A 71186-nucleotide genomic window follows, 5' to 3' on the forward strand; every position below is an offset into this window, starting at 1 on the left:
CTCTGCCGAACGCCATTGCCGGTGAGCGATGCGGATCTTATCGAGGATTCAGCAGAACTCTCGAGGAGGCAGATCAAGAGGATCAAGAGAAGAGATGATCAGCGAAGGGCGGCTAGAGCGGCATGGGCTTTCATGGCGTCGCGAAGTTCGTCTGTTTCATCGCTGTCGGTGAGCACGTCTTCAGGTTCTGCCAAAGGTAAGTCTTTGCCGGTGATTCCGCCGTCTGTTTTCCTTGACGATGATACCGGGGGTTGGACGGTCGTTCGTCGGAGACGTTGGTCGCCGGCGATCGAAGAACAATCACATGATCCGAGAAATCAGGAAATTTTGAAAAAACATCCTGTGGGCCTGTTGAGGTCACGGGCTGTTGCATGTATTCGGAAATTTCCTCTGGGCCCAAGACATGCGACGCAGGGAATTGTTTCTGCGAGCCTGAACGCTGATGATGGCCCCAGGATAGTCAAAGTCGGAAGTGCTGTCGCGGGACACGCTTTTCGACGCTTTCTAGGGTTAACCTGGAAAAAGTTGCAGTCTGGAACTCCGTCCGCGCCGTCGCATGACATGGAAGGCAATGGCGGCCAAGATGGCTTTAATCCAAGCCGGGGAGGCTTCAATGCCGGTAGAGGTGGCTTCGGCAATGGCCGCGGCGGCTTCGGGCCGGGGCGTGGCGGTGGCTACAATCGCGGCGGGTATGCTGCTCGCGGCGGCCGTGGCTATGGTGCGGCGCAGTCGCAGGGAGCAGGTCGCGGTTTCGGTGCTGACCGCGGAGGTTTTGGCAACAATTCGTTCGGCGGCGGCAGATTCTATTCGCAGGGGGAGTCCAGTGGCTCGGCTGGTACAGGATCCGGCTACCAGGAGTCTAACTGGGGAGGTATGAATAACAATTTTCAGAGAGGATCCAATTTCAACAATGGAAGGAATCAGCAGAGATGGAACTCGGGGTTGGGAAGAGCTCAATATCGCCCACGTGGTACTGACGGTGGGGGTTCGGAGCGGTCTGGCTTTGATGCTGAGCTGTTACAGCAGACTGTGCAGGCGGTGGTTGCTGCAGTGACGGCGGCTACTAAAGCCGTTGAGCCAGCAGTTGCACCGATCTCAACTTCGGCGGTTCAGAGTGGTGACATGGGTCAGCAGGAGGGTTTGCCGGTTGCGGCATCAGCCAGCGCTCAATTGCCACCTGCGGTTGGACAAGGATCTCAAGTGCTAGAGGAGCAAGCTAGAGGGAAAGAAAATGAAACACAGGGTGCTCAGAAGAAAAAGAAGGAGGATAAGGCGGGCTATTTTCGTTGTAAGAAGCCAGGACACCATATTGATGATTGTCCCACGCCTTTCTGCGATCTTTGTGAATCTATTCACCATATCACTTCGGCTTGTCACCTTCTAAATGCTCCCAAACCAAATGCAATCCTTCATGGTTATGCAAATGAGGCACTGATGTTTTTTGAGCTCCCTTGTGGTGCCTTCAAACCCAAAGTTGAGAATCCGAAATTGGCCAAAGTTGTTGTAGAGGGAGATCCCATGACTATACCAGAACTGATTGAGCAGCTAAAGAAGATTGTACCTTCAGAGAAGTTCACTTGGGAAGTTTTTCACTTCAGAGACAACATCTATAGAGTCAAATTCCCCAATAAGCTTGAAGTGCAGAGATTGAAATTTTTTGGAACTTACCTTTGTACTGACAGAGAGGTTGTTCTATCCTTTGATCTCTGGTCTTCGGTTGAAGAGCCTTTATATTCACTACCTGAGGTATGGGTCCGGGTGACAGGGTTGCCATCAGACATCCGTTCAGATTACCTAGCTTTGTGGGGAGTAGGTACTCTATTTGGGAAGACTTTGGATGTAGATATGGCATACACTCGTAAGAATAAAGTTTTACGTACCAAAATTGGATGTCTTAATCGCAACCTTATTCCTCCTCATAGTGAAATGTTTATTCGGCGGGGTTTCTATAAATTATTCTTTGAGATTGAGCCAATGAATGGATCTCAAGAAGTGAATATGACAGAAGCACAGAATGGAGATGATGGGCATGATGATGCCAGTAAGGAGGAACAAAATCATGATGGTGGGTATGATATGGATATGGACCCTAAAGGAGTTGGTGAAGGCAATAATTCAAAGAATGTTGATAAAGACATGATCAATGAGAAGGGTGGAGTGGAGGGGAAGCAAGCACAATCTAATTTTGTTGAGGCAATTCAGATTGGGACTATGAAGTTAGCTATATCTCCTAAAGGTACCCTAAATTCTGTTAAAAATTCGAATCAAAAAGAGTTAGTTTTCAATCCCATATTGCATGATTTAAATCTGCTGCTAAATGACAATGTATGCACTGAATCACATGCAGATTACCTAGTCAGAGGATCTGCCTCGGGATTGCCCCAGGCGCCTCAGGTGGACATCCAGGCAGGTTCCTCATTGGCTGTCAGACCTGTGCGGCTGCAGCTGGCAGGGGCGGGTGGGCCGGCTGTGTCGTCGTCGGCTGGTGCGGACCAACCGGGTGGCGACACGATGCAGGGGGACAGGCAGGCTGCGCCACTGCCAACCAATGGCAGGCCTATCACCGCTGCCTCGGTCGGCCACAATGCGCCGGTGGAAATCATGCCAACTTGCTGCACTTCGCACGAGGTGGGATCTTCTGTGGCCGAGGCGATGGGATCAACTACGCTGTGTAATGCGATGCTACCACAGACGATCCGGCCGACTGACACTGCTGCTATGGCTAATCATGAGCTGCATGATGAGCTAATGATTGCTCAGCCTTTGGATGGCGGGAGAGGATCTTCTGTGCACAATAATGCTGGGAACAATGGTATGTGTTGTAATGACTTTATTTTTTGTGACTCTCTTGATGATTTTGGAAATTCTGATGGAGTATCTCATGAGAGTATTTTGGATTATGTAGGGTTAGGTTTGCACTCAACCAGGGTTCTTTCGTTGGAAAAAACAATGGATAGTGCTATGGCAAATTTGATGTTGGATGAGAAAAGGGAGAAGAAGGCAGTTGATCTTCATGAGAGGATGAGGGAGGCCTCACCTAGGAAGATAAATGGTGAGTCTTCTGTCTCTTTTAAGAATTTTTCCAACATTGGTACATCATCTGTTTCTTTGTCTGAGATTGAGAATGAACGTGTGTCCCATTTTCCCTCGACAGAAGAGGTTATTGCATTCGGGGGTATTCCAAAACCCTCTAATGGATTAAGATCGAGTTCACGGTTCGGAAGCCAGCCAAATGCCGATATGCCTCAACTGGAGAAGGCGATGAAGAATGCACAATCACGTGATGAGTGTTTCTCTACAGGTCAGTCATCGAATCCTATGTTCTCTATTGTTAATATACCAGAGTCAGAAATAATTAAGAGAGCACATAGATTAGGGATATCCTTAGGAAATTCAACAGGGGAGATTCACAAATCTATTAATGGAATTAAATTGGTAGAGGAGGAACGTATTTTGACCATTTTGAAAAAGAAAGAGATTGAGAATGAAAACAAAGAGGAAGGGCTGGAGACTCTTGTATTGTCAAAAGTTTCCACCTTGTGTGAGGATTTGATCGAGGACGAAGATATTCCACTTGATTTTGATGATCATTTGGAACATCTTAAACCAATAGTTAAGGTAAAGAAAACTAGACAAAGAAAAGTGTATGATACTAATAATATTCGTAAAAGTACTAGGAAAAGAATTAAAAAGCAATTCTCTTAATGCAGAACTTAAAAGGTATCATTTGGAATTCAGGAGGATTTGGGGAAATTGCGAAGCATTTGTTTGTCAAAGAAGCAATTAGGGAACATAAATTAGACTTCATAGCCTTGTTGGAGACTGGAAGATCTAATTTCTCGATTCCTTTTTTGAACCAATTAGCCGGGGGTAATAACTTCTCGTGGTTTTGTTTACCTCCGCATGGCCGTTCGGGAGGAATTTTAGTGGGAATTAATTCCGACACATTACAAGTGCTAAAGGTAAGCACGGGAGATTTTTGTGTTAAGCTTCACAGTAGATGTAAGAGAGATGGTTTCGAATGGATTCTGGTGCCGGTATATGGGGCTGCCCAAGACATGCACAAAGCGGAATTTCTTTCAGAACTAGTCAGAACATGTGAATCTGAAACATTACCTATGTTGGTAGGTGGTGATTTTAATATCATTCGTAAGAAGGAAGAGAAAAATAATGATAATTTCAAGGCGCGTTGGCCCTTTGTTTTTAACGCTATCATTGAGCATCTCAACTTGCGTGAAATTGCTCTCTCTGGGAGACAATTTACATGGGCAAGTAGGAGAGAACAACCTACATATGAAAAGCTAGATAGAGTGTTAGCATCGATCTCATGGGAGCAAAAATTTCCTTTGGTGACGGTAAGAGCTTTAACTAGAGCTGATTTCGATCATACTCCAATATTGATAGACTCAGGAGTGAAAGCACATTTGGGTAATCAAGCAAAATTTTCCTTTGAGCTACATTGGTTGCGTCAAGAGGGATTTTTTGATATGATAGTAAAGGAGTGGAACTCAGCTAGAGGTGGAGCTAATCCAATGGAAATTTGGTTAAATAAATTACGTCATATAAGAAGATTCTTAAAGGGTTGGGCAAAAAATCAAAGTGGCAAGTACAAGAAAGAAAAAGAGAGATTGCTAAATATTATTGATCATCTTGATGTGAAAGCGGAAACAAATATTTTAGATACAAATGAACGAGAAGAGTTAAAAAAAGGCTAATGAGTGCTTGAACAAATTAAGAAGAGAAGAAGAGTCTAAATGGGCACAAAGGGCAAAAGTCAAGCATATTCAAGAAGGTGGGAATAATACAAAGTATTTTCACTTAATAGCTAATGGTAAACACAGAAAAAAGAAAATCTTCCAACTAGAGCAACAAGAGGGGACTATTGTTGGGGAAGATAACCTGCAGGTTTATATCACTGAATTCTATAAGAAATTGTTTGGGGCACCGGCTCCTACTAATATTTCTTTAGTCGAAGATGACATTCACGATATTACGCAAATTTCACCTTTGGAGAATGAGATCTTAACAGCTCCCTTTACATCTGAGGAAGTCTTTGAGGCTATTTCTCAAATGGAACTGAATAAAGCTCCTGGACCAGATGGTTTTCCAGCCGAGTTTTATCAAACGTTTTGGACCGTCATAAAAGATGATCTAATGGCTTTATTTTCTCAATTTACCAAAGGGGATTTGCCTCTTTATAAATTGAATTTTGGAGTTATTACATTATTACCTAAAAAAGAAAATGCGGTTCAAATTCAGCAATACCGACCTATTTGTTTGCTTAATGTATGCTTTAAGATCTTTACTAAAGTTGGTACAAATCGTATCTCGGGGATTGCCCCTAGAGTTATAAAGCCAACTCAATCGGCTTTCATGCCAGGAAGAAATATCTTAGAAGGGGTGGTAATTCTACATGAAACAATACATGAGTTGCATACTAAAAAACTAGATGGGGTGTTGTTTAAAATTGATTTTGAGAAGGCATACGATAAAGTGAAATGGCCTTTTCTTCAGCAAACTTTGAGAATGAAGGGTTTTGCTCCAGAATGGGGTAGAATTGTGCAACAATTTGTTCAGGGTGGCAGTGTTGGGGTCAAGGTAAATGATGATATTGGTCATTATTTCCAGACAAAAAAAGGCCTAAGGCAAGGAGACCCTCTATCTCCGATGCTTTTTAATATCGTTGTAGACATGCTTGCCATCTTAATTGAAAGAGCAAAAGAAGATGGTCAAGTCGGAGGGTTAATTCCACATCTTGTTGATGGAGGACTCTCTATTCTACAGTACGCTGATGACACTATCCTTTTTTTGGAACATGACCTTAACAAGGCTGTTAATATGAAATTAATTTTATGTCTCTTTGAAGAGCTATCGGGGCTTAAGATTAACTTTCATAAGAGTGAGATTTTTTGTTTTGGTAAGGCAAAGGAGGAAGAGGAACAGTATAAACAGATCTTTGGATGTGATGCTGGTCATCTCCCCTTTAGATACTAGGGTATTCCAATCCATTACAAAAAACTCAGGAATTCAGATTGGTATCCGGTAGAAACACGGTTTGAGAGTAAATTAGGATGCTGGAAAGGGAAGTTACTATCTTATGGTGATAGGTTAGTACTCATTAATTCAGTATTAACTAGCCTACCGATGTTTTTGTTGTCTTTCCTTGAAATACCTGTTGGGGTAAGGAAACGTCTGGACTTCTATAGATCTAGATTCTTTTGGCAGTCCGACAAAAACAAAAAAAATACCGGCTAATGACAAGGTATTGACTTGTCAATGCCTATGGATTGTAGGCTAGGGTTTAGTTAGAAGTAGAGGGTAAGTAGATCTCGAAGGTTTCAGCCGAAAAGTACTCGACGACTATGAAAACTAGAGTTTGCAGACAATGATTCGATTGATTCTTCGTCCCTCGACTCCCCTTTATATAGGAGGTGAAGCCGAGGGATTCGTGCTATACAAGTTTACAGAGTCCGGGACGGTTTCTAACTCATCCCGCCAGATTACAAACAACACTTCCTATTACAACTATCTTTCCTTAGTAAATCTTGGGCTCCCGAATCTTCTTATTCTTCGAATATTGGGCCTCCAGTAAACCCCGGGTACTATCTTCGGCAGGCCCATTTGGCATGCCTATGTCAGTAGCCCCCGAGATTTTGCTTGAATTGTAGAGTCAGGGAAAATCTCCATTGTTTATTTTTATTCGGAAGCTTTAACTTTTTTATAATTCTATATTGTACAGGGATAATGGTAGTTGGGGCTAGTTCATCTGACGGATCAGGTACTAGTTAACTGCTCTAGTGGCAATCCGCAAAAACCTACTTCAAAATCACGTCCCCGGACATGATCTCGGGATACTGGTGTAAACGTCGACAGGTGCCGCTTAAGGTCTTACCATTCTGTCGAGTCCCAGTCAAATTTATCGGGTACCTAACGCGTCCGTTAGGATTTTTCTTCGTATCTGTTGATACGGATAAAAGTAGCAGAGCGCAGTCTTTGGCGATGCCACGCCCAGCAGAACGGATCTGGGGTCTTACCTTCGCAAATTTGCGGCATTCAGAAATTGATCGCAACTTCGGCGTTCTGAGAATATATTGTCGAGTGCTTTTCCGGCTGTTGGAATGGCACATTTTATCGAGTCACATATGACTTATATTGTTCTCCCGATGGGAGTATATGTAGAGTTAATTATAACTCGAAATATACTCTCTTGTTTTTCTATTTTTGTTAATTTCATCGGGCACGCGAACAGCGTTCCCGATGGGAGTAGTCTCGAGGCTACAACCAAGAACTTGTGCTTGGTTGTAGGCTCAACATTTTAGTCCACCTTGTCGCTATATTTTCATTACTTCCCAATATGATCTCTTTCTTCTTCTCTCTTTTTTTATCTCTCGGGTGCGCGAACAGCGCTCCCGATGGGAGTAGCCCCCGAGGCTACAGCCAAGGACTTTGTGCTTGGTTGTAGGCTCCCGCAATTTCTATATTTGTCATACTCGGAAATTTACTTTTGTCCGAAGTAGCCCCCGAGCGTTTGGGCAAAAACTTGTTTTTGATCAAAAGCTCCCGAAGTATTGAATAATTCTTGCTGTCGCCAATCTTCTTTTTATTTTTCTTGTCGACATTCTTCCCTTAATCAAATTTACTTCATCCTTGACGAGTAGTCGTGATTTTTCTGCCCTGTGGGTCCATTGCTCCCACCACGTTGACACGTCGTGCAAGTGGGGGACACACGTCCTCCACTTTTTCTCGGCGCACGTACGGTAACGCCTATCTCGCAAAAATACCTTTTTACCCTTGTTTCTAGAAGATCTATTCTCACCACACGATTTCTCCATCCAACGGCACGTTTCACCCGATTCTTATATAAACCTTTCTTCAACCTCCGTTCATCCTCGCTTGCGCCGCTCATCTGTTCCCCTTCGCAAAACTTCTCCCGCGCCCGAATCTCTCCAAGCTTCCGCACTCGCGCACCTTACTCTGCCCATTGCCGTTGATGCCACCGCGCACGCGACTCACTCGCCACAGCACTCCGGAATCCAAGATGGCTGCCGAGGATCTTGAGTGGGAGAGATCCAAAATCTCCAACCAGGACACCAACATGCTGAAGAGGCTTGGCCTCATGAAGAAGGAGGACGCCATCCGCTTCCCCAGCGAAGAAAGCTACCCCAAGCCTCCAATGGAGTATCGGGTTAGTTTTGTTGATCACTTAATCCGCGGCCTTTCGACCCCAATCCACGATTTCCTCCGCGGCCTTCTTTTCGTTTATGGGATTCAACTGCATCAGTTGACCCCTAATTCCATCCTTCACATTTCTATTTTCATCACGCTTTGCGAATATTTCCTCGGAATCCCTCCCAATTGGGCTCTGTGGAAACGCATTTTCTGCCTCCGCCGCAATGGCTCCCACAACGTCACTTATAACATAGGTGGCGTTGTTATCTCGTGTTCGCATCGATGTCGATTATTTCGACGTCAAATTTCCTGATTCTGTCCAAGGATGGCGCAAAAAGTGGCTCTACATTCACGAAGAAAGCGCCAACTCCGTTGAACACAATATAGTTCCTTTCGACGGAAGTGCCAGAATCCAGCGCCGCCGCTCCTGGGATGCCGAAGTTTCTGAAGAAGAGAAAAAGGCGACAGAGGCACTCATGTCTCGTATCCATCAGCTGCAAAACACTCGAGGCAAAGAGCTGTACGGTGTTCAAATCATCGCCTACTTCCTTAGGATTAGGGTGCAGCCTCTTCGTGCTCGCAAAAATCCCCTCTGGACGTATTCTGGTGAAAACGACGCCAATAGAATCTCCGACGATCTTTCTGCAAAGGACTTGGAGAAGTTGATCCGAAGAGTTTCCCGCTTGGCCAAAAAGGATCCTATTCCTTCCGCTTGTCGCGTGGAACCATACAGCTCCGCCAATCCTCTCCCCGAGGTATTTTGCCTTCTCGAGTTTCTATCTTGTTCCGAATTTGCCCTGCATCTCATTGTATTTGTGTCACTCTAATTTTTCTTTTGTCGCTGTTTTCTTGTAGAACCATCCTACTATGACTTCCCTTCCTCCTCTTCCCCGAGGATGGAGAAGTCGAAGAACGGGCATCGTTGCCGAAGATACCCCAGGTTCTTCTATTCCCGAAAGTGAAGTCGCGGGTTCCCACAAATCTGCGGCTTCCCATGAAAAGGAAGTTGAATCTCGAGGCCGTGAATCGACGCAATCCCTTCCTCCCCAGTTTCCCCAAAGAACAAAAGGAAAAGGCATGATGCCGAGGATTCTGGCACTTCTAAGGCTGAAGAAGCTGGTCCTTCTAATCCGAAGGCAGCTTACGATCCTTATGTTGAATCCCTCATCAGCTCGTAAGTCACCTATCTCGCTATATTTTTGTACTCGAAATATTTATCTTGTCGTGCTTTTTATACTGCCGATTTTTTGATCAATCAGTGATGAGGAGGAAGAAGTACCAGTTACTGACGTGGCTCCTCGAACAAGCACGTCACGTACTGTACTTGCCTCAGACACGCTAGTTGAAGGAGAAGAAACGTCGCCTCCTCAACAAGACGTCGTCACCACTACTCCGCCATCAAGCCCCCGTGTCCCTTCACCAAAAAGGGCAAGGGTTGAAAAGATTGTTGATCCTGCCCCTCAGTTGGGCAGTTCGTCGACTCTGCTCTTAGATGATGTAAGTCTGTCGACATCTATATTTTCCTTATTTTATTTTTTCACACCTTTTCTCTTTTTCATGCCGATGTTTCTCTTACTGTGTTCACGCTGAACAGCCTATGATCAAGGATCTTCTCCGCATCGGGTCCCAATTTATTGGGTACCGTGAATATGCCGCCAGAGCCGAAGGTAACGACTGTTATACTTGCTATTTTGCACTGACTTTCTATTCCTGTTGCTTGTCGCTATTTTTTGATCTTTCTTTTCTTTCTTTTTCATATCTCGACAGAAAAACTTTCAGAGGCCAACGAACGTGTCGACGCACTTGCTCAAAAACTCGAGCAAAGTGAGGCGGCTCGCAAGAAAGCTGAACTTGCTGCTAGCAAAGCCAAGGCCGAGGTTGATGAAGCCAAGGTGAAAGCTGCTAGTGTCGAGGAACTGCAGAGAAGGCTCAAAGATGCCGAATCTGCCTTAGATGAGCAGAAAACTGCACAAACTGTGCGTGAACAAGAGATCATCAAGCGTCTGAAGTCGCAAAGTCGACGTACGCTGAGTAATATCATCAACCCCTTCTATTGTACTTCCTGTTTCTTGGTTTTTGACTAATGGTCCTTTGTTTTGTGTGGCAGCCCAAACAAACCAAGATTTTGATCTGGAGAATCCCGTCAATGACCCTCTCCTTGATGCACTTTCTCTTCTGGAGTTCCATGGGCGCGAAATTCGTGAAGGCGTGGCCAATGCCAGTGCGAGTTTGTCGGCGTTGTTCCCCTACTTCTTCCCGAAGAAAGAGGAACCTTCGACTTTCCTTGCCCTTGCCAAGCTTTTCAATTCGTCGGAAGACCTGGGATTGAAGATGCGTCAAGAGAATATGAAGGTTGCTGTCGAGAGTACTGTTGCCCTGGTTGCTGACAGCCAACAGACGCTTGATTGGATGAAGGTTGGCGACACCAGCCAGATAGAGCATTCGAGATGGAGGTCGCTGATCAAGGCAGCCAAGCCCAACACGAAGAAGATCTTGGCGTATCTGGGGATCAAGCCAGCTTCGACTCCTAGCTCCTCGAGGCCGGAGGTCTAGTTGCATGCCTCCTTGTTTCTTTTTCTGTTTCTTTTGCTTTTGTTGCCAAAGTAGTTGTTTTGGCGACATTCATTTCTTTAGCTCTACTGTAGTGCCCTTGTAATGATTCCAAGAAATTAATGAAAAACTCTATCTGTCATTTGATGTTGTCTTGTCTAAATTTCAGTTGATATTTGATAACTATACTCCAACTTCCGCTCCTTCCAATGTATCGCCTTCTTCTCGTGCGAGGAGAGCTTTTGCTGATACTGCACCTGTCGACGATACCTTGTCGCAAGAACTGGATGAACTTCGGCAGCAACTTCAGTATGCGAAGAAGCAAACACTTGTGATGATGGAGCAATCTCGTAAGTCATCTGAAGCCGAAAAAGTTGCTCTCCAACAAGCTCGCGAGGCCGTGGTTGCTAAGGAAATTGCTGCTTCCGAGGCTGAAAAGGCGACTACTCGAGAAAATTTCATGCTCGAATTAATGAATGAAGCCAGTGCAGATATGTCGGGTATGCCTGTTTCATCCTCTAGTATCTTTTATCTTCATGCTATTTTCTCTTAAAGGTTTCCACTTCTTTGTTTTGATAGGTGCCTTTACTGATACTGCTGCCGAGGAAGAGAGGGTAAATGCTAGGACAAACCTCCTTGTTAATCTTTCCCTGGACCATGGTTCTTTGTTTTGGGCTACCCCAGAGAGGACCCGCCAAATTGTCAGATTTCAAGATCGCGCCTCTCAAACTCGCGATTTCCTTGACTTCTGCACCAAGACTTTGTCCATGGTTTACAACTCCATGTTTCCTCGGAACGTCCAACCAAAAACTCTTCCTGAATTGATGGAAAGGTTCAAGGATGCTCGCAGTATCCATGATTTTGTCAAAGCTCAATTAGTAGCTGGCGCCAGATTTGCTCTTATCATGCTCCAGATCTGCCACTCGAAGCTTGACCTTACCCAGGTTGTCGAGAAAGTTCACCAAAAGGTAAAACGTCGGAGAGTTGGTGTTGACAGGATTAACACGAAGGTTACGCCTATAGCCGAAGAAATGATTGAGGACCTGCTTCGGATGGATGCCGACTTTTTTGCCGATGGCCATTATGCCGATTTCCTTGGTGCTGCTCCTGAGGAAAACAGAATTACTCTTGATGACATATTGAATCAAGACTAGTTATTTTCTTCTTATAGATGTTTCTTCTTTGTAATCCATGACTATATTGTAAAGCAATCATTATATTTCTCTGTTTGTCTAGCCCCCGAGTGTTTCGGTGACTCTTTACTATATTTGTATATTTGCGAGGTTTTGAACCAAGGCATTTATATATTTAAGGCGAATATGAGCCCCCGAGCTTTTTATTGAGCTTTTTATTGAGCCACGTTCCAGGGGTTTGGCTCCTCCACCCCTGTCTTCTTGTCCTTTATCCTGTATGCTCCTCCTCCGATTACTTCCGTGACGATGTAAGGGCCAAGCCACGGTGACTCTAGTTTTTCATGACTTTTTTGCGTGAGCCGAAGAACTAGGTCTCCCACCTGAAAAGATCTTGGCCGCAAACGTCGACTGTGGTAATTCTTTAAGTCCTGTTGATATTTGGTTACCCGAGATAATACTTCATCTCGAGCTTCATCAAGTGCGTCGACGTCGTCTTCTAGCGCTCTTCTCGACGTTTCTTCATCATATTCAGCGACACGTGGAGAGTTGTGCTCTATCTCGATTGGTAGTACTGCCTCTGCTCCATGAACCAGGAAAAACGGAGTTTCCTGCGTTGCTGTGTTTGGTGTTGTTCGGATGCTCCACAACACGCTTGGTAGTTCTTCTGGCCAGGTATGTCGAGCTTTTTCCAGTGGTCCTAACAAGCGCTTCTTGATACCATTGCAGATGATGCCATTGGCTTTCTCGACTTGCCCATTGGTTTGAGGATGTGCAACTGACGCAAAGTTCAGCTTAATACCCACCTCTTCGCAATAATCTTTGAATTCATGGGATGTGAAGTTACTGCCGTTGTCTGTGACGATGCTGTGGGGCACTCCAAATCTGAAGACGAGGCCTTTTACGAATTTTACTGCGGATGCTCCATCTGGTGAATTTATCGGCTTCGCTTCTATCCACTTTGTAAACTTATCGACAGCTACTAGCATGTACTCCTTTCCTCCTGGCCAGGATTTGTGTAACTTACCCACCATATCAAGTCCCCATTGAGCAAAGGGCCATGACAATGGTATTGGTGCTAGCTCTGCTGCTGGAGAGTGGGGTTTTGCGGCAAACCTTTGACACGCGTCGCAAGTTCTTACTATGTCCTTGGCGTCCTCGATTGCTGTCAACCAGTAGAATCCTGCCCGAAAAACCTTGGCTGCAATAGCTCGACTACTTGCGTGGTGGCCACATATTCCTTCGTGTACATCCTTCAGAATTATTCTTCCTTCTTCGGGTGTGACGCACCTTTGCAAGACGCCCGAAATACTTCGCTTATACAATTCTCCTTTGACCACCGTAAAAGCTTTGGAGCGTCGAATTACTCGCCTTGCCTCAACTGGATCGTCAGGTATTTCTTTCCTCATGATGTATGATATGTACGGCTGCATCCACGGTATCTGTATCATCATGACCAAGTCCTGATCTTCTTCGTCCTCTTGCTTTTCCTTGGCAGCCCCCGAGGGTTTCTTCTCCTTCTTTTTTGACTTTGTTGGCTTAGTGGATCTCTCTGTTATCTCTTCCCAGAATACACCTCGCGGACCGGAAGGCACCGTGACCCGATGTTTGCAAGAACGTCGGCTTCGTCGTTGCTCAACCTGCTAATATGATTTACTTCGCATCCATCGAATAACTTCTCAAGCTCGTTGTACACCTCCTTGTATGCCATCATGCTATCATTGACTGCATCACATTGGTTCATAACTTGCTGAGCCACCAACTGTGAGTCGCCAAAGATTTTTAATCGAGTTGCTCCACAGGCTTTCACCATCTTCATCCCGTGTATGAGAGCCTCATATTCTGCTTCATTGTTAGATGCGTTAAGGAACATCATCCGGAGGATGTACTTCAATTTGTCGCCTTCAGGTGATATGAGTACTACTCCTGCGCCAGCTCCTTCTAGTCTCTTGGACCCATCAAAGTTCATGGTCCAAGTTCTCGATAAATCTGGAGGTCCTGTATTTTGCAACTCCATCCATTCTGCGATGAAGTCCGGCGTATTTGCGACTTTATTGCTTTTCTTTTTCATACGTGATGTCCCGAGGGGAAAGTTCTATTCCCCAAAGGGAGACACGACCCGTAGCTTCGGGGTTATTCAGTATATTTGACAAGGGAGCTTCATTGACCACTATGATCGGGTGTGCCGAAAAATAGTGGCGCAATTTTCGTGCTGTCGTGAACACTCCATATGCTAGCTTTTGGTACTGAGGGTACCTTTGTTTTGAAGGTGACAAGACTTCGCTCACGAAGTATACTGGCCGCTGCACTCCATGGATTTTCCCTTCTTCTTCTCTTTCGACAACTAATACCGTGCTAACCACTTGGGGCGTGGCTGCAATATACAGCAGGAGAGGTTCCTTTTCCTTTGGAGCCACCAGGATTGGTGGTGTCGAGATTTTTCGCTTCAGATCCTCGAAAGCTCTGTCGGCCTCTTCGTTCCACTGGAATTTATCTCCTTGTTTTATCAGCGCATAAAATGGTAACGCTTTTTCTCCTAACCTGGCGACGAACCTGCTCAAAGCTGCGACTCGCCTGGGCTTAGCTGTCGTATTTCTTTCAACTTTGTTGGCTTTCTCATTGTTACTATGGCTTGTATTTTGTCGGGATTTGCTTCAATCCCTCTTGCCGAAACTAGAAACCCCGTAAGTTCTCCTGCCGGGACGCCAAAAGAACACTTCGTCGGGTTCGGCTTTGAGGCAGAATTTGTCGAGGTTGTCAAAAGTTTCTTTGAGATCCTCGATCAGCGTTGTCCCCTTTTTTGATGTTATGACGACATCATCGATGTATACTTGCACGTTTTTCCCGATCTGTGTTGCTAAACACTTCTGCATCATCCTCTGATATGTTGCTCCCGCATTTTTTAGACCAAAGGGCATTGTCTTGTAGCAAAACACGCCGTATGGTGTAATAAACGCTGTCTTGGCTTCATCATCTTCTTTTAATCTGATCTGGTTATAACCAGAGTATGCATCCAAGAAGGAAAGACGTTCACAACCTGCCGTGGAGTCGATAATTTGATCGATCCTTGGGAGGGGAAAGTGATCCTTGGGACAATGTTTATTGAGACACGTAAAGTCGACGCACATGCGAAGGACTGTCGTGTTTTTCTTCGGCACCATCACTGGGTTAGCTACCCATGTGGCTTCTGTAGATATTTCTCTGATAAAACCAGCCTCTTCGAGTCGATTTATTTCTGAAAGCATGGCTTTGCGGTTTGGTTCCGAAAAACGCCGCAGAGGTTGTCTGATTGGTTTCGCCGTTGGATCCAAATTTAGGTGGTGCTCGGCAAGTTCCCTGGGTACTCCTGGCATGTCAGCTGGACACCATGCAAAGATTTTCCAGTTCTCACGGAGGAACTTGACGAGCGCGCTTTCCTATGCGATATCCATGTCGTTTGCTATAGATGTCGTCTTTTTTGGATCTGTCGGGTGAATCTGCACCTCCTTTGAATTTTTCTCTGTGTTGAAAGTTGATTCTTTATTTGGCCTTCCAACGTCCGGTAGTACGTCGTAATCAGTCATGCTTTTTGACGCCAAGTACTCAGCTTGCATCCCGAAAGTTTCTGCCAACCTGTGAAAATCCTTGTCGCACTTATCGGCTAAGGCAAAGCTTCCCCTGACTGTGATTGGTCCTTTTGGTCCGGGCAACCTCCACAACAGGTATGTATAGTGTGGCACTGCCATAAATCGAGCGTATGCTGGTCGTCCCAACAGAGCGTGATATTGTGATGGAAAATCGACAACTTCAAACTCGAGCCTTTCGATTCTATAATTTTCTCGGGTCCCAAACTGAACGTCAAGATTGATCTTTCCCAATGGATAACTTGGTTTCTCCGGTGTGATGCCGTGGAACCTTGTGTCTGTTGGTTTCAAGTTTGCTAAGGATATGTTCATCTTCCTCAATGTATCTGCATACATGAGGTTCAAGCTGCTGCCGCCGTCTATGAACACTCGAGAGACATCAAATCCTCGCGATAATCGCCGGCGAGAATAAGTGCCGATCGCCCTGGTCGAGGAACTTGCTGCGGATGATCTGCTATTGTGAAGCCGATATCTTGTCCTGACCAATTAAGGTACTCAACTGTTGGTGGAGGCATTTTCTCTGCCATAAACACCTGTCGTGAGATTACTTTTTGAGCTCTATTGGACGGCCTTCCCTTCTGAATCATTGACACTGCTCCGTTGGAGTTAGGATCAACATAGGGTGGTGGTGCAGGTGCTGCCGCTATTCTTAGCTGGTGTCGATTGTCCTCTGTAATCGCGGGAGGTGGCGGTAGATGAACTTCGCTCCTAGGCTCCCGAGGGTTTCTCTGTGCTGCTCGAGCGTGAGCATTTTCTGCGTATCTGAACATTGCACGAAAATTTCGACAGTCTTCTCGCAGGTGCCCCGACTGTCTTTTCCCGTTCTTGTCGAGGAAGAAGTGCATCCTGCACGGTCCGTTCAGCATTTCCTCGGGGACACGAAAGGTCTTGGAAACCTCGGCCCACTATTTTGCCTGTTGCGTGAATCATCCCTATTATCACCTCGCTGTTCACCGCTTCTCCGGTAATCATCTCTCGTTGCCTCCTGTATTTGTCCGAAAACCTGCCGAAATTTGTCCCGGAGCGTCGTAGTTCTGGTACGTCCGAGGAAATCTTCGCCTCGGTTGATAGTTTCGACCACGGTCCTCCTCTCCGGCGAATTGTGTCGTTTGTTGTGGACAGCGTCTTCTCCATCTCGCCCATTTATTTGCTATCTCCATTAACGCGGATACCGTCCTTGGATTGGTCCTTCCCAAATCCTCGACAAAGTCTCCACGCCCGACTCTGCGACAAACGCATCTATTGCTCTCTCGTCGATATGTTTTACGCCGAGTTTTTGATGATATTCCACCTCTGGATGTACTTTCTCATTGGCTCATCTCGGCTTTTGTCGACACGCTCTCAACTCCTCTAACGACGCGGGTTTTTTGCACGTGGATCTGAAGTTCTTGACGAACACGTCCTCGAAACTTTCCCACTGCCGATGGATCCCGGAGCGAGTTTCTTTATCCATGATCGTGCGGCACCACTCGGTGCACCTGGATGCTTTGCATGGCTGTTGCCCTAGTTCCTCCCGTCGCCTTCACCGTCTCCAGGATAGTCGACTAGCCAATCCTCCGGATCTTGAAGGCCGTCGAATTTCTTGAAATTATCGGGTAACTTGAATCCCGAGGGGACTCGCGTTTTCGGACTCTCCTCGTGAAGCATGGTAAGCCGCACATATCTTCGTCGTTAAGTTCGGGGATTGCCGATGATCCCTTCGCTTTGCCGCGCTCTCGTCGACTCTTGCTTGTGCTGCCGTGTCTCTTGCTCCACTTGGCCCTTCGGTCTTGCCGCTGTTGCTGCTGCGGGTCGTGGACTATTTTGCCTTGCCACTCCTTCGGGAGGCGTTGATATAAACGCTGTCCCCATAGCTCCAACTCCTGCTACCGCCATATTGTACAGTGTTTCCCTTGGATCACCCGGAGGTGGTTTAGATGCAAGGATAAAAGCATGTGTCGCCATATACCCAGCCTCTGGTGTCTTAGGGATGATGTTTCCTCTTGTATCTATCGACATAAAGGACATGTCGAGGTTTTGAACCAAGTGTTCTCTTTCCGCTTCGGGTATGTGTTGCAGTCTTGTCCTTGCTGCATTCCGCGCCTCCCGATGGCTATCACCCGTAGTTCTAGATTGTCGACTTAGATCTGCCCTTCTCCCGCTGGATGCGTAAGCTGCCTCCTTTCTCCTGTTCAACTCAGCTGTCTGTTTTTCCAATTCCCTGGCAGCTCGTGCGAGCCTATATTGATATGCTTGCAATTCTTCTGGTGTGGCTGTGGTAGCCATTGGTTCTGTGCCGTTCATAGCTCTCGCAGCTCTGTCCCACGCTGCTTGTGAAAGTTGAACTCTATCTCGCGGCTCTGGCCCGACGTATTTGTTGCCCAAGCCTTGTCGCAGATTGGAGGGATCGACGTATGGATTTCCCAAACTGTCGAAAGCCTCAGATGTCTCTTCTTGATCTTCAATGGCGTAAATCTGATGATACTTTGTACTCAGATCTACGTTGGGTTTGGTGACATCGTCGTTGAGATTGATGAAGACCTTGCCCACTGTCAGAGATTTGTCGATGAAGTCGTAACTGTCGACATTGCTTGAGCCATCGCTTATATATGAGTCCGCAGATGACTCAAACGACATGTCGTTGAAGATCTTGGCGAGTTTCTCTCTTGCTCTGATGCTGACGTAGCGTGTCGCCGAGGTTTCTTCTTCTCCTGACTCGTTTGACGATGCATAGCTTGAAAAATCGGAATCGGCTACCGATGATCCCGACGAAATCGGAATCTCGACACGATACGATCCTTCCTTCTCGACGCGAAAGTGGAACCTTCCGAACGTCATCTCCATGGGCTCCGCCAGATACGCATATGCATCCAAACGGGAGGGTGGGTGAGGAACAAAATCGACAAGACCAGTAGCGATCTGTTTACCTCGATCCATTGTGTTGCTTGCGGTTGATGATGTCGAAGATCTTGAGCGTGCCATCGAGATCAGCTCCTTACGCCTCTAATTCCCACAGACGGCGCCAATTGACAAGGTATTGACTTGTCAATGCCTATGGATTGTAGGCTAGGGTTTAGTTAGAAGTAGAGGGTAAGTAGATCTCGAAGGTTTCAGCCGAAAAGTACTCGACGACTATGAAAACTAGAGTTTGCAGACAATGATTCGATTGATTCTTCGTCCCTCGACTCCCCTTTATATAGGAGGTGAAGCCGAGGGATTCGTGCTATACAAGTTTACAGAGTCCGGGACGGTTTCTAACTCATCCCGCCAGATTACAAACAACACTTCCTATTACAACTATCTTTCCTTAGTAAATCTTGGGCTCCCGAATCTTCTTATTCTTCGAATATTGGGCCTCCAGTAAACCCCGGGTACTATCTTCGGCAGGCCCATTTGGCATGCCTATGTCAGCTAACTAAATGGAATATTATCTGCCGACCTAAAGATCAAGGGGGATTAGGTATTGAGGTTCTCGAAATTAAAAATAGATGCTTACTGAGTAAATGGCTCTTTAAACTTCTACATGAGGACGGGGTGTGGCAAGAATTGCTACATAATAAATACTTAAGACATAAGACGTTATCGGAGGTGCAAGTTAAGCCCACCGATTCCCCCTTTTGGAAAGGATTAATGAGAGTTAAACAAGAGTTCTTTTCTAGGGGTTTTTTCAAAGTGGGCAATGGGATGACCACCCGTTTTTGGGAAGATACATGGCTAGGAACTACTTCTTTAGCTCATCAATATCCATCCTTATATAATATTGTTCATCATAAAAATGTGACCGTCGCACAGGTCTTAGCCCAAAGACCTTTGAATATTACGTTCAGAAGGGTGCTTAGTGGTAATAAATGGACAGCTTGGCTACAATTATGTAAGAAGTTGACGATGGTTAATTTGACTGAAGATGATGACCGCTTTGTTTGGAAGTTAACATCAAATGGTTTGTTTACAGTCAAGTCAATGTATGAGGATATCATGTGTGATCACACCCCTTTTTTGCGGAAGTACTTATGGAAGGTTAAAATCCCACTTAAGATTAAAATTTTCATGTGGTTTTTGAGCAATAAGGTTTTATTAACTAAGGATAATTTAGTTAAACGGCATTGGAATGGGTGTACAAAATGTGTTTTTTGTGGGGAACAGGAAACAATTCAACACCTTTTTATTGAATGTCCTTTAGCTAAGCTCCTATGGCGAACGATTAATTTCACTTTCGATCTTCCACCTCCGTCTAATATTACCAATATGTTTGGTAATTGGTTAAATGGAGTAGATAGACAATCTAAGGCTTTTATCCGGATAGGGGTTTCTGCTTTATGTTGGTCTATTTGGAGGATTAGAAATGATATAATCTTTAATAAAAAATCTTCTTTTCATTTCTTGCAGGCTATCCATATGGTGTCCCACTGGGTCCAGCTTTGGGCTCTACTCTCACCGGAGGGGCAGCGGGATGCTATGGCTACTGGTTGCACACGGCTACTGATGGTTGCTCAGGATATCTTGTGCCAGGCTAGTTGGCGACATACTAGAAGGCTATGTTAATGTGTAGTCATAGTATGGTTACTTTTCGATGGTTGATTTTTGTATTAATCCTCGGTGATGCGTGAGTTGTAAACTTTACTTTTTGGATCTTTTTATTAATAAAAGGCCGTGTGCATCGTCATGATGCAGAAGCCGGGGTTTACCCCCATTTCGAAAAAAAAGTAGGATGCTTAGCTATGCTATGAAAATGTTTTGCTAGTGGTTAAGGAAAAACAACTAACTTTAATGAACTACCTGGGTGAACGGTGGAGCTTTGGAGCGGGTGGCTGCATCAGGGGGCCCTGTCAACGGCGATACCCTGGTGTGAGTGCACATTTGCGGAAAGTCACCCAGGATTAAAGAGATTGTAGACAACCTTGCTCATTAGCTTACCGTACAACAACATGCTATATGGGCTCTGGCTTGACGGAGTATGTTGTGAGAACCCGGATCCTACGTGACAGATGATGTAGGGGATTGTAGGTTGGTACGGGTCCGTAGAGGATGGTCTGGGGGATTACTTCGGAAAAGTCTCGTCCTAGTCAACATCTGTCCATTTGAGCAAAATGTGCATCATGTAAGAAGAGCAGACTAGGTCATGTGGGTAAATTTGTACAACCTCTGCAGAGTGTTAAATCTAAGTGCTTAGCCGTGTTCCCGGTTACGAACAATTTGAGCGAACTGACAAGGCACATGTTCGAAAGTCTCCTCATCCCAACTTCTTAAAAATTAAATTTGATGGGTGAACAAGGGTAGGAGGAATTCACTGGTTTCCATCAGTGGTATTCCAGGTTCATTGATTTTTATCAATGGTACCGCTTAATTAGTATGAAAGAAAAGGGTTTTGTCAAATGATAGGAGAAAACTGGCTTTATACAAATATGCCTGAGCTCTACCAGCCAAATGTACACTTAAGTGTTAGGTTGCCACTTGTGTCCACCAAAGTGTCATCTTGCCAATACATTCAAAGTATTGACCGTTCGTGGCTGTAACTTTTTATGTTGCAGATGTTTTGAAAGACGAGTGAGTTACGATGATTAGGGTTACGAGTCTATCCTCAACATGCTCTCCTGTGGCACATGAAGACGAAGGACTCCATGCTGTGTATGTTTATTCGTTGTTAAACTCTGATGATATGCTAGCCTTGTGCTATGCAAATTTGTAATCCTTTTGTAGGATAACGTTGCATAGAAAACAAAAATTTTCCTACCGCGAACACGCAATCCAAGCCAAGATGCAATCTAGAAGATGGTAGCAACGAGGGGGTATCGAGTCTCACCCTTGAAGAGATTCCAAAGCCTACAAGAGGAGGCTCTTGTTTCTGCGGTAGACGTTCACTTGCCGCTTGCAAAAGCGCGTAGAAGATCTTGATCACGATCGGTTCCGGCGCCACGAACGGGCAGCACCTCCGTACTCGGTCACACGTTCGGTTGTTGATGAAGACGACGTCCACCTCCCGTTCCAGCGGGCAGCGGAAGTAGTAACTCCTCTTGAATCCGACAGCACGACGGCGTGGTGTCGGTGGCGGTGGAGAACTCCGGCGGAGCTTCGCTAAAGCTACGCGGAAGATATGGAGGAGAGGGGGGCGGCTAGGGTTTGGGAGGGGGTGGCCGGCCTCAAGGGGGTGCGGCCAACTTGTGGCTTTGATGTGTCCGGCCCCCTCCCCTATGCCCCTCATTATATAGGTGGAACCCCAAGTGTTGGTATCCAAGTCTTCGAATAAGACCCGAACCAAAAACCTTCCATATGGAGGGGAAACCTAGCCAAGCTAGGACTCCCACTTGAGGTGGGAGTTCCACCTCCCATATGGGGGTGGCCGCCCCCTAAGGGGGAGTCCACTTGGGACTCCTCCCCCACTAGGGTTGGCCGGCCATGGAGGTGGAGTCCCATGTGGACTCCACCTTCCTTGGTGGTTTCTTCCGGACTTTTCTAGAACCTTCTAGAACCTTCCATAGAACCTTCCGCAACATTTTAATTCACATAAAATGACATCCTATATATGAATCTTATTCTCCGGACCATTCCGGAAATCCTCGTGATGTCCGGGATCTCATCTGGGACTCCGAACAAATATTCGAACTCCATTCCATATTCAAGTTCTACCATTTCAACATCCAACTTTAAGTGTGTCACCCTACGGTTCGTGAACTATGCGGACATGGTTGAGTACTCACTCCGACCAATAACCAATAGCGGGATCTGGAGATCCATAATGGCTCCCACATATTCAACGATGACTTTAGTGATCAAATGAACCATTCACATACAATACCAATTCCCTTTGTCACGCGATATTTTACTTGTCCGAGGTTTGATCTTCGGTATCACTCTATACCTTGTTCAACCTCGTCTCCTGACAAGTACTCTTTACTAAATCTTTGTGGTATGTGGTCTCTTATGAACTCATTCATATGCTTGCAAGACATTAGACGACATTCCACCGAGAGGGCCCAGAGTATATCTATCCGTCATCGGGATGGACAAATCCCACTGTTGATCCATATGTCTCAACTCATACTTTCCGGATACTTAATCCCACCTTTATAGCCACCCATTTACGCAGTGGTGTTTGGTGTAATCAAAGTACCTTTCCGGTATAAGTGATTTACATGATCTCATGGTCATAAGGACTAGGTAACTATGTATCGAAAGCTTATAGCAAATAACTTAATGACGAGATCTTATGCTACGCTTAATTGGGTGTGTCCATTACATCATTCATATAATGATATAACCTTGTTATTAATAACATTCAATGTTCATGATTATGAAACTAATCATCCATTAATCAACAAGCTAGTTTAAGAGGCATACTAGGGACTTCTTGTTGTCTACATATCACACATGTACTAATGTTTCGGTTAATACAATTATAGCATGATATATAAACATTTATCATAAACATAAAGATATAAATAATAACCACTTTATTATTGCCTCTAGGGCATATCTCCTTCAGTCTCCCACTTGCACTAGAGTCAATAATCTAGATTACATTGTAATATACCTAACACCCATGGCATTCTGGTGTTGGTCATGCTTTGCCCTAGGGAGAGCTTTAGTCAACGGATCTGCTACATTCAGATCAGTGTGTACTTTGCAAATCTTTACTTCTCCATCTTCGATGTATTTGCGAATCGAGTGGTAACGCAGCTTGATATGCTTCAGCCTCTTGTGTGACCTTGGCTCTTGTGCATTGGCGATGGCACCCATGTTATCACAGTAAATGATTAATGGGTCCAATGCACTAGGAACCACACCGAGCTCTACAATGAACCTCTTCATTCCATACCGCTTCTGATGAAGCCTCTGAAGCCGCTATGTACTCTGATTCTGTTGAAGACTTCGCCACCGTGCACTGCTTCGAGCTTGCCCAGCTTACTGCAGCACCATTCAATATAAACACGTACCCACATTGTGACTTAGAGTCATCAGGATCAGTGTTCCAACTTGCATCGGTGTAACCACTTACAACGAGCTCTTGGTCACCTCCATAACAAAGAAACATATCCTTAGTTCTTTTCAAGTACTTGAGGATATTCTTGACCGCTGTCCAGTGTTCCATTCCTGGATCACTTTGATATCTGCTAGTCAAACTAACAGCATCTGCTATATCCGGTCTAGTACATAGCATGGCATACATGATAGATCCTACTGCCGAGGCATAGGGGATTTTACTCATCCTTTCTCTTTCTTCTGCCGTAGCCGGTCCTTGAGTCTTACTCAAAACTTTGCCTGGTAACATAGGTAAGAACCCTTTCTTACTTTCGTCCATTCTAAACTTCTTTAGAATCTTGTCCAGATATGTACTTTGTGATAGCCCTATTAGGCGTCTTGATCTATCTCTATAAATCTTGATGCCTAATATATACGATGCTTCACCAAGGTCTTTCATTGAAAAACTATTATTCAAATAACCTTTAACACTGCTTAATAGTTCTATATCATTCCCGATCAACAATATGTCATCTACATATAATATCAGGAATGCTACAGAGCTCCCACTCACTTTCTTGTAAATACAGGCCTCTCCATGACACTGTATAAACCCGAAGTCTTTGATCACCTTATCAAAGCGTCGGTTCCAACTTCTTGATGCTTGCTTCAGTCCATAGATTGACCGCTGAAGTTTGCATACTTTGTCAGCATTTTTAGGATCGACAAAACCTTTGGGTTGTACCATATACAACTCTTCCTCAATGTCTCCATTAAGGAACGCCGTTTTGATATCCATCTACCAAATCTCATAATCGAAAAATGCAGCTATTGCTAACAAGATCCTTACAGATTTTAGCTTCGCTACAGGTGAGAAAGTCTCATCGTAGTCAACTCCTTGAATTTGTCGGAAACCCTTTGCGACAAGTCGAGCTTTATAGACAGTAATATTACCGTCAGCATCTGTTTTTCTCTTGAAGATCCATTTATTCTCGACAGCCTTTCGGCTATCAGGTAAGTCTACCAAAGTCCATACTTTGTTACCATACATGGATCCCATTTCGGATTTCATGGCTTCTTGCCATTTGTTGGAATCTGGGCTCATCATCGCTTCTTCATACGTCGCAGGGTCCTCATCATTGTTATCCACAATCATGACATTTAGACAAGGATCATACCAATCAGGAGTGGTACGTTCCCTTGTCGATCTGCGAGGTTCTGTAGTTTCCTCGTTCGAAGTTTCATGATCATTATCATTAGCTTCCTCTGTTGCCGGTGTAGGCGGTACTGGTACAACTTCGATCGCGCTACTCCGATCAACGAGTATAGATTCATCAATCTCATCGAGTTCTACTTTTCTTCCAGTCACTTCTTTAGTGAGAAATTCTTTCTCAAGAAAGGTTCCGTTCTTAGCAACAAAGATTTTGCCTTCGGATTTGTGATAGAAAGTATACCCTATAGTTTCCTTAGGGTATCCTATGAAGACGCATTTCTCCGCTTTGGGTTCTAGCTTGTCCGGTTGTAACTTCTTTACATAGGCTTCGCAACCCCAAACTTTCAGGAACTACAGCTTAGGTTTCTTATTAAACCATAATTCATACGGTGTCGTTTCTACGGATTTTGATGGTGCTCTATTTAAAGTGAATGCGGCTGTCTCTAATGCATAACTCCAAAATGATAACGGCAAATCAGTAAGAGACATCATAGAACGAACCATATCTAAGAGAGTTCGATTACGACGTTCGGACACACCGTTTCGTTGAGGTGTTCCCGGCGGTGTCAATTGTGAAAGTATTCCGCATTTCTTTAAATGCATGCCAAACTCATAACTCAGATATTCACCTCCACGATCAGATCATAGAAATTTGATCTTCTTGTTATGTTGATTTTCTACTTCACTTTGGAATTCCTTAAACTTCTCAAAAGTTTCGGATTTATGTTTCATGAAATAGATATACCCATATCTACTTAGATCATCTGTGAAGGTTAGAACATAACGATAACCACCGCGCGATGCTACGCTCATTGGTCCACACACATCGGTATGTATGATTTCCAATAAGTCAGTAGCTCGCTCCATCATACCAGAAAATGGAGTCTTTGTCATTTTTCCCATTAGACATGCTTCGCATCTATCAAGTGACTCAAAGTCAAGTGATTCAAGTAATCCATCAAGATGGAGTTTCTTCATGCGTTTCACTCCAATATGACCAAGACGACGATTGCCACATATAAGTAGAATTATCATTCAATTTAATTCGCTTAGCATCAATGTTATGTATATGCGTATCACTACTATCGAGGTCTAACAGAAATAAGCCATTCTTTTGTGGTGCTCGACCATAAAAGATATTATTCATAAAAATAGAACAACCATTATTCTCAGACTTGAATGAATAACCGTCTTGCATTAAACAAGATCCAGATATAATGTTCATGCTCAACGCGGGTACAAAATAACAATTATTTAGGCTTAAAACTAATCCCGAAGGTAGATGTAGAGGAAGTGTGCCGACATCGATCACATCGACTTTGGATCCATTTCCAACGCGCATCGTCACTTCATCTTTCAGTAGTCTTCGTTTATTCTTTAGTTCCTGTTTCGAGTTACAGATATGAGCAACCGAACCAAGATCAAATACCCGTGTACTAGAACGAGAACCAGTGAGATAAACATCTATAACATGTATATCGATATACCTTCTTTCTTCTTCTTGACAAGGCCGCTTTTCAGATCAGCCGATACTTGGAGCAATTACGCTTCAGTTGTCCCTTCTCCTTGGCAAAGAATAGCACTCAAAGCATCGGGCTTAGGGCCGTTCTTAGGTTTCATAGGAGGCGTGGCAGCTTTCTTGCCACCCTTCTTGAATTTTCCCTTAGACTTGCCCTGTTTCTTGAAACCGGTGGTCTTGTTGACCATCAACACTTGGTGCTCTTTCTTGATCTCAATCTCAGCTTTTAGCATGCCAAAGAGTTCGTGTAACTCCTTGTTCATGTTACGCATATTGTAGTTCATCACAAAGTTCTTGTAACTTGGTGGCGTGATTGAAGGACACGATTAATCCCCGATCTGTTAGGAATCACTATTCCCAAGTCACTGAGTTTCTTCGCATGCCCGGTCATGGCGAGCATGTGCTCACTAACGGAGCTGCCTTCTTCCATCATGCACCGAAGAATTGTTTCGATGCTTCATAGCATTCCACGGCCGCATGAGTCTCAAAAATAGCTTTCAGCTCTTTCATCAACTCATGAGGATCGTGGTGCTCAAAACGCTTTTTGAAGATCGAATTCCAGATCGCACAGGATGGCACATCGAACTTGAGAGTACCGAATTTTCCGAGTCTCGTAAACAGCTTTTACTTCATCGGTTTCGGTTTCTCGCAGGAGGGTCACCTAGCGGTGCATCAAGCACATATAGCAGATTTCCGCCGAGAGAGGAAGATCCTCACATGACGGAACCGCCGGTGAAGTTGCTACCGTTGCTCTTAAGTTTCTCTTTCTCTAGGAACCGATTAAAATTGATTGGGGACGCCATCTCTACAACATATATTTGCAAAAGTTTAGACTAAGTTTATGACAAATTGAGTTCAAATTTTAATTCAACATAATTAAAAATCTAGGAGAACTCCCACTCAAAACAATATCCCTCGCATTGTCTTAGTGATCACACGAACCAAATCCACCGCACCTATGTCCGATCATCACGAGACAAGGTGTGATTTCAATGGCGAACACTCAAAGTGTTCATCATATCAACCATATGATTCATGCTCTACCTTTCGGTATCACGTGTTCCGAGACCATGTCTGTACATGCTAGGCTCGTCAAGGCCACCTTAGTATCCGCATGTGCAAAACTGTCTTGCACCCGTTGTATGCACTTGTTGATTCTATCACACCCGATCATCATGAGATGCTTCGAAACGACAAGTCTTGGCAACGGTGCTACTAAGGATGAACACTTTATTATCTTGAGATTTTAGTGAGGGATCATCTTATAATGCTACCGTCGCGATCTAAGCAAAATAAGATGCATAAAAGGATTAACATCACATGCAGTTCATATGTGATATGATATGGCCCTTTTGTCTTTGCGCCTTTGATCTTCATCTCCAAAGCACGGACATGATCTCCAGCATCTTCGGGCATGCTCTCCATCATCGTCGGCGAAGAGCCAAGGTCAATGGCGCCGTCTTCATGATTGTCCTCCATGTAGCAACTATTACAACTACTTTGAAATACTACTCAACATGAAATTTAAAGACAACCATAAGGCTCCTGCCGGTTGCCACAATACAATAATGATCATCTCATACATATTCATCATCACATTATGGCCATATTACATCACCAAACCCTGCAAAAACAAGTTAGACGTCTCTAATTTGGTTTGCATATTTTACGTGGTTTAGGGTTTTCGAGAGAGATCTAATCTACCTACGAACATGAACCACAACGTTGATACTAATGTTTTCAATAGAAGAGTAAATTGAATCTTCACTATAGTAGGAGAGACAGACACCCGCAAAGCCTCTTATGCAATACAAGTTGCATGTCGAACGAGGAACAAGTCTCATGAACGCGGTCATGTAAAGTTAGTCCGAGCCGCTTCATCCCACTATGCCACAAAGATGCAAAGTACTCAAACTAAAGATAACAAGAGCATCAACGCCCACAAAACCATTGTGTTCTACTCGTGCAACCATCTATGCATAGACACGGCTCTGATACCACTGTAGGATAACGTTGCATAGAAAACAAAAATTTTCCTACCGCGAACACGCAATCCAAGCCAAGATGCAATCTAGAAGATGGTAGCAACGAGGGGGTATCGAGTCTCACCCTTGAAGTGATTCCAAAGCCTACAAGAGGAGGCTCTTGTTGCTGCGGTAGACGTTCACTTGCCGCTTGCAAAAGCGCGTAGAAGATCTTGATCACGATCGGTTCCGGCGCCACGAACGGGCAGCACCTCCGTACTCGGTCACACGTTCGGTTGTTGATGAAGACGACGTCCACCTCCCGTTCCAGCGGGCAGCGGAAGTAGTAGCTCCTCTTGAATCCGACAGCACGACGGCGTGGTGTCGGTGGCGGTGGAGAACTCCGGCGGAGTTTCGCTAAAGCTACGCGGAAGATATGGAGGAGAGGGGGGCGGCTAGGGTTTGGGAGGGGGTGGCCGGCCTCAAGGGGGTGCGGCCAACTTGTGGCTTTGATGTGTTCGGCCCCCTCCCCTATTCCCCTCATTATATAGGTGGAACCCCAAGTGTTGGTATCCAAGTCTTCGAATAAGACCCGAACCAAAAACCTTCCATATGGAGGGGAAACCTAGCCAAGCTAGGACTCCCACTTGAGGTGGGAGTTCCACCTCCCATATGGGGGGGTGGCCGGCCCCCTAAGGGGGAGTCCACTTGGGACTCCTCCCCCACTAGGGTTGGCCGGCCATGGAGGTGGAGTCCCATGTGGACTCCACCTTCCTTGGTGGTTTCTTCCGGACTTTTCTAGAACCTTCTAGAACCTTCCATAGAACCTTCCGCAACATTTTAATTCACATAAAATGACATCCTATATATGAATCTTATTCTCCGGACCATTCCAGAAATCCTCGTGATGTCCGGGATCTCACCCGGGACTCCGAACAAATATTCGAACTCCATTCCATATTCAAGTTCTACCATTTCAACATCCAACTTTAAGTGTGTCACCCTACGGTTCGTGAACTATGCGGACATGGTTGAGTACTCACTCCGACCAATAACCAATAGCGGGATCTGGAGATCCATAATGGCTCCCACATATTCAACGATGACTTTAGTGATCGAATGAACCATTCACATACAATACCAATTCCCTTTGTCACGCGATATTTTACTTGTCCGAGGTTTGATCTTCGGTATCACTCTATACCTTGTTCAACCTCGTCTCCTGACAAGTACTCTTTACTCGTACTGTGGTATGTGGTCTCTTATGAACTCATTCATATGCTTGCAAGACATTAGACGACATTCCACCGAGAGGGCCCAGAGTATATCTATCCGTCATCGGGATGGACAAATCCCACTGTTGATCCATATGTCTCAACTCATACTTTCCGGATACTTAATCCCACCTTTATAGCCACCCATTTACGCAGTGGTGTTTGGTGTAATCAAAGTACCTTTCCGGTATAAGTGATTTACATGATCTCATGGTCATAAGGACTAGGTAACTATGTATCGAAAGCTTATAGCAAATAACTTAATGACGAGATCTTATGCTACGCTTAATTGGGTGTGTCCATTACATCATTCATATAATGATATAACCTTGTTATTAATAACATCCAATGTTCATGATTATGAAACTAATCATCCATTAATCAACAAGCTAGTTTAAGAGGCATACTAGGGACTTCTTGTTGTCTACATATCACACATGTACTAATGTTTCGGTTAATACAATTATAGCATGATATATAAACATTTATCATAAACATAAAGATATAAATAATAACCACTTTATTATTGCCTCTAGGGCATATCTCCTTCACCTTTATGTAAATTCTGGATCATACGATGTAATAAAGACCTTTGTTTCTTGGTATTACATCTTGTACTGTGTGTGCTAGCGATTGATCCAGGGACTATCACAGATACGCACAGAGATCAGCACCTTAAAAGGTGAGGTCGCTACACCAACATAGTCAACAATGAGGGGACAAGGGCACTTTTGACAGTCGAAATCTAACGAAGGTCAGACAGAATCATTGGGCTTTATACGTAACGTGATCATGGAGCGGCGACATTGGTGACTTGAATTCAACGAGTTCAGCCATCCAAATATTGATGCACAACATGCCTCGCAAGAGTGACGCCGAGAGCAGTGGTATGGACAAGCCCATAGAAAGAGCTAAGGCCACTAATCAAATCGCCGTGGCAAAGAAGGAGGATAAAGACTGCGAGGCCGATAACCTCTTTTGATAGATTGAATCTATGGCTGCCCATCTATTTATAGGGAAAAAAATAAGTAAAGGGTTAGGGTTTAAGGGTGGATAGGTTCGTGGCAATTTTCTTATCCCAATTGTTCCGGGTACGAAAAGATACGGATTTACTAAGAGCAATTTCAATAGTGTAGCCAGCTGGCTATAAGCCAAGTGCCATGTCATCTATAGCCAACTTAGAGCTAACATATACAATAGTGAGCTATAAAAATGTAGTACTTTATCAATGTATGACCCATCTTTCACTCTCACAAAGTGCCTAGGAGCACGTGCTAGAGCTGACTCTTGCATAAGAGCCCACTCTCCTTCTCTCTCCCCCTCTCTTTCCTCCAACTAAGCAATAATATATTATTTTATTTTTTATAGCCAGCTGAATAGGATTTATTGTACTTGTTCTAAGAGCAATTCCAATAGTGCAGCCGGGTGCTGGCTATAAAGCCAGCTATAGTCAGCTTATAGCTAACTTGTACAATAGTTGTCTTTAAGGATTGATAACTTTATGTATACTAGGACAATTGCCCGTGCGTTGCCACGGGATAAGGAAATTATATTATACATAATAAATTAAAACATGTGTCATAATTTATGTGTGTTCACATGATTGCTTCCATTTCCTATAATCCCATCACTACATGCCTCAAGTTTATAACATCGCCGTACCAGTAAACATAATTTTCTACCATTCCATACCTGTCGACATGGCAAAATGTAATATTTATATACTACCTCCAATCCATATTAGTTGACTGGCTAAGATTTAATTGTTGCTATGGAATCCAGAAACGGATCACGGTATGCTCCTTGTGCTTATATATGTGCCAACACCACATAAGCCCTCGTTCCCTAGCCAATCAACCACGGGGCCACCAAGATCACATTGCTTTGGTATGGTCTCCCTGTCTGCCAGATCCGCCTAGGGAAGCCTCCGGGAAAGTCCTGGAGAGGCGAACATGCATAGTTGGTGCCGCCAGCCATGTGTGGGGAGTGCAGAGTGCTCGCCGCCCTCATCTGGACGCCACTTCCCTGTAATTGGTATTGTATGCATAGCGACTCTGAAATAATTAATGGTTGTGAAGGCAGTTATCTCTTGGTGAAGTATAAAGTAATTATTGTACGAGTATTAAAATATCTTCATGCATATAATGTAATATATAATTTTTTACTTCTCGAAAAGGGGGATAAATAAAATATAACATGGCCATAGTGGTTCAATTGACATAATTCATAAATAGAGAAAAGATGCTTAAGTTAGTAAGCATAAAGGAGATAGTTGATGCTAAAGAGTGAACGTTGCTGCGTTTTCTACCTAGGAGACAATTGTGTAAGTACAGCTAGTTTTAATGTGCATCACTTGCATCCCCTAAATACTATTACATGCACTATTTCTGATGTTTTTTTTTCCGCAAGTTAATACTTTGAACAAAACTAAAATTATTTTCCCGCCTATGTGTACATCACTCCCCTGATATATCATCTTCCTACACCTCACTTGCAAGAAAATATTGTGTCAATGCCAATGGGTCCTCCAAAATTGAATGAATATTTTCTTGTTTTGTTAACCACCCCAACCTAACCATCACCATCTCACTATAGAAAACAAACAAGAATCCTACTCCCTCTATTCCTTAATATAATGTTTTTTGGTAAGCCAGATTAACTTACCAAAACATCTTATATTTAGGAACGCATGGAGTATTTGAATTGGTTTTTGTTATAGACATAAAGCATTTCATCCTACATGAGACCTTCCCCAACCATTTTCAGAATCTATGAGAGAAAAAGCCAGGCTCGAACTTAATAAATAACAACACATGAACCTGAATCTGGTTTATGAGATTTATCCTTACTAAATGCCATTGGGTTATGAGATTTATCCTTACTAAATGCCATTGGGGCTTGGAAGGAAAGGAAACTATAAGTAAAATGATCTAGCAAGAGTAGCAATCATCTCTCATGCTCTTGAAATTTGAACTAATAACACTGGGTTTTAATATGTACATGTCCATAGAGCCCAAAAAGGAAACATTAAACTCAATGCAATTAAGTGATGGCTGGCTGACCTGAAATATGGTAAGGTAGAGTCGCATATACATATTGTCAACATTGATCCCCCTAGTTATCTTTTTGGTATTCTCATAAAGGCTCTTACCTAGATAGAATAATTATAATTATGTAACATTAACTCATGACAAAGCAATGTGAGTCAACAACGCAACACAAGAAAATAAGATATTGTCTTCCTTTTAAGAGTCAACAACGTGTTTCTTTTCCCAAACGCTCCACTCAGATATGGGTTTGTGTGCAGCCTGTTGGATGCAACAATGAGTGCAAATGGACAGTGGTCACCAGGAAAAGAGAGGGTGTGACTTGAACATATGTTCTCCAATCTAAATATGAATCAGTGACAAAATATTTTAGCTCACGGTCTCATTCCTCCGGACTATAGATGTCTCTCACCTCATGGCCCAAACCACAATTGGATCTCCTGATGCATGCATCCATCTGAGATATGGAAAATCACAAACATCTGAATAAAACAATTACCACGAATTATCTAACACAATTTACACTTATATAATCTTTTGTACTGCTAACCCTGTAGTCTAGCCAACAAATAGCAATTTAACACATTTTTACAGTAGGAGTAAGCCAAGCTTTATCAGCTTGAATAATTGTTATGATAGACAAAAAATAATCAAGGAGGTCATGTAACCATACATTCAGAAGCAACATTGTACCCTAAACTACAAAATGAGATGTGTGAATTTCATGGGGCAATGCTCAAAGGTCCGTACAACCTGGATGCACATAAGATGGCCTTTCCACATGCTTCCCGTTGAATTGAAACTTTATGTACTTCTTTTTCAGCAGGGATAAGTGAACACGTCAAAGCTTTCAACTTAAGAAAAAAAATCCGCTTGTATGTAGTTATCAGAGAAGGATAAAATCAGTGAATAGCATGTCACACACAACATTAGTTCGGATTGTGAAAGTCCAAACCATAATCAGTCAAAAACAAATTGTAACACATAATCAGTCATTCACGGGCACCAGTTTAGCAAACCAATATGTAAATAAGGAATGAGAAACAATTACTATGCTCCTTCGAGGAAGTCGATAGGTACAATCTTATGCAAGGAAGTGCTTTCGAATAAGTGTCCTGAATCCTGTAATGGAGCAAACAAATATCATCCAAGGTGATTTCTTTAGCTAGTCAATCACAATCTCATCAAAAAATCGGTAAGCAAAATACACACGCCGGTTCAGTTGCATCAAAATATAGGTATTCATGATCATTCTTGCTATGATTGTTGATTATCTATTCTCTCAATTCTGTAAACACCACATATTTTGTCTTTCCTTAAACATCCAAAGGTTTTACTTAGGAAGTAGGAGCTTTCCTGGATCTAACCTTTAGTCATGTATTCAGTAGTCTATTAAACAAAATGACAAATACAAGGTCACCTATGAACTTCCATCTGTTCCGTGCATATTTCTAAAACTTGAGGTTTTTCTTTAAAATATTAACCTGTCTACTAAGTGATAAACACATCATGTAAAATTCAGTATTCTGCACTGGAAGGGGGAACTTGCTCATGCTAGTCCCATAAAGATAATCAAAATAGGTGAAACCAACTCGAAATTGCTCAATATGTTCCCTATACTAATACTCCTTAACACTATCACTTGACTCCACGGAAGAAAATGGAGTGCTGCATACTGAATAACACAAGACTGTCATGTATGTGTGAACAAACTGTAGAGCAAAATGGCAAAATGAACGGATGAGATTTAATCTATGATCCAAGTAATGTCTCTAGATAGGATAATAGATACAACTTTCATATCAAGAACCAGCACAAGAATCAACAGTTACTACTGATATAGCACAAGATGTAATGATTCTAACAAAAATGCATCTGAGCTGCCATGAGCATGATCAATTTCAGCATATGTTAGAGAATGAGCATCAGAATATTTGTAAAGGCCAGCTACCTTGGGCGTTGGGGAGGTCTTAAGTGGAGATAAATGTGTTGTGCCGTCGATAGTAGCTAGTAGAGTAGACCTAAAAGCCAAACCCAGCTCTCAACCAATCCAATAAATCAAGCTCACTCCTTCTATTCTGGTCAAAAAGCCCAACTCTAGTCCAAAAGAGATAACATCCATCAGAACAATTTCTATGGAGAGGCATGAACAGGGAATGCGCATCGTATAAATGCAAGAAAGTGCTCTAGAATAAGTGTCATAAAAGTAAAAGAAGTGCTTTAGAATCAGGGTGTTATGGAAGCAAACAAATATCATCCCAGGTAAGTTCAAGTTGCCAATCACAATCTCATATGAAAATTAGAAAAAAGCACACCACTCGCTAAAGAGGTAAATACCAATCACACAAAGTGATGTATAATTTCTGTTAAAAATTTGACATGAAGTGATATAGAATTTGTAAGACTGCCAAATTAAAGTTCAAGTAGACTGAACTTTACTGGCATTGGGCGGACAAAATGCAGCCAAGAGATAGTTGGGCATCTACTTGAACAGATCACATGATACCCCATTTACATACCTTATTATCAAATATAAAAATTCAGTTAGCAAGATTTAACTCTTTAACTGGCATACAATGAACCACAATGCCTCAACTTTGAAACTGAAACCTTTAATTTGAATGTTTTCGGTAGGCCAAATATCCACCTTTAATCTGAATCTATGTTGTACTACTAAAGTTCAGAATATTGTCTCTAGCATAGCAAAAAACTTGATCAAGCACTGTCAAGAGAAGAAAATGCACTCGTGATTTGACTTGATATATAACCATCTCTTATGGAGAGCATTTTGCTTTCTTCAGAAATTTATCAGCAAGATAGAGACCATAAATTCTTGATGAACAGGTTGCTCCATGTTCTTTTAGCGACAACAAAATCAAAATTCACAATAGGCCAACATCATTTGAAAATCACCTCTAACAAAGTCAACTGGTGTCCATCTCTCTATCTCACACTTACGTTGAATGCGTTGCTTCAATATGCATCAGGGGCTATACCGTGTGAGACCCTGCAGTAGTCCATCAGATAGCCAAGTATTACATCCTTGAAAGCACCAATCAACGATCAATTCGTATGAGATCTCATCCTCAGAATCATGTGGTTTGTTTACCTAGGTCGAGGAGAAGGTCCAGATAGAACTCCGGGGACGGCAGAGGCAGTGAGACTCGGTGGCGACGAAAGGGAGACCTGGTCCCATCGGTACGGAGACCAAAGGTCCAGTGCGTTGTCGTTGTCGGCCTTGATGCCGCACCGGCCGATCCCGTCCTCGCCGACCTCCGCGACAAAGATGGAGGAGGATGGGAGCGGGGACGCGGGTTCTTGAGCGTGTGGTTCCGTGGTCGTCTCTCCATGCGAGAGGAGGCGGGCCTGGGCGAGCCTGGCCTCTCCAAACTGCGGCCGGTCGGGGCGATCTCATGTTCTGGCCGAGCTCGAGCAGAGGCGGGGCAGGTAGAGGGGCGACGAGCGAGGTCCAGGCGAGCGGCGGCGGGCAAGGTCCTGGCGAGCGGCGGCTGGAAGGTGGTAATCGACGTGGTCCATCTGTTGGGCTGAGAGATGCAAATGAGGCGAGGTAGTGGTGTTTGGGAAACGGATTTGTTGGGCTTGGCCCATCTGTGCGGTATCGACGTGGGACGAAGGACGACGAAAAGTCTGACGTATGCTCCCTTGGCAGAATAAGGAACAAGTTCCTTCTTTTTAAGTAGTGTAGAAAAGGCCCACCACACATACTCACAAAGTGCCTAGGAGCACGTGCAAGAGCCGACTCTTGCATGAGAGCCCATATCTCTTCTCTCTCCATTTCTCTCTCATCCACCTAACCAAAATAATTAATTCTTATAGCCTGCTGAGTCAATCTTATTATACTTGCTCTAAGACTAGTCACAATGGAAAGTATCATACATTAGTATCATGCACATGATACTAGTTTATGATACTAACCCCACAATGCATAATATCATAAGATAGTATCATAGTATCATCATATTTAATGTTTTGTAGAATCTCAATGCAAATATGTGTACATGATGTGTTTGTCATTAAGTTTTCTAGTTTCACGTGATATGATACGGTATCATATTATGATACCACTCTCATCTCTCACCTCATTAATTGGTGTGTCACATCAGATTTTTGCCAACATGGCATGCATGATACTACTTATGATACTCCCATTGTGACTAGTCTAAGGACTCATTGACGCTAGCCGCTAGGCCTGAACGGATAAAACGAGGAGATCAGATTTGGGTGCGAACTTTTGGGAATCCGAACTGAACCGGCCGAGGGTGGCCGCAGCAGATCAGAACGGGTCACGCGGATCTCGGAAAAGGAAAACAAAGAACCAGTCACGCACGCCCGTGCTCCTCTCGAAACGGAAAAAAACTTGTCTGCGCGAGTCACGCCGAAAACGCCTGGCGCCGGCGGCGGGGCCCACACACCGTTTTCCCTCATCCACCCTCGGGGCCCCACCTAGTAAAGCCGAGGCTGGACCACGCGTGACAGGCACCACGTCAGCATCGTCTGTTCACGCTGTGATCCTGTTCCTGTCCCTTCCCCCGTTTCGGATCCGGGGGAAAAACCAGTCCGATCGACTCCAGACCAGACCAGAGCGGCGACGGAGCCCGCCCCGCCGATGGCCACCGACGCCGACGCCGACGACGCCCCGCTGCTCGCCGAGGAGCCGCTGCGGCCGGGCTCCTGCAGCCGCGAGCTCGAGCTGCGGGAGTTCCGCGACCGCTACGTCTTCCGCTCGCTCGACGGCGGCGGCGCCTTCGCCGTCGCCCGCGCCGACGGCTCCCTCCGCGCTCTCTCCCCAGGTCAGGCCACGCCCCTGAACCACCAGCCTAAATCGTACAGGCGGCTTGCTTCTGGATTCGTGTGTCCGACTCGCGACTCGGCGTCAGCGCTTATCCGTTTTTTCCTCTGTTCGTATGCAGAGGAAGCCGCGTCCGGGAGCGACTGCAAGGTCTCGAGGATATACGGAGTCGCCGGAATGATCAGGATGCTCGCAGGTGAGTGAGTGCAACCGTCACCATTTCTGCGCGCGCTGGCGGTTTCGATCAAAACGCCAGCACCAGTTTTATTCCCTCAACTTTTAGGAAAAGCAGATTTCACAAAGCCACTTATCCTTTTCGATATATCTGCAGCAAAACCACAAAATCTATCTATACGAATTTCGTGTGCCTTGGCTTTAAGCAGACCTGGCCACCTGCTTCAGCCCGTTACCGTGAGTGGCTAACATAGAGCTTCCACTCGGCTCAAGTAATGCCTTGACGTTCAGATGGCTTAGCACCGACGGAAACTAACATAGGCTTCCCTGCTCCACCACACTTGAGCCATGCCGACAAGCGGTTTTACTCCAGGACACTATAGAACCGTCATCTTGCCCTGGACCGCAGCCCTGCCTGCCTGCCTGCATGGGGCGTGCCTCTGCTCTGCCCCCGGTGGTTGTGTCCCACTGGTTCTGTTTAAGCATTTATCTGGCTTGTTGGTATTGTCTTATGCCCACATGCCTATTCCGCTTCTTTTGTTTTTTCTGAAGTTGTAAACTCCTTTGGTTGAATGGGTTATATTGATGGAAATTGAGAGGTTTTCCTCCTTCCACCTCACTTTTTCGTGGTTCATGTAGCCTTATGATGGTCTAAACTTTTAAATTGCCCTAGTCTTATAAACTGGTGTTCTCCCTGTAGCTTGAATGATTGCATCTGGTTTGTTTATATCCAGAGGCGGTGTCAAGCAACATATTGTGGTTGACTAATACTATTTATCTGCTTCTATTTTTGTATTCCCCATCTGGCTCTATACTGCCACTGATTGTGACATTAATGAAAACTGCATGAATATCTGTAGAGCTTTAGCACACAAACTCCTATTTCGGAAAAAAAAAATTACTGGATACTGTTTACGAAACTAGAAACTGGCAGCTAGATTTCTTCTAGTATAATATATTGACTGAATTGGGTTTGTGATCTGCCAAAGCGCTGCACTGTCTGAGTGCCACGTTGCTAGAAAGTGTAAAGACTTGGGTACTGTGATGACTAAAATAGCCAGGGCGAACCAAAAAACAAAACCCAAAATACAGGTCTTACCATGCAAGCTCTCTACTTTGTGTGTAAAGTTTATCAGAGTTTTGCATGAACCTCAGGTGCACCAGTTTATCATAAGTGGTGCTCCTTTGGCTAACTGAAATTATTTCAGTGCTAGGTAAGTTTGGAAAATATTTTCTGACTTGGCAGCCATCAGTTTAATGCAACGGTTTTATTATTTATTACCCCGCTTTTCTAGTTTTTCCTGTGTCTTTTCTGTATGCTTTCCACTATAGGACTGCTAGTTTGTCTGCCAAGAACATTTTTTGGAATTCAGTTTTTTTCTTTGCCGGAGCGGGTGTTCCACATTTCCATTTTTTGTTTTTATCAGGAAGCTACGTACTTGTCATCACTTCTCGCAAGGATGCTGGCTCTTATCAAGCTTCCACAGTTTACCATGTGAACTCGATGAAGTTCTTATGCTGCAATGAGGCTATAAAGCATTTAACTTCAGACGAAGTATGTCAAAGATGAATAGTCAATGCAATTTTACATAAATTTGGTCATAACCGGAATATGATTATCTTTATATGGTATCTTTAGTTGGTGGGAGTGCAATTTAACTTGATTATACATCTGCCTGCAGAAACGGGATGAGGCATACTTCATGTCTCTTTTGAGAATTGCAGAAACTACTTGTGGACTGTATTACTCGTACGACAGGGATTTGACATTGAAGTAAGTATTTTGTCATGCATGTCTCAAGGAAAAGGCAGCTGAAAAAATTGGTCAATATGCACTTTGGCACAGCGCACGATTATCATAAAATTTGTTATGTGCATGTTCTATATCATATGAGCTGTTATCTGTAGTTTGCAGAGGGCATCAAAGCTGGCTGCAGGGAGGGTACATAAACCATTATGGAAGCAGGTTAATAATGCTTTATTATGTACATTTTAATTTTTGACTAGCTGAATTAACTTGAGTTGCTACAGTCATAAAAGCATCCGATCTGAGATTTCTCAGCCACATGAGAAATCATTTTCTTTACCAAGTTGCACATCATCAAGCCTAAAGTTGCACACAAATCTGTGTGTAACTAGGTGTAGAAATGTGCAACTGCCTAGTGAAAACTGAACCAAGTATATCTAGGTGAATAAGTTTGCCCAAAAATATACCAAGGCTTAGAAAAAGTAAAATTCCAAAATTTTAAAACCGTAAAGACAGCTATATAACCCAAGTGAATGTGGTGTGCTTGCATGGCTCCATTTATCAGCATACTGCCTTTGGTGTCAGGTGAGCCATCACCACTAACTGCAATGTTCATTGAACTAAAGATACACAGTCACACACTGTAGTATTTCAGCATTGGAGTATGTTGGGTTCCTTCAGCGGCTTAGGATATTTTTTTCTTGCATGGCCCCATTTATGAACATATTGCCTTTGGTGGACACAGGGTGTCAGGTTGGATGGCAGGTAAGCCATTACCACCTGCAGTAAAGATACACACTGTAGTTTTTTGAAAATTTGGAGTATTGCTGCGCACCCTTCGGCGTCTTAGTTTTTTTATTCTCAATAATATGCATGGCATTTGGAAAAGATCAACAAGAGAATTGCAGACTTGCTTAAAACTATAAAACTGCACAAGCTTTTCAGATTGTGTTACAGCCCTGGACAATTTTGCCTTTCCTTATAAAGAGTCTGGCAACTCATCAAAGGGCCTTTTTCATGTTCACTGCTCTTCAAGTAGTTAAGTTTATTTTTCAGGCTGATCCACGGTTTGTTTGGAACCGGAATTTGCTGGAGGAGCTTATTGAAGCTAAGGTAATCCTGTTTGAAGGGAATACAACTTTTTCTGATTCTCCCTTTCAGATGTACTTACCTTTTTATATGTTATATTGCAGCTTGATGAGTTCATCACCCCACTGATCCAAGGAAATATCCTAAATTTGCAAAAAAATCCCTGAAAATATCACAGTAGTAACTATATTGGCACTCCTTACTTGTGTGTACGGTGTACTTGCCTATTGGCATCTCTATGGTATCCAGGAGGGCATGTCTTCTCATTGTGCAAATGCACAGTGCTGTCCCCACTGTATTTAAGCACCTGGAGGAGAATATGCTTCAGGAATTTGTCCAACCTTGACTATTTTACGTTTTCAGACAGAGCAATTTACCTTGAAGGATGGACCAGTCAGAATAAATTTGTTCTCTCGGAGATGCAACAGGCGTTTAGGTTGTGCATTTTTCGTAGCATTTTGATCAGAATGTATCAACTGGGAACTCACGTTTCACTGTCATCCATTCATGCATAGCAGGGACAAGAATGTGGAGAAGGGGTGCAAATCTCGAAGGTGCCACAGCTAATTTTGTCGAGACAGAACAATTGGTCGAGTATGAAGGTTTAACGTCCTCATTTATACAGGTGACTTCATGATCCACTGGGATAAGCTTCTTTGGTGGATGATCGTGACATATTCAGACGAGAACTTGATACTAGTATTAGTGCTATGTTATGTGATGGCATTCATATTTAGTATTTAACACCTCACTTGTTAGGTACGTGGCTCTATTCCTCTTCTTTGGGAGCAAATAGTGGATTTGAGCTACAAACCACGACCCAGCATTATTGAACATGAAGAAATGGTATGAACAGGTTCACATTGACATCAATTTTCCTGTCTAATGGCCATTCACTGAAAATAGCTTGTTGACCTCTCTCCAACTACTATTGCTCGCAGACGAAAGTTGTTCAACGCCACTTTCATGATCTTTCACAAAGATATGGAGATACACTAGTTATTGATCTTACTGATAAAGTAAGTTTTTGTATTCATATTGATGTTGTATTGTCGTGAACTATTGTTTGAGCAAACCAGTTCAGGATATATTGATTTATAATACGATCTTTACATTTTGGGCTACACAATATTGAATAACTTGTGTAGGATCAAGCACGGACTGTGCAGTCTATCCGTAAAGAACATTAATTGCTCTTGTGTTATTATATCAGTCCTTTCTTTGCTCCAGTCCTAGCCTGGGTTAGTAAATTGAAAATTAAACAGGAAAAAGTAAAATGGTCTGCAGGACGGTAGTCTTAGCTTCTTGAAAAGATTAAAGTGTCATATTACCTCTTGAAAAGATGGAAATGTCATATTAACCCTTGAAAAAAGGTTCAACGGTCCCTAGTTCAACTCCATTTTTTTGGAAGTTCATTTTTCTGGTATAGTGCATATTGAGGTGTAGCCACTCACATTTTCCTGATTTGTATTTAGTGCAGTAATCTAGACCCCATACGCATTAATTTGTTTTAGGACGTAACAGTAGAAACAGATGATACTTCATCTGACCTTTTTTATTGCAGCAAGGTGATGAAGGAAATTTAAGCAATGCATTTGCTGCTGAAATGGAGAAATTTCCCGATATCAGGTGCTTTATGAGTTTATATTTCCTGAAAATACTTAGCTATTCCTTCTATTTATTTTTATTTGAAAAGCTCTAAGCAATGAAATACTGACCATCTCACAGGAATTATGTGCTACATCATATTTAATTTTTGTTTGCTGATAATGTTGCCCTTTTCTAACAGGTATGTGCATTTTGATTTCCATCATATTTGTGGCGGAGGTAACTTTGATAACTTGCAAGCTCTATATGATGCGACCGAGGAAGCTATTCAGAAACAAGGGTAACTTCTAAATACCAATTATATCACCCTTCGTTTTTCTTGATACTACTACTTCAGTATCCATTTAAGCTACTCAAGGTTTAACTGTGGCAAGTAATTTGCTCTTGATTCATTTTGGGCCAGCGGAGTAGATATTTTCTTATGAACTCTAAAGGAGATATATTGTTGGACCAAAATGGCATCGTTAGGTCCAACTGCATAGATTGCCTGGACCGAACAAATGTTACACAGGTCTGTTCAACCTTATTTCTCTCCAATTTGATAAACAGAGTATTTCTGTTCCAAAATCAGTAATTTGGTATAGATTCTCGTTGGAATACAAAGTTAACAACTTGCAAGTCCATGACTTCACACACACGCACTTGACCTGATTACTGTTTGCAACCTTGTGCTCCTACCACTGCACTCTACTAGACTTTTCACCCTAATCAAGTTGAGTTTCTTACATTAAAGCATCACCATTACAGTTGTGTATTAGACAGTTTTCTATTGCAAAACTCAAGCACACCCTATTTATTGCAATTAATCCACATTAGTTAAACATTAATATAATGGATTACCGAGAAGATTCCCTACACATTGCAGTGGGTTTACATCACACAATCATAGAAGGAGTCGAGAAGCTGAAGAGACAAGGATTTCTTCAAAGGGGGTATCAGGGTTGTAGCATGTGTCTGTCATAGCCTCATCAAAGTGCAGATATATGACTAATAAATGCTTAAAGGGTATTAGTGATTAGCATTATAAGATCTATAAATGGGAATTGTCATATTGGCATTCCCCTGGACACCAGTGCTGACTCTGATCACCTTATCAGAGGTACAAAGACTAGCTTCCATGAGTGTTTCTTTGTGGAGGTCTTTGTTGTTGCCGCTTGGAACATCTGGAAGCAAAGAAATGCTTAGATTTTTGACAACGCTAGCTTTAGCCTAACCACTTGGTCTCTCCCCTTCAAGAAGTATCTCCTTCTCCTAGCTTTCAGAATGAATGAAGAGCTTGCAGGGCCTCAATGACAGTTTTGCACTTAAAAAACCTTAACATAATTAGTGGCATGGTTCTGCCTTACTGCCTTATGGTTCACATCTCTGCATTACTATACCAGGGTAATATTTTTTCTATAAGAATGGTCCCTTAAAGCAAATATTCCCGTAGAACTAAACACTCTGTAGTTCCTTTGGGTTATGCTCTGGGCTAAGCCCTTTTGTACATTCCCTCCCTCAATCTTGTACATATTGTTCTCTTTTAATAAAATTTACTGTCGGGGCCTCCCCTACAGTTTTCAGCTCAAAAAAATGATCAAGATGAATGAACACCAAACTTGACTAAGATAAAATAAGAAGATAAAATACACATATGGTTGATGTCGTACAATTTTAATGGCCAAACTAAATGTCCATGTGATTTATACCATCCTACTTTTAATGATCTGATGAACATGGTGCCGAATCATTTCATATTAGTGTGGTGAATTCCTTTTGAGTGCACTTTCTTCTGCTTTCCAGAGTTTCCTTGCAAGAAAATCTCTAGACTCGCAGCTGCAGCGAATGGGGGCATTGTCATCAGCTGAAAGTATTTCGCAATCAGATAGCATTAATGATATATTTAAAAAATGTAAGGTATGCTGATGTTTGTCTGGTGCATTAGATGGTTTTACATGCATCACATTCATGCTTAATACATGATTGGCAGTGTGGGTTGAGCATGGGGATGAGCTAAGCCTTGAATATGCTGGTTCTTATGCTTTAAAAGGAGACCTTGTGAGGTAATTTCTAGCATAGCTTCTAATCGATGTTTCCTGAGTCAACTTTGTTTTGTGCAACTTTCATGACCAACTCAAATAACACAGATATGGAAGGCAGACATTGCCTGGATTAATTAAAGATGGCATGAGCGCTCTTTCACGGTATTATTTGAACAATTTTCATGACGGAGTGAGACAAGTAAGTTCCACACATATAATCTTTTCTGATATTTCTTAGGAATTATCGTGCAATATATGCTATCATGAATAACAACCCTACGTTTATGAGCGAATTTTAGGTGTGTTTCTTCAGTGAGCTTCTAATGCAGTTGATTTGTTTGAAACAAAGCTTCACATGTTGAGGTGTAGCAATAATTCCTTGTGATATGCTATGCCTCCTTTATGTTTTTATAAGGTTGCTGCTCACGTGATACTGCTTGAAAGTTTTTTGTACAATTATAGTGCACTTAGTGTGCAAAATCCAGCCATTTCATGTAGTGCTTCTGCTAGATTATCACTTCTAACACCTGTTTTTAGGAGTACACAAAATTGTGCTGACGTATGGTTATTTGAAAACTTCTATCTTGAACTCTAGGACGCTCTAGATCTGATCAGTGGCTACTACACGGTCAGCAAAAGCAGTTCCTCTCCTTTTCAAATCATCGGATTCGAACCGGTAATCAGAGTTGGTCATTTTCCCTACCTTCGTGTTCATCCTCTCATTTCTGTGATGAGTTTTGCAAGACTTCCTATTCTTAGCCAGCATGTAACTATGCAAGCAGTTCTGATCTCTAATTTCGCATTTGTTGGGGAAACGAACTCAGTATCTTCCTGTGGCGTCAGCAATCATAGTTGGTGGTATTACTGTCACAACATTCACTCTTAGTCAAGGTCTGCCCTCATATATTCGTCTTCAGTCCAATGGTTCCTATTTAGCACCATGTGTTACTAATATTGCCTCATCTACAGTTGGACGGAGCGCACAACACCTCATCTCCTCTGTTATCTTTGCTGGTCTCACAGCCGGAATGGTAGCCTTGGTGAAAGCAAATGGAAAGCAGCTTTGTTCTAGGCCCCGGTTGTGTGGTCTGATCTAATTCGTGACCTTTGTTTCTTCTCCAATCCTCAGAGCTTCGTTGTTGGAATCTGGATGAATGTTAAGTTCATAGCAAGTTGGTTGTCCATTATCATGATTAAAGAAGGAAAGAGGTCGGCTTGCTGTCCAGTAAATTGGTTAGATTGTCCAGTTTCCTAGTACATAGTGTATTGTGCAGTCAGAGACACACCACCTTGTCGTACTGTAAGTGTAAATGTGTTGTGCAGTCAGAGACACACCACCTTCTAGTACTGTAAGTGTAAATTTTAAAAGTTAATTTGTAATACGGATTTGACTGCACAGTTTGTATATCTTATATTTTGTGATCTTGTGAATACAGAACGGCCCACTTAAAATTAACAGTTCCGCTGGCACTCTTAGCCCAGAGTGTTCAGCCTAGGGTGAGTAGTTGGATCTTGCATAACACAAAAAGACCAGAATCTCTATGCACATGGGGATCTTTCTATCAATAGTCGGTTATTAGTCGCAGCTCATTACCCTAGCTTGAGACCAAGGTGTGCTTAGGTTTGATCAATTTTCTTGGGGCCGCTTGCTTGCGCAGATTTTTATCAAAGCTTCATGTGCCCTATCTATGTTAAGGATGTTGTTCTTTGCCAATACCGGACGGTTTCTTTGTGGCTTCCTGCACAAAACAAATGGGCTGTGGGACTGTGGGTTAGAAGCCTAGATTACTCCCAGTGCTCCTAGGCACCATGCAGTTCAAGCATGCTAATAAAAGCGAAGAAGAACAGACACATGCTACCTAAAAATAAGCATGCCAAGCTTTTCGTGGCAAGCCACACATCAAGGTGGCCAAACGTGTTAGCCAGCAAAAAAAATTCTACAGCTCGCTTTCATGCCTTTGCTGGCTGCTACCCGCATTGTGAATTCGAATTCACCTTAGATCAAGGTGCGGCTTGCCCACATTGCTCGGTGCCAATCATACATTTCTCCGTCTCAGGTGAATGATTTCTATAAATGTCTGTTTATTATGTTGGATTTTAGCAACCATGCTGGTCGTTGAGATTTATTTGACATCTTCTCTCTGTTCAGTTTCCTGCATCAAATACTCTGCCTGGTTGACCTGAAATTTCTGAATGCAGGATCTAGTAGCTGGCGGTTGTTGCCTCTGATAGCATTGATTCCCTTGATTGATCACCAAAAAGGACAAGGACTGGAGGAAACGGGATAAATCGATACAATTTCGCTGCACGAAACCTAGGCGACCCAGTCCATGGCAAATGTGGATGATCCGAAGAATGAAACATCGTCTTGGTCCATTTTCAATTGGAAAAATAAAGCAGGTAGGGGAGCAATCTTTTCCTTCATGCAGTTGGAGGGATACAGACTACTGAACCTTCTCTGACCTCAATGTGAAATATCTGCTATCAGAGATGGAGGGGCCAAGTGATGTTCAGAAACCAAGAATGAGAAGCACGCAAGAGATCCTCACCAAGTATAAATACGACGGGGTATTTTCCATCACTGCGTGTATCTTCTTTATTAGTAATTGCTTGTCTTTTGCTTATTTACTTATCTAACTTTATAAATTGCACTGCAGGATGCTGCCGCGGCAGCGGCTCATGCAAAAGAAAAGCTCATGGAGCGGAAGGAAAAACTTGAGGTAAAATAGTTTACCCCGACTTACATATGATGATGACATTAGGTCTTGACAGTGTTGATCTATCTTGAACAGAGAATGGTCCAAGAATCTGCAGAGCTAGAGAGCGAGTCGGAAAACTTCGCAACCCTCGCCCAGCAGATTACGAAATCCATGGAGAGCAAGAGGTGGTGGAACTGGAGAGCATGAGATGTATGCGCTGTGATATCAAAGCGTGTAAGTTGTGGCGTGTCTGGGCATAAGCTAAAATGTGAGAGACCGAGACGTTGCCCTTTGCTTTAGCAAGTGTTTGTCTGCTGTCAGTGTCCATGGCCGAGTTAGCCCTGTGGTGTGATTGTGATGGCTGATGACCATCCACTTAACTTGTCACCTCCAGAAGCTGAGTTTCGGACGATCGCATAAATGGAGCGAGGAGGCGGTACGTGGAGCTGCGCGCTCGCGGCCACGTATAGCACCTAGCAACCATTGGTTGGAGGCTTCTCTGGTTGGATGCCCATTGATTTGTTTTTCTTTGGGAGAAGATGTCCAATTGCCCACTGATGAGGCCATGAGGGCACGCCTGCTGCGAACTCAGTTTATCTCCTTTTCTACTTGACTCTGACTTCCTCTAGTTCAGTCGATATTCGGTCGTACACACTATCAGTTTAGACTGAGTTTAAATTACGATGACGCCGTGATGTGTGCGACATTAAGAATAGGTCGGGTCGTCCTGTGTCAGAACGGATTGAGCTTTAAGACCGAAGGTGGGCGATGTTCCGGTACTCCCATAGATCAAAATTATTTGTCACAGATTTAGATAAAATATTGCCTAAAATCTGTTTAGGTTCACCGAATCTAAACAGAGGGAGTAAATTAATTACGAACGGGATCAAGACAGAAAACAAAGAGTATGAAAAAGTACATTCAACGAACATTTAAATTTTAGCACAAGACCTTGTCATTGGATTTTTTACTCAACGGTGATGGCTCTTTAGGGCATGTACAGTAGTATACAGTCAGCCGTCTGTAGCGTCGAACACGTCAGATTTTTATCTAAGTGGGAGGAGGGAGCAGCCCGTCTGTAGAATTACCGATCGTCTAGTGCCGCAAAAATCGTGGCTTAACGATAGCTATTCTCCCGTTGTACGTGAGGTGTCTGTAACTGACCGTTTTCTCCTCTCACGATCGATCTAATCTCCAACCGTTTGGTGCGTGATTGTAGGTTTCTAAACAGACGATCTGTTGTACAAGGTGTCTGTAGGGTGGTCTGTATCTGACATGGAAGGACACTAAAGACAGCCATCGTCTAGACTATTGTACATGCCCTTAGGCTGGATTGCTGCCACGTGGCAGCTACTGAATAAGTTGGCTCCGCGGAACACCTGCTTTGTAGTGGAGTCCAAAAGAATATTGGACGCATCCTCACACGGGTGAGTGCTGGCACGAGGAACTCATGTCCTGCTGCCGGCCACAGCCGCAGTTCCAAGCAATTTCTTATTAGCCCGTGTTTAATAATTAGTGGATCCGATCAAGATGCCGAGCGACAGGACAAAGCAGCCCGCGCGCCGTCCAAGCACCAACAACCATCTCCTTCCGTCTCCGTCCATGGAAAAAGGAGAGAAATTGTCAGCACATTTGCTCTAGGAAGGATAGACAACACAACAGCAGGACGCTGTCATCAGTTGGCTAGTTGATTCCTCATGTGCTAGCGGTTAGTAGATGATCGAGCTTTAAACCAAATCAATCGCCCATACACATTCCCGAGCCGTCCAACCTTCAGACGATAGGAACGAAGCGAGCCCTGCTGCGTTCCGAGGTCGGCCACATGCAGGGACCTTGTTTTGGTCGGCATGCCCGATTGTGCGGTGCAGGGGATGTCGACGTGCCTCGCTCCGTCGCCGGCCTGGGAGCGCATCCATGGGCGCAATCGGTAGCCTGCAGCAATTCGAAATAAGTTTTGGGGGCAGAAAATAGTCTGATTGAAATATTGAATGCTCAGTTTAAGTTCACGTAGTGGCCTGCGCGCCCCTCAAAACACCTTAGGGCTAGGTTCTGGGCGGTCGTTTCCACGGAGCCAACCTCGTCGTATGCTATTTTGAGAACATAGCGTACGAGCGGCTGCAAGTGGCTGAGATGACGTGAGCTCTGACGATACACAAAAATGCGGCCAGAGATTTTTGGTAACCGCCTAATTTTGCCCACCTATTTAACTCTACTCTCGCCGTCAAAATCTAAATCCACCATTTCCCCCGGTCGAGCTCTTTCCCCTTTCGAGATCCAAGGCGATGGCGGGAGCTTTTCAATGGCTATGATGAGGAGCTTGGCGACGGTCCGGCATGTCTTCTCTATCTTCCCCGACCTTTGTTCTGCTGGATCCTCTTCCGGTGTCTATAAGAAAGCTCTAAACCCTGGATGTGGTATATTAGATCTGTAAGCATGGTAAATGTGTGTAGATCGTAGATGCGGTAGATTCAGTCTGTATGGAACCGCGTATCATGGTTGAGTTTGGTGCGATACGGATTAACTTATGTCAGTGGTATGGAACCCTTTTGCATTGAACCCTTGATGGTGGATTTAGGTTGTATGGAACCCTTTTGCGTTGAACCCTTGATGGTGGATTTAGGTTGTATGGAACCTTTTTTCATGATTGCCATAGAACTGATGTGGTGGTGTTTGACTGCAAGTGCAGAGTTCGTTTGTAGCTAATTTTGAAAGTAAGAGTATCGAACCATGGAGAGCTAGATGGAAGAGGTCTTAATGCTCCTAATTAACGTTATTAAAGTATACTTATATTATATGAAATATACTAATGCAAGTAAGGATGTTTTTAAGAGTGTTTTGAAATGTTTAAATAAACTAAATGCTAGAGATTCCAACCTAGGGGTGGATTTATGATAGTTTTAAGATGAAACTGCAATAGGCGAACGGGTTCTTAGGGAGGTGTCGACACACCTCTAGCAAGGTGTTACTCATAATTAGGATAATCTATCCCTTCCTTCATGTGTTGTATGGGGTGGAGCTCCATAAATGGATGAGTGTAGATCAAGCATCAACTTCTCATCCCTCATAACCACCGTAGCGATTGATAGTCACCCACTTCAATCCACTACAATTAAGGGTTAATCCATGGTCATGGCTAGATTCAGTTAGTCTCATCGTACCCCTTGGATAGGTAAAATGAAGATCATATGTGATATGCCACTTAGCACCTTCAACATCACCCTCTACCGAAGAGTAATCACCTCTCTGTTGCCAAAGGCAAATCTTGCGCGGTCGACTTCACACAAGATCAAGAGAGACAACTAATATATACAATCATAAATTAAGAAATGTATCATCTTTATGCCATATCATCCCTCCAAGAACAAGGAAAACTACTCACTCATGGAGGTAATCAACATCATCATAATAATATGCATGATACACAAATGGATAGGTGAATACTTGTGCAAATCCACAATGAGATCTAGGGATTACAAAAAGGATGGAGGTAAAAGGATGTAGATGTCAATGACGATGGTGATGATGAAGACGATGGTTGGACCTCCACGGATCTTCGTAGTTGCCCGGATTGATGTCCTCTTCTGGTTTCCCCTCCGGATCCCTCCCGGAGGTCAGGTTTTTGCGACTTCTGGTCCTTTCCGTCTACATGGGTGAGAGTATTTGATGAGGTGGATCCGCCGACACTCGATACGGGCAACGATACGAGCGGGTCCTGCCCGTATCGTTGCTCGTTAAAGTCTCCAGTGCTTGTCTTCTTGATGGCTTTTCTCCCAGACACACAAATAAATCTTCAGAGCTTTCTACAACTTCAGTTTGGTAATTTACCTCCAGAAATAATAACTTTATGAAGGAGTTTTCGTCGCTCCTTAAGATTTCGGGATCCTGGCGAAACAAGCATAGAAAAGTGCGCACAAGCGCGATAAAATACGAAAATCATAATGTAACAAATGAAAAAACTATAAGGTAAAAATGTTGCAAATTGGACTCATCCAACTCGCCAACCTTTGTGCTTAATGCTACTCGCATTATTGTAAGCCTTCTATGTCGTTCTTACCATTGCCATGATGTCTTCTGTACGTAGGTTACTTACCCATGCACAACTTATTGGCGTGCTTACCATTGTTCATTTATCTTGTGTAGGTCATCTGGCCTCCTCCCGTTCTGAGCCTTCTATGGCTTGGATGGTGCCTGACAACGCAAGGGATGATCCAGCTCTATACCAGCCCAAACCTCATACGGTGTAGGAACAAAATCTACCAGAGTTCGTCCTCAATAGGGTTTGTGAGCAACTTAGTGGCGGAATCGACTGTCCCCATGGCTTAAAAGAAAACCAGCTTGAGAGTGTCTACAATGATGTTCTTGACTTCACAGGCCTACCATTCACCTGAACAACTACCTCGGAAAGTGGAGACAAAGGTGGGCGGTCACGTGCAAGGTTAGGAATGTTCCAGGAGTGAAATTTTGCAACAAGAGCACGGCCATGATGATGGACAAGGAGAATTTGAAGCCGTATCTCATGGTTAGATTGCATATCACTGCTTTGTTTAACGTGTTCATTCCCTTTTTATACAGAGCTCAACTAACACAATGTCATCTCAATCTCGGCAAACCCTAAAGCACAAAGATTTGTTGAACACGCCCATTATGAACTACCAACAGATGAAGACGATATTCAAGCCATCGTTAATGCATAACGAGATTCTCTTCACTCCCCACAAACTTGTGGCTGCTATAAACTACCTTACGGACAACAAGGCCCATGGAAGCACCTATGCTAACATGCCATCGTCAGAGACGAGTATCTAGCTTAGGACATGGCTGCGCAAGCACCACTGTTAGTGGTGCTGCTTTGCAGCTGTGTCTGATGGTGGTCGTGATCTGCTCAAGTCATGTATATTTTGGGAGTGGCGTGGGGGGTACCACGAAAATGTCCATGAATTATGGACTTGGGTTTGAGTGAAGAGGGTGCGTTGGTGAATTCGTTGGCGTACAAACACAACAGAGAGAACGTGATTTACCCAGCTTCATGCCCCCGAAGGGAAAACCCTACATATTGCTTGTCTCCTCTTGATTGATGACGATTAGGGTTACAAGGTTGTCGTGATGGATATGGTGTACTCTAGATCGTGTATTGTTGATCTTTCCTGCCCGTCAATCCCTCCTCATCCTTATATAGGAGGCCAATTAATTCTAGGACTCATGGTCGGTTATATGTTTGGATACCCGTGTATGGGCCAGTTCTTGTGTTGCACGCCAGTTTACTGGGCTTCTGCTGCTTATTTTTGTTAAAACATAAGGCCAGACGGCCCAACTTTATATATAAAGCCATACAACAACCACGGAATAGTGCGAATACAAGACACGACAAACGGCTTCCTCACGCCCCACACCACGAACTAAGATGAAGCGTCAACAACACACACCATAGGCACCTACAGATAGTCCAGCAAGGCTAGCACACATGATAAACAGCAAAGATACAACAACATCTGCTCCCGCTGCTCCCAGGTCCCAGGCTCCCGCTCGTAGTCTCGTCTGCAGGCTCCTAACATCGCCCACCAGCACCCAACATCCCTCGGTCCCTTGGCTTGACGAGGACCCTCCACCTCTGCATATAAGTGATCATATGGAAGAACGCGTCTGCGGGGTTGTTGATAATTTTCCCTTCCATAGCTAGTTTGTTCCTAATGTTCCAAAGTTCCCAGCATTGAGCTGCAAAGGTGAACCAGGCTAGCCTATGTAGGGACCCCGACAAATTCTAGACGAGACCAATGAACTGTCCAGCCCCTGTTGGATTCCAATCGCAATGCAAGAGCTCCCTAGCTCCCGCTCACATCAGTTTTGCAAGGTGGCATGAGAAGAAGATGTGGTTGCAGTCCTCCTGCTCCCCGCATAGTGCACAAGCACCATTGGTAGGACCATGTCGTTTGGCCACCTGAACCCCGTATGGCAATCTGCTCCTAATGAGTTGCCATAGGAATACCTTGATTCTCGGTGGTACCCTCATCTTCCAAACCTCCTTGAAGTGAGTTACTACCTCCCCATGCGTTAGTCGCCCATAGATGGACCTGGTGGAGAATTCTCCCGAGGCCTCTAGGGACCACTTCACCTCATCCTCCCCTGTGGTATAGGGGTGGAGGTCGAAGATCCTACAAAGGTTATCCCATTCCACCGTTTCAGCAAGGCCAAAAGTCCTCCTGAAGCGGATTCGCCACCCGTTGGCGTCACGCATCCCAGCAATAGTCGCAAAAGGGTTATCACATCATTGGAAAAGGCGAGGGAAAAGGTCCCTTAAAGGGCCCCTCCCTGTCCACCAATTTAGCCAGAAGTACGTGTGTTTCCCGTCTGCGACATTGTGCCTTGCTCCCAGCTTGAAATACCATTTTATCTTTTGGATGGCATTCCAAAACTGAGAACCCTTGGTCGGCACAACCGGGGAGCAAAGATCATTCCCTCCCAGGTATCTAGCTTTGATTAGGTCTGCTCATAGACCTTCTGCCCCCTGGTAGAGTTTCCAGATCCATTTAAGCATCAAGGAAATATTCATCACTACACCACAGACCCCCATATGGCTACGCATATCTTGCAACGGATTACGGATGCGCCCCTGGAAAACAAACTCCCCCACTTCGTGTGCGAGCGAAGAGATAAGACAAGTCACGATAGGTAACTTCCCCTTATTCCCCGTCCTGTATATTTCCCCTCAATCCCCATCATCTTCGCCGCTTCTATCAGATCCTCTCCCCCTGCTAGTGATACGACCCTGCCAGATCCTCTCCTGCCGTTATACCCGGCCGCCGCTGATACCCGCCTGCCTTCACGAGCTTGCATGCGCATCTCTACCTCAGCCCTCGCGTTATGGATTCAGTTGTTTAAGTTTGGTCAATTATGTGCAGCGCGTGGCTGCTCCACAACGAACCATCGACGCGCTGCAGGGAGGCCGCTGGATGTCCGGTTTTCTCTGGAGATATTTATGTATATCTATCACCCAACCCAATGTCTGTACTCATTGGCTGGCTTGATCCGTTTTTTTCAGGTGATTGTTTGTTGGATCAGGGCACGCTCGCTCCCAGATCCCCTTCCACGAGTGCCAACAGCCAAACCATCGCCCCTACCCGGCTTCTCCCTTAATCAGGTGATCAGTTTGTACAGTGGATCGCTCTTTTTTTTACTAATTTTAGTAGTACTGTACATATGATCTGTTGCGCCCCAAATTTTATAAGCATAGTAGGTTCGATCTGTAGCTTAATTGATGCTCCTACGACTAACGTGTGCCTGTGGTTCCATCAAATTGACAGATGTGTGGTTGATTACTATGCCCAACTCGTTTTGTTCAAATGATCCATGGATATTAGTTATACTATGCTTACGAGGTGCCTAGCAATAATTTTTTTTTGTGCAAGCAAAGGTTGTGATCTTTCCCGTGTATGCAATATAAAAGTTATACTCGACCCATCCCGTGAAACATGTCTTAACTTTATCTAGGATATATCTAAATTCTAAATAGATACATCTAAATTTAGCCAAAGTTTATGACCGCTGACTTGGATTCAATTTTAATAAAGTAATAGATATTGTACGCAGAGGCTGGGGCTTTCATTTCACCTTTCAGAAAAAAATGTTTTACTCGGAGGGAGTATTAATTGCATACCAGCTAAAGTCTGTTGCCATGCACGTGCAAACAAAAAATTCATTAACTCATAATGTTCATCTTTCATTCGACGATTGTGTATGGATTCTGTACTGTATACTTCTTTTAGTCAAGCGAGTAACCAGTTGCTTGTAAAAATAAGGGAAACTGCTTTGACTTCCGAAATTCTTTCACAGAACCCCATATAAAACTCTTTAACTTAGTTGTGTTTGTCAGTTAATCCTTACATGGAGTTATATGCACTGGATCGGAATTCTCTGCTGTTTTCTTGACAACATGCTTATGCTGTCTTAGAAGAGAGGTAAAGCCTCAGTATTCGTGTGATGTTACTAGAAACACGTGGTACAACATGAATAACAAAGCCATGATTGTACAGAAGTACGGCCCATAAAGTAATCAGAGCATGTGGTACATCCTGCTGACGTCTTTGGTAGTGAGATTGTTATGGTCTTAACAAGTGTAGCAGCCTGGGAATAATTAATTGGATCTGAAAAGAAGAGGACACACAAGAATCGGATGCAATACTTTTATGTTAATTTAGATATGACATAAAGAGTTCTTGAGTTCTTGTTCTCTCTTTGACCTCGCTGTTTACAGAAGATAAGCTCAACTTCCTTCCATGTTACGAGAAGTGGTCATGCAGTAAGATTAATTATCTCATGGGCTTCAACCTTTGTATAACCTTCATTCGGAATACAAGTGACTCAAAACTTTGTTTTGTTTAGATATGGATGTATCTACACATTAAAATGTGTCTATATCTAGACAAAACTAAATCACTTAGTTTCGAATGGGATGAGAATGTTGCAGCTATTTTAAATTGCACTACTTTATTCACTTGTTCTTTTGTGTCACTAATGGTAAGTTAATTATCTGGTACTTTTGTTGTAGATTGCCAAAATAATTGGATGATGCATGGGTGAGGTGCTGAGAGGAAGTTTCAAGAATGGTGCTACTACGAGCTACCTGTAGATTATTTTTTAGAATGTCATTTTCAGATATGCACAGTTTGTATTCTTTGAATCATGTTCTATGTAAAGTTACGAAGTTGATTTAATATACAAGGTCTTTATATTTACTATATTGCTTCTCATGTGAGCTCCGAGCATTGAACAATTTTTTTGCTATTCATCAATAACATTAATTGTTTGAGCTATCTAGCAACTCTTCTAAGCTTTTGCAATGATCTTATTTGTGCATTTCAAAGTCCCAAAATCCATTCAAGCAGGGCCACCATCAATTGTGGCAACGCATATGAAGTGTTGTTAGACTCTAACTATATACGTTGCTGTCTTACAACGCTTCTTTCTGTCCTTTACCAACGCATGTATATCCATTGTTGTAGATCCTTGCAACGCCACCTACGGAAACGCATATGAAATCCGTTGGTATAGATGTTACCAACGCTTATATGGACATTTGGCAACGCATCGATGCGTTGCTGAAGGGATGTTCCTGTTGTAGTGCATGAGCCTCGTGTTGATGACTCCCAGTCCCTCGAATTCCCGAGGTTTGCAGATTGTGACCCAGTCTACCATATGGTACTTCCTCTTGTTGCCCACTCCTTCCGAAAGGAATCGACCTCTGGACTTATTCATTTCCCCGTGCGTCGTCTCATGGAGGAGGTAGATCCCCATTGCGAACATCGGGAGGCTCGAAAGACATGAATTAGTGAGTTCAAGTCTCCCAGAAGATCTGCTGCTTATTGCGTTCCAGACTTCATGGGCCTTCAGTTGGACCGCACCAGATATGGTAATGGTGGGTACCCGACATGGTGTCCATGCTAGGGAGCTTGTCTAATATCCTTTCCACTAGATAGGAATTGATGAAAACTTCATGCATGGACTGTAATATTTTAAGAGGTGGTATATATACTAACGCTCACATGATGAACTTGTGATGCATCATGGGCGATAGTTTTTGGATTAGCTCGTGGTGCATCGGTAATTATGGTAGCTAATAGTGCCCCTCACACACACATGCTGCCGGGTGCTCACCTGAAGAGCAGTGATGCTGCAGCAGCTGGGTATGGGCTACATATACTACTGGCCACAGTAAACGGTGGCTTCAGTTCTCTTTTGTTGATAACGCTCACGTGCACAATTCATGGTCTAGTGCTTATCCAATAGATGTGTCAGAGGGAGTATGCAGCTAAGGGCATCTCAAACGGGGTGACGCAAACGGATACTAAGCGACCGTTTCCGTCCGTGGGGTGGAAAAATGCGCCGGGACCCTGATCACGCAAAGTGCCCGCTCGCGTCTGGCAGCCGTTATGTCAGGCCCGCCTGGCAGCGGCCATGCCTCGATGCGTCTTCTCAGGCGCGCCAGCGACTGACGCCGCTGCGTCGCTTCGGTAGTCTGCGCCACGTTAATGGCGATGCCTCGCCTGCCGAGCGGCCGCCGCCCACCTCCACCAACGCAGTAATGGCGATGCCACGCGTGCCGCGCCCGTCGCTGTCTCCGGCCTATATAAAGAGGTCACACGCTCTTCTTCCTCATCCACTCCTCCACACAAACTCTAGCCGCCACAAGCTCCACCATAGCGCGGCCTAGCTCTTCATGCGATGTAGCCAGCCTCGCGAGGAAGTCCATGCCTGGTCCAGGTGGCCGGCGAGGCGGTCGAGGCCACGGGCCTAGGCGGCCCTGGGGCCGGGGCCACCGAGGTGGAGCAGCTATGGCCCACGGTCGCCGTCGCCTGCGCCGTCGTCGTCTTCGCAGGAGGAGTGCTGCTTTGAGTTCCTCCTCCGCATCGACGACGACCCCCTCGGAATCAAGCGGCCCCCGAACAAGTTCATCAAGTTCGTCGATGACGTCGAGCCGGCCCAGTTGCAGCTACGGGAGGCCAGCTGCAACTTCTGCCGGTGGCCTGTCGAGGTCTTGTTCGACGGGCAGGACAAGATGTAACTGCACACGGGATGAGACAAGTTCGCCCGCGACCTCGCGTTCAAGCCAGACTGCGAGATGATCGTCAAGGTGTTCGACGACACATCCTGCCGCAGGCACTACCACACCGGCGAGTTCGGCTCGGACACCGATAGTTAGAACTGTCAGAGTGTTCTTTCTTGCAGCGAATATGGCCACGGGCCAATTAAAGCCGCTAGTGGAGGTTTCTTTATGTTCCCCCTTGGAAGGAACAACATGGCTCTCATTGCCCGCTGGATTTTCCAGTTTGAGTGATTTAGTGTGCCCGAGTGTTCTTTCTTGGCAACGAACATACGATATCAACACTAGTTAGGTTTCCTCATTTTACAATGTTCTAGTTTGTGTAAACCATGTTTCAAACTAGGTATTAGTTTGTGTAAACCATGTTTCAAATTATGTACTAGTTTGTGTAAAACCATGTTCCCAATTATGTATTAGTTTGTGTAATGTTTGGAACTATGTTTATAAATGGAGATGAGAAAAAAAAACAAGTAGAAAGAAAAATGTGCCGGGCCGCTGGAGGCACCCCCAGGCACAAACCGACACGCGGACAAAAACGGATATTTTTGGGTCCGCCAGACAAAACGAAAGCGTGCGGACAATTTAGGCGTCCGAAATACATCGCCCGTTGGAGATGCCCTAACACTCTGAAAATAGCAAAACCGAGCAAGCAGCGCGCCCTTCCTAGGGATAACCGGACAACCAGGGGGCTCGAACCCCTCCTTGGCATGGCTGGGGGCTTAGGGCATGTACAATGGTAGAGAAGACATGTCTTCCCTTACCCGCCACATCAGCTAGAGAAGACATTAGATATAAGTCATACAATGCATTATCTCTTACAGCCATATCTAGCAATTAATATTAATAATTAAATTTTGGTAGGAAATTTGTTGCTAAGGGAAGACATATGTGATACAATGGAGAAAATAGTCTTCTCTTATTTCCTAAGAGATGATCCCTTAGCTAAGGAAAGACACCCATCTCTCTCTCTTCATTCTCTCCTCCAACTAAGCAAAAATCTGACGTGACATCTCTAAGGGAAGGCTAACATCATCACATTGTACGTGTCCTTACCTAGGCCTCCCGGTAGTTCCAGGTCTTCTCCTTGGTGTACAAGTTTTTATTTCCATAAAAACTACATGGTAAAAATCTCCGGTACATTTGAGTTCCATAAGGTTCCATAAAATCTATAATACGAAAAATAGGGGTTTCTTATTTTCCGAAATTATTAGATACCAAAGAAAAGGGAATTTTGTGTGGTAAGTACCATAAATTATTAAAAACAATGGAGGTAAATCGTGATATGTTGAAAATATATGAGATATTAATGTAATAAACTTCAAACTTTATAGATACATTTCCAACTATCAACATCCCTAAGATGAGTCTACTCGTCCTTGAGCAGGTAGATGATAAATTCTTATGGATATGAAAGTTTATTATCATAACTACTAAGTTTGACACACATGAGTTTAAATTCTCACGGACGCAAATTAGTGTTTCTATTTGTACTTGAGGACAAGGCTTTTCTAGTACACATGCAATTTATCATGAGTACTAGGCTTGGTGTTTAACCAAGATTATAAATCCTAGTACTCATTCTTAAAACGGTTGTGTGCATGTTTAATTGCTGCACAGGTCAGGAAGTGAAATTCTCCCCCAATTTTTTAGGCCTGAAACACCATCCACCTTGGTTAGGCTTGTGTAGGAAATCCAGATCCCACCCTCCGCCCCACCCCCTCCAACTCCATCCCCTGCCACCACCGGAGGAAGTCGCCGGGAAAACCCTGCGCTGCTAGCGGCGGCGGCTAGAATTCATCTCTTTGTGCGGTGGGTGGCAGTGAGGGCCTTTCATTCCCCGACGAGATCTCCGGCTGCTATAGATCGATAGCCCTGGACGGCGAGGTGCATGTGGCGGAGATGGATGACGGGGTGGCGGCCCCGGTATTCTTCGATGACCTTGGCGACCGAAGTGGCAAAGAGGGCGGCGCGATGTCTGGTCCGAGGCACTTGGCGCGGCTAATCCCCTCATCTCCGCATGGTGCGGGTGGTGGCGGCGCTGAGATCTTCGGTCTGCTTTTGGGAGCTGGCAGATGACCTCGTGGGGGCCATCGTTCTGCCTCATAAAGGCGACAGTCCTAAGGTTACTCTCGCGCCAAGACAAAGATTTGCTTGATGCGTGCCCTCCTTGATCCGGCCAGAGTGTCGAGTTTCGGAAGGCTCCGCTGGCAAACTCCCTTGGGCACCTCATGCCTAGAGATTGCTGAATCGGATGAGATTCGGTCATGCACACCCATGTTTTTTCCGACCGTTGGTTTCAGGAAGGAGCGCGCAAAGCTCTGCTATTTGTTGCCATCACGAAACATGTATTTTTTGTTCCATGGTGAAGTCAGAGGCTGAGAATGGCGTGGAAGTCGAGATCTTAGGACTAGTAATGGTGGTTAGAGTTTTTGTGACGATGATGAACTTTCTTGGACATGGTAGAGGCGACATCACATGAGAAGTTGGACTTTTAGTGTTGTGTTGGTTGTGTTTGTTCTGCTGCTACCAGGACTGGAACACTATCGCGGGACTTTTCATGTTTAGCTTTTTTTTGGTTGTGTGTATTCGTACTCACAGAGAACCACCTGCTTTGACCCTATTACGGTTTCCGTCATTCACATCTCCTTATTCTTTTTTTGAGGAACACAATACAAACGTAGGCGCCCACATACACGCGCATACACTCACCCTTATGAACGCACACATGCACACGCTATCCCTATGAGCACCTATGAAAGACCGAGCCGACGGGTTGGATCTTGAAATTGACGAAGTCACCACAGGCGCCTGCTGTCGACGGGAACGTCGTCTCCCACTGAATGAATATTCCGCCTTTATGAGACTACAAATATCAAATCTGGGGTTTAAACTTTGGTAGGTTGGAGGTGCAACCATCGTCCTAACCACCCAACCTCAGGTTAGTTTTCTCACATCTCCTTATTCTCTGTTACGTTGTTTTACTCTTTTCTTATTTCAATATAATACTCTCAAACACAAACACCCACACACACACACTTCCAACACGTTCTTGATTGTTTTGTTTTAAATTTTGTTTATCATTGTTGTGCTAAGGTTTTTGCAGGTGGGCATCTGCACAAGCTAGCCAAGAAGAAATACTTATGGCCACGACTTAATAAATTTATGCCAACGAGCTCGAGGGCTAACAAGTAAGGATATAAATTCAATCCACTACTGATTGACATGACGCATAACAAACAGTGCAGAGAGATGATAGGAAAGATCCCTATGTTCACGTTAACAGTAGCATAGACCTATGGTTAATTGCACATGTAAATAACCGAAGAAATGGCAGTTGCCGATTCAGGTTGCTCAAAGTAAGTGTAGACCGACTGGTAAAGCAGTGGACTAAGACTTTGAGTCGGTTCATCTGTTCGTTCATCAGTTTGTTTTTTCCCGAACTTTTAAGAGTGGAAAACAGATACTCGTACTAGTATGACCAAAAATAGCTACTACTGCAGTAGTATAACTAATTTAGAAAAAAGTCAGACAAACTAGTAGAGAGAACGGCTGTTCAGTGTTCAGACGTGCTAACTTGGTCGTTGAAGGCTGGTCCAAGTCCAAACAGAGTTTACATCACCACGCCGACGCACGCGCAGCTTCCCCTCTCCCCGCTCCGGCTCATCAACGCGGGCCGCCGCCCGCCATCTCTCCCGCCCGCGTATATAGAAACCTCGCCTTAGCCCATCCCGACCACCGCAAATCCACCCGGACGCACAATTATCCCGGGCGAACGCCGGCCGTTGTGCTACTTAGCTAGTCATCGGCTCCAGTGCGGCATAATGGCCCGGCTCGTCCTCCCGGAGCGCTGCAGCCTCACGCCGCTCCGCGCGCGCAGCCGCGGCGGCAGCGCCATTGCGCTGCCGTCGCCTCCCCACCTCGCCGCCGCGCCGCGTCGCCCCGTATCCGCCGCCATCCACCGCGACTGGGCGCTCCGCGTCTCCGCGCCCGCCCGCCTCACCTCCGTCTTCGAGGAGGACAAAAGCAGCTCCCTCCGGGGAGACGGGGAGGAGGACGCCGCCGGGAGCTCTCCCGCGGAGGCGTTCAACCCGGGGGCGCCGCCGCCGTTCGGCCTAGCGGAGATCCGCGCGGCTATCCCCAAGCACTGCTGGGTCAAGGACCCCTGGCGGTCCATGGGCTACGTGCTGCGGGACGTGCTCGTCGTGCTCGGCCTCGCCGCCGCCGCCGCGCGCGTCGACAGCTGGCTCGTCTGGCCGCTCTACTGGGCCGCGCAGGGCACCATGTTCTGGGCGCTCTTCGTCCTCGGACACGACTGGTGCGGGCCGTTGTTCACTGTCCGTACCCAATTTGACTCCTTTAGCCTAAAGCTGCAAGCTTTGTTGACTCTTCCCCTGGTTTTGGTGTTTGCAGTGGACACGGGAGCTTCTCGAGCAACAAGAAGCTCAACAGCGTGGTCGGCCACATACTCCATTCCTCCATTCTTGTTCCATACAACGGCTGGTATGACAAGCGCATTTTGGATTTTTTTTCTCCTTTTCATTACAAATTGTTGTTCTTGCTAAGAAAGGCGGCATCTTCAATGTAATTGCAGGAGGATTAGCCACAGGACGCACCACCAGAACCACGGCCATGTGGAGAAGGATGAGTCCTGGCACCCGGTAGGTCTTTGCTTTCCGGTGGATTCACCGTTCACGCATGCATAAGAGGTAGCAGAGTTGATGAATTGTGTTTGATGGCTCCTTGGATTTTCACAATTGCAGCTACCTCAGAGGCTGTACAACAGCCTGGATAACATGACAAAGAAGCTGCGGTTCAGCTTGCCGTTTCCCATGCTTGCGTTCCCCTTATACTTGGTAAGCCAAAGCTGCTGCCTGATTTTACCATGATGTGTGAATTGGTGGTTCATGTTTTGTAACATAGAACTGAATTCTTGTTATGTGCAGTTTGTCAGGACTCCAGGGAAGAAGGGCTCACACTTCGACCCGAGCAGTGATGTGTTCCTACCTAATGAGAAGAAGGATGTGCTAACATCAACCGCATCCTGGCTAGCAATGATCGCTGTTCTTGCTGGTCTGACCTTTGCGATGGGGCCTCTTAAGATGCTAAAGCTCTATGCTATCCCTTACGCGGTAAGCAGAGTACCTCATTCCTTCTATCACATATTCACATGTGCAATTTCAGCAAACTGATGATTTGGATGAGTCGTTGATGAAGTACACTGCAGTGGAGAATTCATGTGATTAATTTTGGTGAATCCATGTGCAGATATTTGTCATGTGGCTGGATTTTGTCACATACTTGCATCATCATGGTCATGAAGACAAGCTTCCGTGGTATCGTGGAAAGGTAAATATCATGAACTAATCAGATTTATGATTTCACAATGCTTCGGGATAACTAATTAATGTTCAAAGTACAATGGCATGGTCTATTATTGATGGTTAAAATGATAGAAAATATTAGTAGTACCAGTATAATTTTAAAACTAATGAATGGACAGTACAGAAGGGTGCACCCTGCCAATAGATACTTACTCTTCAATTACATATCATTTTATCAGAAATCATGGGTTCTTATGGTTTCTAATACTACTTTTAATAGCCTGTTTGGTCGTAACATTAACATGTGAGCTACTTATTCAAAATAGGGTATATGGTTATGCTAAGTGCCAAATGCTTCCTTCCACCCATTACAAAGCAACACAACCCTTAAGTCAGAAAAATCCTAGTGGTGAATGTAGCTGCTTAACAATCCTTGCCCGGTTGCTTATTAACTTCTCTTCCTGAACTAACAGGAATGGAGTTATCTGCGTGGAGGATTGACAACGCTTGATCGGGACTACGGGCTGATCAACAAAATTCACCATGACATTGGCACTCATGTCATTCATCATCTTTTCCCTCAGATCCCACATTACCATCTTGTCGAGGCGGTAAGCATCCATCTCCTGTTCTTTGCTTCTTGCCATTTTTTTTCTCAAATATGTGTTGTCATTTTGTACTAGCAACGTGGCCTCTTATCTTGAGCTGCCCTGCTAACTTGATGTTGGTTCGGATGTTACCTGCAGACTGAGGCAGCAAAACCAGTGCTCGGCAAGTACTACAAAGAGCCGGAGAAGTCGGCTCCCCTCCCGTTCCACCTCCTCGGGGTGCTATCGCGGAGTATGAAGAGCGACCACTATGTTAGCGACACAGGAGACGTAGTCTACTACCAAAGTGACCCAGAGACAAATAATTCTGATTGAGCCGGAACACTAGCATATTATACACCCAGGAGGATTTGCCCTGACAGTTGAACACCCTGACCAGTCGCCTAGGATCCATGACTATAGTACTATACACCATGAATATAAGTTGCCATTGTAACAGAACAGCTGCAGCTCCCCTCAAGGCTTGGCTTGGTCTGCTTTTAGTACAATTGTAAAAGAGCACTTGCATCTCATCTCAAGGCTTGGCTTGATCTGCTGGTATAGTCCCCTTGCAGATTTGTTCTCCCGATGTCACTGGAAATCTCTGAACTGTCTGAACAAGAGAGAGACCACGTTCTATAGACGGTATATGCCAGAAAATGAAGTGCATGTGTGTCGTGTCGAACTGAAAGACGTGGCCGCACATATCGCCAAACACTCTCTCTCGTTTAGTTTCATCTGATATGTGACCTGATTGCCAATTTCACCCAGACACAACTTTTTCTCTTATCGGCGGCTGTCTGTCTTTGCGTTTCCTGGAAGGAGCCGTGGGCTCCAGCAGCCGGATCGGCCGATTCTTCCCTTGTGCAAACGTAATGCACCGCTACAGCTGCGCTAAGCAATGGACGTAAGGCGTTGGCAGTTTGGCACTAGACAAGCAGCATGTTTGTTGACTGAACTTCTTTTTTTGAATGAGAAAATGGACGCGTTCTTGTGCAGCTGCGCGCGCTGTACCTGCAAGTATTAATTAAACCAGGTCGTTCCGGCGCATGTACGACAGCACAATGGTACAGTCAGCCCATCGCATTCTCCTCGTCAACTCGTGTTTCTGAATTTTTGATAGCGACTCTCTGTGTGACGGGGAAGGAAGGACTCAGTGAAGAATACGAAGGAAAGACCTTTACTAGAACGGGTCATTAACTTTTTTTTTTACAGTTGCATTCTCATTAGACCCGTTCTAGTTTTTTTTACAGTTGCATTTATGTATGTGTTTTAGCGTGTAGGTTCACTTAATTTGTTCCATATCTAGTTTACTTTAAAATAACTAAAATAGTATTACCTCCGTTTTAAAATGTAAGTCTTTTTTGGAAAGCTAAAGCTTTTTGAAAGTGGTTGATTTTGAAACGGGGGTAAAATTACATTAGTGAATAGAGGAAGTATTTTTTTTCGTGCTACTCTCAACTTTTGAAGTGTATCCTCCTCCAGAATCGGGTCATAGTGCCATGTTTTCCATCACCAATAGTGGGTTCCTAGTTCCGTCACAATTTCTCACTTGCTGCTTACAGATTCCGGTGCCGACCTACTCTGCTCAGCTGTGCGGTGCCCTCGTTGGAATGCCGACATGCCCTTCTACCCCTTCATGCATGCACTAAGCTAAGCTGATCAGTCTTTTGCGCAAAGAGCAGTACTATATGCATGCAAAGCAAAGAACAACATGATCACGCAAAGTCTTCTACTTCCTGATCCTTGTTGATCTAAAAAAAAAGTCTTCTACCTGGGAGCCGAATTGAATTTCCGCTTCTACTTCTGCTACTCTGCTGCAGTGTGCAAGAGCCGTCTACTATCTCTGGCTGAAACGTGGAAAGGTTTTTGGTACTGCTTCTCTCCATGAAAGGATATGGCATATTTATCTAAATTTGTATGTATTTAGATATTTATTAGTGTGTACATTCATCCAAATATAGATAAATTTGTGACATACTTTTGTGGACAGAAGGAGTAGCATGTTTTTATATGCAGACAACATGATAATGATAAGGTCAGGCGGTTTAGCTAAAACTAGGAAGTCATCCGACAATAAACTCAGACCTTAACATCCAAGAGAAGCAATCATGCACTGGGTTTGTAAATACCTACCAAGCCAGCTGCTAAAACTGGCGCCTAACTCAGCATCTTCACACTCCTTCACTCATTCACTCATTTACAAGTCTATAACCTTAGACCCAACTCTTCGAAAAGAAAAATCAGACGACGTATATCGTGAACAATACAGGAAAGGTACATTCATTAAGCACCCTAAACGACGTGTTTTAGTAATCGCGTTTCTTGAGTGTTCAGAGTAGAGGCATATATCATGCAGGATTTCTGTTTAACAGAGTTATATACACTTTTGCTTTCACAACTTGCATCTGATATCAGTTTAATACCACAACTTGCAAGACAAACATACAAGTTCTTAAACTTGCTTTGAGAGAGCAATATGTCAAAAATCATTCGGGAGGTGACATGCGGCGTTGTATTTTTTTTTTTGGATAAACACCCCTGACACATGTCACCTTGGTGTTGCCTTAAAATTGCGTAGAATATGAATCAGCACGTTTGATTTCCGTAAATAAAATATGTGCAGATACAGAAAATTTTGTAGAATATGAATCAGTTTCAAGTTTACCATAACTAATTTTTTGTGAATTTTAAACTCTATATTTGAGTATTCTTGCATATATTTAATATTACAAATCTGATTGAGTTGAATTCTTTTGCGTAAGACCACTAATTTAATTACCTATGCAGGAAACAAGAAACAAAAAAATGTTTAGGATATTTTCGAAAACAAATTTACACACTATTTTTGCAATCAAAAATTGATCCTTTACATTAAAACCTCTTTTGCATGCATCATCGGTTATTCTAAATAATCGGAGAAGTTAATTTGTTGAAGTGTGAAGGTTATTAAGTCATCATGCACGCATGTTGTTTGTCTTGTTATTGATTGCAGCGCGATCAAAATGTGTAGATTGCGAGGAATGCAACTACTGGATTGTAACAAGTTTGTGAAGGACTCCAACAACGAAGACAAGTGCTGTCCATAAGCTCCCTGTTTATTTTTCTATGTATGTAGATTTTTTTTTGTAGAGTAGCATGCGTAGATTGTTTATCTTATATATGCTATGCTATCGTTACTATGTTCTCACCATGTTTTGTATGTATTTGTCGCCACCGTGTTGTAGCTTGCTTAGTTAGCTTATAGACGGGTTTGATTTCACCATGAAATTTGTTGACTTGTAGTTTATTTTTTATAAAATAATAACATTATTAATAAACTGCACAAACTGATTGGTATTATTAGGTTATCAAGTGTTTTGTTGGTGGGGATCGCCGACTAGGTTTCCAAGAGAATAGGATTGGTGACTAGTTTAATAGCTAATGTGTGCTATTATATCTGTTGATATGGTTTATGACTAGGCTTATTAGGTTGTGGTAAACCAAATCCATCATGGCGAGGTATGAAATTGGTTTACCACAAACTACTAAGCTTAGGCATATCCATACCAACAAATACACGATAGCTCACACAAGCTATTAAAAAAGAAGACTTATACCTCAACATCTTTCATGCTGGAAGTCCCACCCCGTCTAGTAAGCTACAATACGATGGCGATAAAGATAGACAAACAAGGTGGGAATATAGGAACAATAACATAGCGTATATAAAATTTAACAGCCATGCACAAACAACTCTAAAAAAATAACAATCTACATGCATAAGAAAATAATAGAAAGCTTATTAACACCACTTGTATTGGTCGCTCGAGTTGTTCACACACTCGTTTCAATCTCGGAAATTGCGCTTCTCGCAATTTATACGGTTCGATGGCATTGCAATCAATAACAAGACAAACAACATATGCATGCATGGTTATTAATAACATATACACTTTGAAAAATTAATTTCATTGAAAATGCATGCAAGAGAGACTTTACTGTGATAATTTTTTTAGATTGCAAATATAATGTGATAAAAATTTAACTTGAATTTTGTAGATTTGTTTTCAAAAATCTCTTAAGAATTTTTAGTTTCCGGTTCCTTACATGACTAATTAAATCTATGATCTGACGCAAAAAAAGTCATCAACTCCATCAAATATATAAATTTTAAAATATTCCAAAAATACTCAAATATAGAGTTTGAAATTCACAAAAAAATAGTTAGAGTAAACGTGAAATTTATTACAGATTCAGGTTCTATACAATTTTGTGAAACCAGCATATATTATTTGAAAATTTAGACATGTCTCAATCTTGCTGCGGAATTGCATGCTCTCGCAAGTTCAACCAAAAGACCGATCTGATGGAAGAGGGATAAGCAATTATATTCAGCATCTCCCCTCACGTCTAGGGCCGGAGGTGGGGGGGGGGGGGGGGTAGATCTGCACGGGCCTTAGACGTGTTTTTTGAGGAGGCAAATATTTATTTTAAATATTGTGTTGGATAGAATTTGAACCCAGGACCTTGTAGTCTGATACCATGTGAAATTCGTAGGATTGTTGGGTGGAACGTCATACCCTTTCCGGTCGACCGTTCCGTGTTATATAGGTGAGGAAAAACCCCTCACGTGGTTTGTACATGAGGATACCTATACGGTGGTGTACTACACCATACGTATACGTATCGATATTACAACTCCAATATTGAGATTACGGAGGTAGCGGATTCAAGTTCTAAATTAATGAGAGAAATAGCTCGCCACATGTTTGGTCTCTATTGGACAATACACCATTTTTTATTGTTAAATCAAAAGTGTGAGGGTGGCTCAGAGCAACTTTTGGAGCTTAAAGAAGGAAAAACAGAGATGACCGACGACGAACCGGGTGACGATTGAACAATCGGCGTTGGAGGTTCCCTGGCGATCTTCCAAGGTGGCGAAGTGGACGAAGGTGATCGGATCCTTGCAGTGGTCAAGACGGTGTCCTTGAAGACATCTCCTCCTTGCGTCTACGAGGAGATGGAGGTCTCTTACTCCAGCGACGAGAAAGTCGATGAGCTAGGTTAATTAGAGGGGTTCGGAGACTCCGACAAAGACATGAACCTCGGAAGCTTCAAGGATGGCTGCGGCAAGATTGATTCCGAGCTCAAGGAGTTAGGTTTCGAAAAGAAAATTGAGGAAAAAGTGTGCAAGGTCGTAGGCTATTTAAATGCAAAACTACTTAGAAAACGAGCCACAAATCTGGGGGAAATCGAAGCAAGAAATCGCAATTTTTCGGGTTGGTTTTCTTCCCGTGTACGTGAGCTGGTCTCCTGGACAGAGGTATAGACGATTGAGGGGCCACACATCAGGATGGAAGAAAGGAAACAAAAGAACGAAAGGAAAAGAAAAAATGCCAACGCGCGGCCTGCCTTGGCTGCGCGGCCTGGCAGGCTGGCACACACGCGCGCGCGTATTTCCGGCTTGGCCGGCCCATTCAGTTCGCTAGGTCGGTTGGATTCTCTTTTGTTTCTTAATTCCTTTTCCCTCTTTACTTTGAAATCTTAGAACTCCAAATCGAGCGAAATTTGGATTTTTTGGTAAATAAATTTTTAGGACATTGTGGACCATTTTTCTGTCCAAAATAAACATTCAAAATAATCTACAAAGGCTATTGTCTAATAGCTATTTGGGTAATTAGAATTGACCTTTGATTTTTTTCAAAATAATTTTCAAAAATATGGATGAAAACGTGCTGGAATTCCCAAATCTAAAACTGGGATGAACTAACCCTCTTAAGATGAACCATGTTCTTGAAATACGGATTGGCTAGCAAATATGTGTGTGTGTGGTATTCTCGAAACTCATCTACTCACTCCCGCGTGGCTTCCTCTTCACTATGGTGACTCGATTGTACCTTATAGAACTTGGTCGTCTTGATATGAGTAATCATCTATGTTGTGTCGAGGATCTTGATATGCTTATCCTCATATGTAATATCACTCTCCAACTAGAACTCATCAAGTGGAACAGTGTCTCTTAACCGTGTACCTATCATTTATGTGTGATACTTCTTCAGCTAAGATACGTGAAATACATCATGAACGAGAGACAAAAATTCTTGAAATTCCAGCTGATAAGAAACCACTCCTTTGAGTGCTAGAATCTTGTATGGTTCAGTAAAACGAGGTGCGGACTTTCCGTTAATAGAAAATATCTTAACTCCACTTAGTGGCGAAACTCTGAGGAATGCTCTATCTTCAACCTCATGGGTTACTTCTCTATGCTTAGAATCAGCATAACTCTTTGTCTAGATTGTGCCACTCCCACCGATTCAAACTATTTTACTCAACTTTATCTAAATATGGATGTATCTAGATATCTTTTAACTCTAGATACATGTGCGTCTAGGCAAAGTTGAGTCAATTAATTTGGATCAGAGGGAGTATTTTTATCTTGTCTCAAATCAATCTAACTTTTGCACCGGCATCCTTGATGAAATCTGATCCAAATAAACAATGCTCACCAACACCATTCCACAACAACAATGTTCTAGACTCTTCAAGCAATGAATGATCAAAGTCTAGAACATTGTTAGGTTTTCATTTTTCCGGTCTCAAGGTGGTTGTTGAGAGACCGGGTTATAGGATAGATAGCCGCACTATCAAGAGGGGCTTTCGGTTGGGTAACTTGATCACATCGTCTTAGGGAGCTCAACCCTTTGCATGCTTTGCATTTCATAAATCTTGTTGCTTCTTGGTGTTTCTCTATGTGAGGTTCGTGAGATTGTTGCTAGCTTTTCAACAAGCCCAAGTTCATCGAAAACGGAATGCTCATGCATCTTCTATCGCGTTTTCATGTTTGGAGGTTTTGCCGGTTTGATGTTTTATAGATAGGCCAAACCTTTTATATTATTTTTCTTGCTCAATGGTTGTACTATCATGTTTCTATGCATAATGTTGTAGAGGTCGTTGTTTTGATTCCAACGAGCCCAAGACCATCAAAATTGGAGTCCGGATGCAAAATTTGTTGCATTTTCGGCATCTGGCTCGGCATGCCGAGTGCTCCTGCCGGGTAGGTCGGCAGCCAGCCCCGCAGGCCGGGTCCAGTGCCGGGTTGGCTCGATTTTGGCCCAAATGGTCATATTTTTAGGGGCTATAAAAGGGGCTTCTTTCTCATTGTTCTTAGGGTTCTCGGGCACGTTTTTTACCACCATTTTTGAACCTCTTGAGCTTGCTTCCTCTCCCTTCCCTCCTATGATTCTTGCATATTCTTGGGGGATACAAACTCCTCCAATCCATTCCCCCTCTAAGTGAGGGGAACTCTTGGAATCTAGATCTTGGAGTCATTTGTTGATTTCCTCCATTGTTCTTCAATTCTAATTTCGTCCTAGCATTTATTGTTTTGGTGGAATTTGAATGTGAAGGATTTGAACACCTTTGGTATTCTTGGTTTTGCATCCTTGCATAAGTGTTGAGCTCTCCACCATGATTTGTTCGAGTGAGATACTGTGAGCTTTTTACTCTTGGAGGGTGACCTCCTAGTTGGCTTGGTTGGTGTCCCGGTAACCTCTTCGTGGAAGGTTGTGAAGGGCCCCAGGCTTCTCCTTCTTGGAGCTTGTGAAGTGGTTGTGGAGCTTGCCATCTCCGGAGTGGAGAAAAAGCTAGCCATAAGAAAATGGCTATTCCTTCGTGGGATAGGCTCGGAGAAGAAGGTGAGCCTTCGTGGCGTTGGGAAATCCTTCGTAGGATCCCCACCTCTCCAAACGTGACGTACCTTCTTGTAAAGGAAGGGAACACGGGAATACATCTTCATCTCTGTGTGCCTCGGTTATTTCTATACCAGAGCTTACTTTCCTTTGTGATAGCCATCGAGCTCGAAGTATTTATTATATCTTGTTATCACTTGTTGTTCATATATATATATATTGCGTCTATCTTGCTTAGCTCTAGTTGTTGTTAATGCACTTAGTTGAGCCTAGCATATTAAGGGGTTGTGCTTATAAAATAAACGTTAGTTAAATTCCGCATTCTTACAAGCCAAATCCGTAAGAGTTTTTTAAAACGCCTATTCACCCCCTCTAGGCGACATCTCGTCCTTTCACCTTATGAACTCCATGCGAACACATAATCCAGTTCATAAAAGTCTTC

At 43.8% G+C, this 71186-nt stretch overlaps 3 protein-coding genes and 1 long non-coding RNA gene across 6 annotated transcripts; all 4 read left to right on the forward strand.

Annotated features, from left to right (window-relative positions):
- Window positions 1-36939: 36939 nt before the first annotated feature.
- Window positions 36940-45329, forward strand: LOC127295841 (phosphoinositide phosphatase SAC8). Of its 3 annotated transcripts, XM_051325837.2 has the most exons (20): window positions 36946-37235; window positions 37356-37430; window positions 38836-38963; window positions 39091-39182; window positions 39317-39374; window positions 40212-40268; window positions 40349-40382; window positions 40600-40680; window positions 40763-40869; window positions 41004-41090; window positions 41186-41263; window positions 41809-41873; window positions 42034-42132; window positions 42264-42363; window positions 43635-43743; window positions 43822-43894; window positions 43979-44072; window positions 44469-44549; window positions 44698-44764; window positions 44843-45329. In XM_051325837.2, exons 1-20 carry the CDS (start codon window positions 37052-37054, stop codon window positions 44968-44970), a joined length of 1797 nt encoding a protein of 598 aa, XP_051181797.1. In that variant the 5' UTR covers window positions 36946-37051; the 3' UTR covers window positions 44971-45329. The 3 variants fall into 3 exon arrangements, with proteins under 3 accessions (XP_051181798.1, XP_071675369.1, XP_051181797.1); XM_051325838.2 differs by lacking the exons at window positions 44469-44549; window positions 44698-44764; window positions 44843-45329 and adding an exon at window positions 44173-44456 and having other exon boundaries at window positions 36940-37235; XM_071819268.1 differs by lacking the exons at window positions 44469-44549; window positions 44698-44764; window positions 44843-45329 and having other exon boundaries at window positions 36940-37235; window positions 43635-43748.
- Window positions 45330-45480: 151 nt separating this feature from the next.
- LOC127295842 (uncharacterized) lies at window positions 45481-47110 on the forward strand. The gene is made up of 5 exons (XM_051325839.2): window positions 45481-45930; window positions 46073-46273; window positions 46362-46441; window positions 46531-46593; window positions 46666-47110. Exons 2-5 carry the CDS (start codon window positions 46204-46206, stop codon window positions 46777-46779), a joined length of 327 nt encoding a protein of 108 aa, XP_051181799.1. The 5' UTR covers window positions 45481-45930; window positions 46073-46203; the 3' UTR covers window positions 46780-47110.
- Window positions 47111-53144: 6034 nt separating this feature from the next.
- LOC127348987 (uncharacterized) lies at window positions 53145-55282 on the forward strand. Its single transcript, XR_007880054.2, has 3 exons — window positions 53145-53521; window positions 53609-53707; window positions 55115-55282. It is a non-coding gene; the product is annotated as an uncharacterized lncRNA (long non-coding RNA).
- Window positions 55283-60873: 5591 nt separating this feature from the next.
- LOC127295843 (omega-3 fatty acid desaturase, chloroplastic) lies at window positions 60874-63607 on the forward strand. Its single transcript, XM_051325840.2, has 8 exons — window positions 60874-61481; window positions 61577-61666; window positions 61758-61824; window positions 61927-62019; window positions 62110-62295; window positions 62432-62512; window positions 62961-63098; window positions 63234-63607. The coding sequence occupies exons 1-8, from the start codon at window positions 60988-60990 to the stop codon at window positions 63408-63410; spliced, it is 1326 nt and encodes a 441-aa protein (XP_051181800.1). The 5' UTR covers window positions 60874-60987; the 3' UTR covers window positions 63411-63607.
- The last annotated feature ends 7579 nt before the right edge of the window (window positions 63608-71186 follow it).

The sequence above is a fragment of the Lolium perenne genome, chromosome 4 (assembly GCF_019359855.2).
Source record: "Lolium perenne isolate Kyuss_39 chromosome 4, Kyuss_2.0, whole genome shotgun sequence".
Taxonomy (NCBI): Eukaryota; Viridiplantae; Streptophyta; class Magnoliopsida; order Poales; family Poaceae; genus Lolium; species Lolium perenne.

What these genes read in the sequence shown, in the direction of transcription:
- LOC127295841 (XM_051325837.2), top strand. Translation starts at nt 37,052, where the DNA reads ATGGCCACCGACGCCGACGCCGACGACGCCCCGCTGCTCGCCGAGGAG. An exon ending in GAGATGCAACAGGCGTTTAG is followed by an intron (nt 40,681 to 40,762) that starts GTTGTGCATTTT and finishes CATGCATAGCAG; the next exon opens with GGACAAGAATGTGGAGAAGG. An exon ending in ACCGAACAAATGTTACACAG is followed by an intron (nt 42,364 to 43,634) that starts GTCTGTTCAACC and finishes TCTGCTTTCCAG; the next exon opens with AGTTTCCTTGCAAGAAAATC.
- LOC127295842 (XM_051325839.2), top strand. Translation starts at nt 46,204, where the DNA reads ATGGCAAATGTGGATGATCCGAAGAATGAAACATCGTCTTGGTCCATT. An exon ending in CAATTGGAAAAATAAAGCAG is followed by an intron (nt 46,274 to 46,361) that starts GTAGGGGAGCAA and finishes ATCTGCTATCAG; the next exon opens with AGATGGAGGGGCCAAGTGAT. An exon ending in CCAAGTATAAATACGACGGG is followed by an intron (nt 46,442 to 46,530) that starts GTATTTTCCATC and finishes ATTGCACTGCAG; the next exon opens with GATGCTGCCGCGGCAGCGGC.
- LOC127295843 (XM_051325840.2), top strand. Translation starts at nt 60,988, where the DNA reads ATGGCCCGGCTCGTCCTCCCGGAGCGCTGCAGCCTCACGCCGCTCCGC. An exon ending in TTGCGTTCCCCTTATACTTG is followed by an intron (nt 62,020 to 62,109) that starts GTAAGCCAAAGC and finishes TGTTATGTGCAG; the next exon opens with TTTGTCAGGACTCCAGGGAA. An exon ending in TTCCGTGGTATCGTGGAAAG is followed by an intron (nt 62,513 to 62,960) that starts GTAAATATCATG and finishes CTGAACTAACAG; the next exon opens with GAATGGAGTTATCTGCGTGG.